The 72,089-nt window shown below is 38.5% G+C and overlaps 4 protein-coding genes and 1 pseudogene across 11 annotated transcripts; 3 read left to right on the top strand and 2 right to left on the bottom strand.

The window, feature by feature from the left end:
* Positions 1-791: 791 nt before the first annotated feature.
* LOC103701422 (protein RGF1 INDUCIBLE TRANSCRIPTION FACTOR 1-like) lies at positions 792-3,627 on the top strand. The gene is made up of 4 exons (XM_088716282.2): positions 792-1,145; positions 1,241-1,453; positions 1,593-1,808; positions 2,855-3,627. Exons 1-4 carry the CDS (start codon positions 1,116-1,118, stop codon positions 3,125-3,127), a joined length of 732 nt encoding a protein of 243 aa, XP_088572408.2. The 5' UTR covers positions 792-1,115; the 3' UTR covers positions 3,128-3,627.
* An 8,680-nt stretch (positions 3,628-12,307) lies between these two features.
* Positions 12,308-12,865, top strand: LOC103701423 (uncharacterized). Its single transcript, XM_008783458.6, has one exon. It carries the CDS (start codon positions 12,308-12,310, stop codon positions 12,863-12,865), a length of 558 nt encoding a protein of 185 aa, XP_008781680.4.
* Positions 12,866-23,425: 10,560 nt separating this feature from the next.
* On the top strand, positions 23,426-24,527 carry LOC149768303 (tubulin alpha-2 chain pseudogene; annotated as a pseudogene).
* A 10,285-nt stretch (positions 24,528-34,812) lies between these two features.
* Positions 34,813-54,403, bottom strand: LOC103701425 (kinesin-like protein KIN-14I). 6 transcript variants are annotated; one of them, XM_088716281.2, is made up of 24 exons: positions 53,753-54,403; positions 53,161-53,431; positions 52,561-52,633; positions 50,273-50,404; positions 49,815-50,053; positions 49,348-49,675; positions 48,519-48,618; positions 48,169-48,350; positions 47,950-48,065; positions 47,733-47,835; positions 47,247-47,399; positions 47,002-47,148; positions 46,648-46,848; positions 44,841-45,005; positions 44,590-44,733; positions 44,231-44,368; positions 43,177-43,371; positions 42,937-43,063; positions 42,559-42,761; positions 42,191-42,373; positions 38,642-38,737; positions 37,496-37,693; positions 35,922-36,193; positions 34,813-35,287 (listed from the first exon to the last, which is right to left on the bottom strand). In XM_088716281.2, exons 2-24 carry the CDS (start codon positions 53,343-53,345, stop codon positions 35,095-35,097), a joined length of 3,873 nt encoding a protein of 1,290 aa, XP_088572407.1. In that variant the 5' UTR covers positions 53,346-53,431; positions 53,753-54,403; the 3' UTR covers positions 34,813-35,094. The 6 variants fall into 6 exon arrangements, with proteins under 6 accessions (XP_088572407.1, XP_008781682.1, XP_038984140.1 ...); XM_008783460.6 differs by having other exon boundaries at positions 47,950-48,068; positions 54,021-54,380; XM_039128212.3 differs by having other exon boundaries at positions 47,950-48,068; positions 53,161-53,427; positions 54,021-54,379.
* A 7,598-nt stretch (positions 54,404-62,001) lies between these two features.
* Positions 62,002-66,541, bottom strand: LOC103701426 (protein LYK5). Of its 3 annotated transcripts, XR_003384557.4 has the most exons (3): positions 64,316-66,541; positions 62,583-62,651; positions 62,002-62,421 (listed from the first exon to the last, which is right to left on the bottom strand). XR_003384557.4 is itself a non-coding variant. In XM_088716276.2 (2 exons), exon 1 carries the CDS (start codon positions 66,240-66,242, stop codon positions 64,323-64,325), a length of 1,920 nt encoding a protein of 639 aa, XP_088572402.2. In that variant the 5' UTR covers positions 66,243-66,541; the 3' UTR covers positions 62,002-62,651; positions 64,316-64,322. The 3 variants fall into 3 exon arrangements, 2 of the variants coding, with proteins under 2 accessions (XP_088572402.2, XP_038984149.2); XM_088716276.2 differs by having other exon boundaries at positions 62,002-62,651; XM_039128221.3 differs by lacking the exons at positions 62,002-62,421; positions 62,583-62,651 and adding an exon at positions 62,659-64,029.
* Between the last annotated feature and the right edge of the window lie 5,548 nt (positions 66,542-72,089).

The raw sequence follows: 72,089 nt of genomic DNA, 5'->3' as shown, positions 1-72,089 counted from the left end.
GGTAAAAGAAAATCTCACATAACCAACTACCATAAAATAATCAGAAAAAAATACCAACACGAATAACAATAGTTTTCATCATTAATTGTTAATTCAAAAGAGTATGTTCAACAACTCATGGATAATTTGTCAGCTAATTGCAACTAATTATATCATAATCTATTTAATAAATTTGAAGAATATATTATTACTTTTCTTATTCTTTTCATGTCTATGGTCTATTTTCCATCCGTGCAAGCATATATATATATGGGTGTGTAAGCATATATAAGTGTTCTTTCCATGTAGAAAAGAATATATATAGTGGATACATTTGAAGAGTAGATGAGAGATTCTTTGGACTCGGCTTGCATCTATTCTTCCACCGCTATACCATCTTTTCTCTTTTGACTCTAATGGCAGTGCTCATACGAAATTAGCATGAGCAGTTGATATCCAAAAAAAAAATAAAAAAATAGAAGAGAGATTGTGAGGCAACGCCATGCTACGTCACAATTACCTCTTTTATGTTATAATATTATGTTGTTTGGACGATAAACGGCCAGCAAAGTAGTATGAGAACCAGAAAAACGGGACAATCCTTTCACAATCCTGGTTAGAGCTTGATCAAACAAAGTTTATCCGAAGGGGTCGCATCCAAGCTGGCTTTCAAAGGGCATTTTCTCTAGATAAAAAAAATGGTATTATATACATATGATGGACATACAAATACAATTTATTTGCCATCATCCGAGCCCGGCCATCATCCACCAGAATAAGATGGCTATCAAACCTATCGAGACGACCAAACCCATATCCCTCCGTCAAAAAAAAAAAAGAAGATCGCCGCCAAAGATCTACGGGGAGGATCTTTTCTCTCCATTAAAGCCAAACCGCCCTACTCTCTATGTTTCTCGCCTTCTAGACGCCCCAATCAGCCCTCTTTTCTTCCTCTCTCTATTTCTCCCCTCTTCCCTTCGCCTCCCTCTTCTCTTCTTACACCCCTATCCACTCGGTGCCGAAGGTATCGAGGGAAATTCAACCTTGTCTCGGCTCTTTCTCTATTTTTTTGCCCCCCTCCCCACCGGTTTGGCTCTGTTTTCTTATACCAGCTTTGGAGACGAGCTGGCTGTCGTATGGAGAGCAAAGCGGAAGGCTGTTATACGGTAAACATCTGATAATCCTTTGATTGCGTTCCCTGGCCTTGTTGTTGGATTTCGATCGTTTGACGGACGGGAGTCGATCTTGTTGTTGCGGATAGGATACTCCGACGATCGAATTCGGCGGCGGCAGCTGCAGCGAGGAATTGGTTCCGCCATGGCTGAAGCCCATGCTGAGGACGAGCTTCTTCGTCCCCTGCGACGTCCATGCCGACTCCCACAAGAGCGAGTGCAACATGTACTGCTTGGACTGCGTCGGTCGCGCACTCTGTTCTTATTGCCTGGGGGACCATAAGAATCACCGCGTTGTTCAGGTATTATTCCTTTAGTACTTATTCCTATACTAGGAATATAACTGGAATATCTCTATCCCTCTTATCTTCTTTATCTAATCTCTCTCTCTCTCTCTATATATTGGTTTGGTTTGTTTTGTTTTGTTTTAAATAAAACTAGATTCGGAGGTCGTCGTACCACAACGTGATCAGGGTGTCGGAGGTGTCCAAGTTCATAGACATCTCGTGCATTCAGACGTATGTCATAAACAGCGCCAAGATCGTGTTTTTGAACGGGAGGCCGCAGCCGAGGCATGGGAAGGGCGTCACGAACACCTGTGAGATCTGCTGCCGGAGCCTCCTTGATAACTTCCGCTTCTGCTCCCTTGGATGCAAGGTGCCTCGGCCTACCTCCCTGCTACTGCGGTGGCTTTTGGATTGCTTTAAATTTCAGTAGCAAAAAAGCAAGAGCCACTTCTTTTTCCTGGATTCATCTCTTTCTTTATTTTTTTAATTAATCCAAAAAAATTATTTAAAAACAATAAAGATGGGCTTTGATTGAGCCTTCGGAAGTGCTTCCCAAGTGTTGGACCACAGCTCTTTTTATAATTCCCCTCTTTTTCTGGTTTTTCTAGGAGGAGAGAGACGCATGTCCGGTATAATTATCTAGTCTGGATATACAAGGAGAATAATCTCCCCAAAATTGAACTAGGGACCTGCTCCAAAATCCAAATGGAGGAGGGGTGTTGGTCTAGGTTCACAAGTGTTGGAATATATTAACCGATTTATTTGTCGGGTTCGGTCGGATTTCGCTTCCTAATTTATAAACTAAAATCTCTCAATGAGTTGAATTTTTCCTACTATTTTTATAAATTTTGTATACAATTGTATATTAGAGTTCATCTTGATTTATGACAAGTTTGTTAGTAGAATGGTTGCAACTCATCTAGCTATACCAAGATAGGTAGTAAAGGAACATTTAAAAAGGAAGAAGAAAGATGAGGAAATTTAAGCATTAAACAAATAGAAATAGTAATTAGTATGGGGTAATATTTTTTTATTAATTTTGCTAGTCTTTTCACATTCGACCAGATGGTACAAGCTAACCATTTAATTGCAGTTCCATACACAATTTGCTTGGCTTTTAGCATATTAGGTAATTATGCAGTGGAGACAGGTAATTCTTATTTAATGGTGCTCACATTGCCATGCAAAACATTGAGAAGAAGAAGCAAAGTGAAATGGGCTAGTTTTCTGAAATAAAAAAGAAATTATTTCAATATTTGCAGCTTTTTTCTTCTAAAAATTACAACTTTTTAAACATAAAAGACAGACTTTCTGATTTAATATAAAAAGAATTATTTTCTGAATTTTTTTTTTTTTCCCAAGAGAACGTCACTGCTACTAACGAGTTCAAGCATGGGGTCTGTTTCTCTGGCGCAGCTCGGAGGCATGCAGAGAGACCCGGGGCTCTCCTTTGCGCTCCGCGGCAAAACCAGCCGGGAATGGCTTCACGGGTCGGAGTCGGACGAGTCATCAACCCCGAGGAAGTTCCGGAAGATGTTGCCCGCCGTCGCAATCGACCGCTGGAGGTGGTCGGACGACGAGGGCGGTAAGTCCACCGTCACCCCCGCCGGCATGTCTCCGGCGACCCCTCCCATTACCAGCTACCGGACGTCAAGGCGTAAAGGTATACCTCGCCGAGCTCCTTTTTGATTTGGAGAGAGAGAGAAGAGAGAAAAAAACAATAGATACAAAAAACAAAGCTTTTAGAAGCGAGTCCTTCTATAAGGTGTGTGCATGCGCTGATACGATGAGGAGAAAGGAAGGAGACGACCACATTATTATACATAATAATACATAGAAGGAAGAAAAATTAAGAGGAGTCCCTATAGATGTCGCTGTAATTTGTTTCTTCTTTTGTAACAAGAGCTCTGTATGGCGCCTATTTGTGTTTGGGTCCGTCAAATACACCCATGCTTGCTTGTTTTCACCTTCATGCATTGTGGTGTGCTAAAAATTCTTCAATATGTACACTATATTCTTTTATTCAAGCAGTTTGTAGCTAGCAGAGAGATTTTGTATACGTGAAGATGTGTGCATAAGTGGAATCCATAAGATCTTAAGTCAGCCATGCATTATGCTCATGGAATACCATTGTATTTGGTGGTAATTTTGAAGGTATGATGCAATCTTTCGTATACATGCATTTAATAGATCGTTGCTGCACATAATTTATCTTTTTTTTCCCCCAAAAAAAAAGATTTGTTCGTCCAGTTGTATGCCTAAATTAAAAAAAAAAATGATGCTTGCGCTTTGTGCAATGGTGGAAAAGCTCTTCTTATTGTTTCATGGCTGTGATGGGTGTTCTTGAGAATTAGACTTAAATAGTTCGAAATTCTAAAGCAGCATGAGCCTAGACGGACAATATATACTAAAATTATACATGGATATTTTTTTTTTCTACGGGAATAAACCAGAAGAGGCCCGATTAATATACGTTCGATCAGGTCTCATATTCTGTAATACTAGAAATACTATTTTTAGTTCAAACAAATTCTAAAGCTGTAATGTAGCTCTTCACATCATAATAAGGTCCAAAATCTAATTTTGATGTTTTCAATCCATTCGTCTTGGTTCATGTTAGTCTTGTAGTTTCCTTGTATTTATGCTGCCAAGCCACAAGAACAAGAGTTCCGAAAATGACACCCTGCCCAGAATATGACCCTACGTATGATGGAAAATGCCACGAGACTCTTAGCTGAATTATTAAAAAAAAATGAAAAAGACCTCCACCAATGTGAGAATGACTTGGACCCGCAAGAAAGAGCCCGAAAATAACAAGCCATTTTGGGTGCATGGAATCGTCCGCCATTAAATTTTCTTGTATATATATATATATATTTCTTGACAAGTTACTGCCGTCCTTTTTTTATTTGGTTTCTTCTAGTTGATGTCTCCAAAGCATCCTCTATCCTTTGGTTCGGTTTTGGCCCTTTAGAGGTCTCCGGTGAAAAGATTCTATGGCTCTAGAAAAGGTGACAAAGTACTAGGTCACTTTGCAACATAACATCAACATACAACATACATTAGGGTCCCCAAAAAAAGTAAATAAATAAATTATGAAAACCAATTCTGTGCCTAATTAGTGGGTTCTTAAGTTGATGGCCGTATGGTAAGCAAGAACCTCCATAGGTTAATTGGGATGTCTGAAGAAAATATGCGTGTGATTTCACGGTAGTACATATTAAAAACTTTTTATCTAAGAAAATATTTTGTTGTAATTATATAAAATTCACAATAAGAGTTCCTATGGCACGCATGATAAATAGACAAACTGAGCGATTTGATGAGCCAAACCTTTGCATGAATAGTCTGATGAAAATGTAATTGAAATTTCGATGCGGTATGTAGGGAAAGTATAACCGCATGCACGACAGGTTGCTAGAAATAGCATTATAAAGTGTTATGATGTTTTTGGAGGCTTCTCGCTATGCCATGCATATACATATAATGATAGTTTGATAATGACAATATTTAGCTGCTATGATATTATAAGGGAATGGTGGCTGTTATAGCTGTTTTTTAAGCTATTTATTGTTAATCCGATAAAAAATAAGGAAGTATTTCATATATTTAGAGGGTATATGAATGCCCAACCAAATTATCTAGGAATATGTCTCCTAAAGACCTAAATATTTAAGGGAGAAAGGCGCAATGGTAGATTAGCATCAATGGAATTGAGAAGATTGCACATCAAACAATCTCGAAAAATTAAGATTCGATCTCTAATCATTGCAAAACATGATTTCTACCATCCTCATTTTTCGAGGGTACTAGAAAAATATATGCCAATTCCTCAGTAACTTATTCCACGATGCACTTTAAATTGTATGTTCCTCGATCGGACTTGCATGCTCCAATTATTATATAAATTTAAGTAACATATCATTGTATGAACAATAACTTCAATATTATGCCACTGCTGCTCATTACTTATCATATTGCAATTATATGGATCAGTTGTTATTCTATGCCAAGAAATCCTTCCAAGGATTAGATGGGACGGATAACGAGCATTACTTCTGTTGGAGGAAAAATGGATTGCTCCGAAGCATGTGGATGCATCGCCGGCATATGATGACGGGCGCTACGGCAGCAACCCTCAAGGCGCCCGACCTCAAAGGCGTCCAACCCCAGCGCGCCCGACCTCAGAGCTCACAGCCTTGCAGCTTTGATCGACCTTAAGTCCGAGGAAAACCGAGTCAAAGAATGAAGCAGACCTCTCCACTCCACCGGGAATCAAGCTCCTCTCCTCCTCTTCCAGGATCTAATCCTGCGATCTCCGCCTGAGCGACTGTCAACAACTAAATGCGCACGATCTCCACGGACCTCCAGCTTACTCAAAATCTCAGACCATCCACGGCAACTAGTTGACTCACTCAACTCCGTCCAGTCATCCACGGCAATTTATTAATTCACATGATCACGCCCAATCATGACGGTAACTCATTAATTCGTCCGGTCACCTCACAGATAACCTTGCACTTCTCCTATAAAAAGGGAACATCTTCCTCTTTAAAGGAGAGACTTTAGACCTTGCATGCAATCTCTCTCTCTACGAAAGCTCTCTCTGACTTAAGCATCAGAGGGCTGGCATCGGAAACTTCGGCCATCGGCTTTTTGCAGATCCCCGGAGGACGCAGCCCGCCGATGTACCACCCGCCGGAGCTCCTCCTTCTCAGCCAGTGGTCACCCCGGGTTCAATTTCCAGCAACAACTTCTTTTAGAATTCAGAAGGGTGACATTAGCAAGCCCTTGGTGGGGTGGGATGTCAGCAATCAAAATCTCGCATTGCATCAAGCAGTGACCCGGGAGACACGACGAGCCCCAACGATAGAGACCGCCGGCTCAAGCTGCTCCGTTCTTTCCTCCCATTAGAAGATGGCGAGGAATAATGAGGAGGAGCTTTATGGCCAACCTTTTCTTTTCACTCCCTCATTTCATTAATCTCCGACAAAGATAGAAAGACACGTGTACTACTACCATTAGTGATTCCTCCTCCGTGAGGTACAGCTTGGCTTCGACTTTTCCAGCGATCATATTAGTTAAGGGAGGGTGGAACTAAATTACTAGGATTATAATATGTTGTGATGGGATTAGCCCAAAAGGAGATAAGGCCATACGTCACGTAGAAGAGGTCTCTGCTGTCCACAAGGTTCCAACTTTTTGTTTTCGATAATGGCCGTATTCAGTTCGATCGATCTCTTGGCTCTTGCTGAAGTGTCGTTTCTGTGAAGGAGAACCTGGACGTTACCGATGTTTCCAGATAACAAAGCCCTTACGTACGCTGCATTACGATAAAAATAATGGAAGTTATTTGTTTAAATTTGTCTAAACTAAAAATATCTGAAATTAAGTAAAATAAAGACTGTTATAAGTGACGTTAGATTTTTGATATAATGGAAAATAGAACAAAAGATTATCTGCTGAATCATTGTTCAGTTAATACAAAAGGTTTTTTTGGTTAACGAGCATTGGGAATGGAATTTGTTTTTTTATAAAAATACAAATAATACAATTACTTGCATCATTGTTTTAAAAAAAGAGAGGCTAGACCCTTCAGACTGTTATATTCATCATATAACTTTATATATATATATATATATATGTCACACGCTTTTGTCCTCTCTGAATCATGCGTCGAGGCCAATTTATTGTAGCCCTACTTCTACATTTTTTTCTCACAATTCACAAAGTCTAGATAGTGACCAAACTAATTTTGTTCTATTTTAACCATGCGTTGAGGCCAATTTATTGTAGCTCTATCTCTACATTTTTCTCTCACAATTCACAAAGTCTAGATAGCGACCAAAATGCTGAAGAAATTCAGAGAGAGTTGGAAGCCCTAAAACTTAAAGATAAGAACCATAACTCGACAAAAAACAACATTATTTTTTATTGGGCATTATTTTTCATTACAATGGCATATAACAGCTATCGTAACAAGCATCACTCTATTCTCTCATAAATTCAGCTTGGGAAAAATCTAAAAGAATAATGATAGTTATTGATGACCGTCTGGTGGTTTGCTGGGGGCCGTTGTAGTGGAATTAAAAGATTGTGTCCTTGGGGTGTACTTTTCTTTATTGAGTGGTATGACTTATTTTTATTCAAAGTTTGACCTTTTTTCAATGACCCGAGAAAGTAATAGAGAACAAAAAAGGGTACCCCGCAAGGACTCTGATCATGTCTTCATGGCCAAGTTGAAGATCATATTGATGGTCTCAAAGAAGATATCTGAACTAAGAATAAAATTACAACGGCCTTCAACCTTTCAACAATGGTGCAAAAAACACAAGCTATGGAGGCTAGCTAGGAGATGAGACCAGAGAGAAGAGACACTAGAAACAAGGAGATGGAACAAAACTGGGATCAATACGTGACATTTGGAAGCCTGGTTTAAAGTTCGAAGCGATTGCGAAGAGAAAACGGAATGGGCTTTACCGGAACACCTCCCATCCCATAGGTTTTAAGACCTTGTAACTAAGAACATCAAATCCTAAGTTCCACAAGTCAAATTTGGGTCTCCAAATGCCTAATCAAATTCAAAGTGGACATCTTAAGGACCACTGAATTTGATAAAACTGAATCAAGTCGAGACAGGCTATTTCAATGATCCATATATATTTTAGATCATTTGAACTATCGAATCATAGTCCACAAAATTCAGGCTATGGAACCGAGGTATAAATAGTTATTAACTTCATCCCTTGAGCCAAGTGAGTGACCCTCTCCTCAATGTGACTAGAATTAGTCCTCTGACTCTAGGTAAATTAAATTTAAACCAGGGCCCTTATCGAATCAAGTTCAATATTGGGTTTATTCCTTTGACCCTCATTAAGCCGAAGCTAGGGTTGTTCTCTGACCCGGTCTGAAGTCAAATTTTGGTTAGCCCTTAGATTTTATTATATAAGATGCGAGTCTAGTTCTCTGGACTTATACACATGCGATGGTTATTGACTCAACCCCCTGAGCCCTAGTTGGCGATCGGCCTTGGTTAAATTCAAGCTAGGATTAGTCCTATGATCCTAATCAATCTCAAACTCCTCTGACCTGGCATGTTAAACTGGAATTAATCCCTCGGTCCTATTAAAGCTCAAAGTAGGGCTAGTCCTCTGAGTAATTAATCCAAACTAGACTTAGTCCTTTCACTCTAGCTAAGTCAAGTCAATTTCCATGTCATTAAACTAGACAAATCTAAATGCAAGCTCGACATCCACATCATTAGATTAGGCAAATACAAATCCTGATAGACCCCCACACCCCTAAATCGGATCCAAATTCTTCTTGTAACTCTACATATTTGCTTCTATTTATGTCAACCGTAAATCATGTATAATTTTTTCTATCGATTTATTCATTGATGTAAACTAGGGTATGGCCCTGCTTAAGCTATGTAATATATTGTGCGAGAAAATTAACGAAATTCAAATTTATATGTTATTATGTTTTGTTTAAGGTTTCTTAATTGAAAGTGCCCCAGTATTTAATGGTGTTGAGTTCATAGCAATTCGGGGTCCGATTAAACGAAAAACCATTTCCCATAGAGTGAATTTAACTGGATCATAATCAAACATTTATGATTAACTATACTTGCCATTTACAAATCCCACCTTGACTTCCTTAACCTAGGCCAGGAAAGTTTGCTAACATCTAGATTGATGCAACCCTAACTTGACATTGGAATAGCTAATTCTAACTATAATGATTCCCATTATGCCTAATTTTTAACCAACATTACGTTTGTCCAATTTAAATTCCTGGCCCACAGATCAAATCAAAACTACCTGACTTCCCTCCTTGGCAGCTCACTCCTTTCTTCAATCTTTCTCATTCCCATGTACCTATGTGCATTTCTTTTTTGAAATCTCTTTAATTTTCTTTTATTGGATTGGTGCTAATCTACATCCATGGCTCAAGAGCCTTCACCTCTCTCTCATCCCTCCATGCCCACCTTTCTCTCTGGCTCATTACTTTCTCTTTTACTGACCCCAATATTCATCTTTGGATGGATTTTGATCATGTCTCATAGTTTCAATGTATCTTCATTCTTTTTTTCACTTTTTTCTCAATGTATGTTCTAGTGGATATATTCTTGTGTGTTCCAAGGGCTGTTTTTTAATCAGTCCCATTCCGAGCGAGAATCCAACTTGAGATTAGAATAAAGACATGGTCAGGGCTGAATCGGTCGAGGCAATTAAATCTAATTACCGATGACAACTAAATCCAAGAGAAGCTCAAGCGTCATCCCGCCTTTGGTATAAAACGTGCCAACGTGTAGATTAATTGGTCCATAGAACCTGTTTACGTCCTGAATGATGTTGCTTCAAGATAAGGTTTGAATCCTTATGGTTCAAATTGACCTAAATCTGACCTCAGCTACACCTCATCTGCTTATAAGCAAATATGTCAATGGATGGGGTTTGGGATCAAATGTTGAATTCAACTTTAATTAAATTTATGTCTGTTCTTGATTAAGACAGGTCCATAATGCACTCATACATATTGTATACCCATCAAGTGCAACCAATCATAAATGGTTCAGATCGTTTGCGGAGAGATGTGCAGTCCTTGATAGCCACCATATAACAGGATCATAGAGATAGATGGCTATCAAACAAGGCAATGCAGTTCATATCGTGCTGCGTCTCATAAATAACGTGTTGCCTTTGGGTATTTTGAATATGCGACGTGTTGTCTTTGGGTATTTTGATAACCATTGTCTCTTCAGATGATATAGCGGCCATCTAGAGCTGCATAGCTCTTTGCAGTATAAAATGCGCAATGGAGGGGATCCCGATTCATAACCATAAGATAGCATGCATGTGCAAAGCACGTGCCACATATAGTCTAGTTCTTGAGCGTATGAAAAGCCCAGCATAGTTGGATCGAGCAATGCCTCGTTCTTCTTCTTAAAAAAAAAATGAAAAAAACAAAGCCTGACTCGCTAAACTAAAACAACCTCGACTATTTTGGTTGTCATCATTTGTTGAAATCCTGCCAGCTTGAGCTCTACTCTGCAGAAACTATAAAGACACATTTGGCTCATGGGAAAAGAAGGAAGAAAGTGCAGTCAACGAAAATAAAGAAATATCTCTTGTTTAGTTGGAGTTTTCAAAGAAGTGAGATAGAAAAATAGTCTCCCAATAAGAATAAAATTCTAAAAACCAATTGATGACATGAGAAAGCTACTTTCTACTAGTTGAAAATTAAGATCTTTTTCTTTTCCTAAAAGTATTCTTAAGTCATCAAAACTCATGAATAAAATCTCTCTATATTAAAAATATAATAGGTATTTCATACAATTCTTTTTAGAAAAAAAAAAGTAAATGTTCGCCAAACATACAAATGATTTTTTCATAAATTGTTCCTTAAAAAAAATATTTTAATAAAATAATTTCTGCTACCCTAAAGAGTCCTAATAAGACAAATCCACCCTATCCATCGGGTTGGAATCGTCCTACGCGGTTGCTTGGACTGGTCGGTCCGGTTGGAACACACGGTTGATGAATTATTTGGGTGTCTTCTTTCTTGTCTCTTTCTTTCCCGTTTTCGGTAAACACTGTGCCGTTTCGCGTCCATTCCGCGGGCGCGTTGCCTCTCCCGAGTGCGCCAATAACCGCAGAATGTTCCGCGGCACCGGATCAGCCGGACAGCCACAAACACGGAACGCGGTTCCATTCCAATGAAATATCGTTTGCAAGTTTGACCGATTTCTGACCTGCCTTGGCTTGGCTGTGGGTTGCGATTGCCCATGAATCATGCTTCAGTAGTCTTTGGCTCTGGGCCCGGGCTAACCTAAAATAGTCTGCTATATCTCTGAGACTCATCCTTTTCCAATTCGACTATGCTAATTTGCCCCAAGCCAATCAAATATTAAATTTCTAGAAGGCTGAAAAGAAAATAGGGAAAAAACTAGCAAAACAAAACAAATTAAACAATATATTAACTAGAGAGTATCTAAAGCTACTAAAAATAACTTTACCTAATCTTTTTATATTAAATGGCCAAAAAGACTTCCTTATTGATCCTAGTTTGTCTAATTCGAACCCAACTCAAAAAAGAACAGATAATTAAGCTGATATTTTTACCACCCTCACTCTTTTAAATGACAAGAAGCTTCTTCTCTTTCCCTCTCCCCTATCTCTTTTATACCAATAGAATGGTAATCAGCCAAAAACATTCTCCAAAACTGATGCAGCAAACTCCAGATTCAATCTCCCTTGCGTTATGAAAAATAGATATTAAAAATATCATAATCCCGTTCTAACATAAACCCTAGCAACTCTTACGAACCATCATTATAATTATAATGATTATTATTTGCCTAGATATACTTGGATTAGGATTATTTTTTTAGTAAAGCAATGGCTATAGTCGTAAATCATTAGTTTCAACATCAATCATTTACTGAAAGACAAAGGAAACGACACCCTTTTTTCTGACGAAAAAAAGGACACCTTTCAAAAGAATTACGATGGCAATTCCTTCGAGATGCAGCCGCCAAGGTACGAACGGTCAACTCGCCAATTGAACTGGGAAACAGGGAACCCCGGTCCATTAATCCGGGGACATACTTGGTTCCCAAGCCATCCGCCCCGAAGGCGAAAACGATGTGCGGTTTGCGGCGTCATCCGTGAGGCGCTCCCCCGGTCCCGGTTTCCACGAACCCGGCGTCCACGCGGCCCGTTTGCGACATCGACGAACCTTCTCTCGCACTGCCCTTCTCCTCCGCCTCCTCCTATATACACCCCTCAGCCGCCGCGCCTCTTTCTCAATTCGCTCTCTTCCTAATACTCCCTTTCATTTCTCGTCTTGGATGCACCGCTGTTCATGGGCTCTTGCTTCTCCTCCAGCTCCGGCGATAGTTCTCAGCCCACGGCCAAAGTCGTCACCTCCGACGGCACTCTGAAAGAGTACTCTGCACCGGTCCCGGCCTCCGACGTCCTCGGCGAAGACTGCCGGTCTTTTTTCATCTGTAGCGCCGATAGGCTCTACTTCGACGCTCACGTTCCGGCGTTGGGCGCCGATGAGCGGCTCCAATTGGACCAGATATACTTCGTGCTTCCGAACGCGAAGCTGCAGCACCCGTTGACGAGGCTCGACATGGCGGCCCTGGCGGTGAAGGCTAGCTCGGCGCTCGCAGTTGCCTCGAGGAAGCGCGGCAAAGGCCGGAGGATTCGAGTCATGCCCGTCGCGGAGGTCTGCGAGGAAGTCGGAGATGGGGATGTTGATGGGTTCAAGAGATGGGATGGTGCTAAGGTTGAAATTTTGGCGGAGAGATCGGTGGTCATGGAGAAGAAGGTGGGAAAAGGGTTTTCCATGCGAGGTGGAATGAGACCTCCGCGTTATAGGGGGAAATTGAGCACAATTGAGGAGGGTCATGAGTGAAATGTTTCTCCTCTTTTTTTTTTTTTTTAAAATCTTGTTGTTTACATGTAAAGAGAGAAAATGATATTGGGTTATTTATTTCCATCTTCTATATGTGGTGTTGCTGCTCGCAACTTCGTTATTTTAGTCAGAGTTTTTTATTTCATTTTTTCAGAAACAAAAAAGCTCATATAAAATGCGAACTGCACAATGAAAAGTGATCTAATATTTGAATTGATCTTCCCAGATAATTTATAGTGTCAAAGCTTCTATCTCATATAAAGAATTACAGATATAATAGCTCGCATTTTCTTGGAAATGAATCATAGATAGCCTAATACCACTGCTATATTTCCATTATTCAAAAACTCCAATGAAAAGCTTGCCTTATGCCTGGAGAATAAATCTTGGAGACCATGCAGCCACTTATCAACATATTATCGAAGCATATTTTTAGAAACCAATTTGTAAGATTCAAATTTAAATTGATAAAAATTCTACAAATTTATTATTTTATATTTTCATTTTTGTATCTGTCACTCTTATAAATAATTGTACAAATTTGCTATAAAAAATTATATAGAATGAGAAAAAAAATTTTCATAACTTTCATTTCTTTTCTGCAAACCAAATGCGGTTAGCATGATGACAACATAGTGGTCACTTGGGAGAATTCTTCGGAGAATTCTTAGGCTCCTTTGTGGATGTGCCGTAGAAATTAGGACAAAGGGTTGAATGCTGGTTATACTTAATGTATTGCTCTTTTTCTTCTTTTTTTTCTGCTGAAAAAAGAAAAGAGGGGAGAGAGAAAGACCTTTTCTGCGTAGCAACCTCCACTGGGCTCCTTCCTGCTTGAAAAATGTTCGATGTAGGCAGACTCTATTTTACTCATACCCTCTCCATCCGTGGATTACCCTACGTGTGAGTACGTCACACCAGCACCACCGTAAGTACCGGCAGACCAGATAGCGACTCCACCGGACAAACCAGACAGAGGGCATTCTGTTCCCACATTTAATCGACGCCTGCGAGTTTCGAATCTGGGCCACTCTGGTGGAATCAAAGCTCTGTTCCCACCGTGCTACCACCTCGGATGGTTGTATTGCTCTCTTCTAGAAAAAAGATACTGGGCTTTTTTCTTCCTTATTTTTGGCCTAGAAACCTCTATACTATATTTCCACACAGGAGGAAAAGTTCAAAATAGTGAATTTGGTGGACCTCGCCATAGGGGTTGCTTGCATAACCTTATTTTGTTTTACCTTTTTTTTTCACAATTTCATTGTCAAATTCGTCACATCCATATTTGAATATAGGTCAACTATGTCATCTCATGTTTGTGTCCATCCAATTAAACCCAGGCTTCTTAGTGGATTATTTACCTTGAGTCTGCAACAAAGCCCATCTTGGTCAACATAACAGGGCAAAAATGGTTTTAAGTTACATGAAGTCAAAAAATGATAAGTATTTGAATTAAGTTTAAGTTGTCTTAGCATTGGTGCATACTAGGTCAACCAACTTGCACCTCAGGTAGTCATTCAGACTACCAAGTGCTCTCCATATTTGATTGAACAATCCATTCAGACTAGTCATTGCAATAGGAAGCAGGTTCACTGCACCGTCCAGTGAATTAAGTTTTTTATTTCACGAGTGCTCCATAAATTGCTTTGAATTGCATGTAGAAAGAATGATTTCACAAGATATCCCAATCCTTTGATGCAATCAATGATGCATATCTCCACACACGCAAACACACACAAAAAAAAAACACGATAAATATCTAGAGGCTGCTTGCAAGCATATCAAGGCAAGTTTTGTAGAATTCCTGGTTAATGAAAACGGTACTCTTGCTAACAAGTAAATTTTTTGTGATATTCTATCTCATTCTACCTCCAACTATAAGTTAAATATATAATTGTCACAATGAGTGGGATATCATGAATTTGGTTTGTCCTTCTAAATTTGTAAAACCTAACGTGAACTTGTTTTTGATCCACAAAGATATCGTTTTCCTTGGGATGGTGGAGGAAGAACATAAGACCGACAGGAAATAGAAGGACTAAAGACACCATGAACGTGCACTTTCTCAATAAAATTTAGAGAATGCCTCTACACGGGCCAATAGTCACTCGCCGTATTATCCTTCTTTGTATTTGAACTCTTCAGGATCAAAACTAAAATGAGAATTCATCCTGTTGTCAACCATACGTCCTAGGATTTGATCCGATCCATCTAATAATTTCTTTTAATTATTTTCTTTTAATTAACCACTGTCATTATTTTCTTTTAATTGCAATCTCATTGCCGCATCATATTCATAATTAATTTGGTAACACGAAAAAGCTAAAAGTTCTCCCACTCTGCATTTCAGTCATATGAAAAATTATTAGTTGGATCAGATCCACCACATCAATCCATGGGCCATACCAGCCAGAGTTCAGCATAATAATAATAATAATAATAATAAAAGCCAAAGCAGAGGGAAAAGCGCTCCACAGCGTGAAAAGAGGCCCTGTTTGCTCCGTTCCGTCCGTTCTCTCCATTCACTCCGGCTCCCCCTTCGAACCATTGCCTGCTAAAGCGAGGCATCTAGACCAGAATGGAGATAAATCTCCAAAGAAAAGCCGTGAACTACAATTATGAAACTAAAGTAACTCGACCCAAGAAAGGATTGCTCAAAGGTGGAATTGGGAGCTCAGTGGGAAAAAGTCGTTTAATAACGGGGAAAGGCTCGCGGCGAGATGATTGATACACTCGCTGCTGCCCACACCTCTAATCTAAACTCATCATCGCTTCAATTCCTTGTTCCACCCAATGAAAACCCTTTTTAAAACAAAAATTAAAAAAACAATCAATTGTTATGTTAGAATAATTTTAGAAATTACATAACAACTTGCATCACTCATAATATTTTTTTTTTTTTATCAGCGTGATTCTGTATCAACTTATATTAGTTTTTTTTGTTAGCATAATTTTGTTAGAGTGATTTTAGAGATCACATGACAGCATGTATCATCTATAATATTTTTTTATATATGAAGTTTGTATGCAAGTATATATAACTTCTGAGATGTACCGAATATGAATAAGAAACACAAAGAAATAAATCACTTTTCCTCTCTCTCTTTTTCTCTTATTTTTCTCTTCTTCTCCGAATATTTCAACATGGTATTAGAGCTACCGATTACATAAACTACTGCTACCATTTCTTCTGTCTTTATTGTGGTATGGTCACACATAGATTCTCCGTTTCTTCTAGCTCATTTGGGGGATGGCAGGGACTCCAGTCTTGATGGCTCTCAAAGCCTCTTCTTCAAATATGAGAGAAATCTATCTTTTTCTTCATCTCTATCGCCATCGGAAAGAGATGTCGGCCCTGACCTGCGTATGCGCTGCACCATCCTCCCCCTCCCGAACACCGTTGCCATGTTGTGCGACAGGGTGGCCTTCCTCATCGGCTCTGCTCTGAACGGTGCCTGATGGAAAAATTAATGCACGGGGCCCACTGGGATTGACGCCCGCGTCCGCCTGAGCACTCCCTCGCTGGCACCCGTTGGTGCCAGCGTCGCAGAATTTAATTCCGCTGTCGCATTTGGATTTGGAAACGGCCGGGCGCTAAAGGAAGAATTAAATGCGTACGCGGCAGAATCTCGGGCCGCGTGCGTGTTTGAAAAATAAAACGTTTGTTGGGCGTTTTTGGTATTGAGCCAGCGCCCGCGTGCGCATGTTGCAAACGTTCCGCGTGAAGGACGCGGATGCGTCCGCGGAATGCGTGGACGCGTCCGCAAAATTACCATATTGCTCCTGTAAAAATCCCTATATAAACCCCTTGATTTCATCTCTTTTCTAACACGAAAAATTTGAGAAAAATAGTGAAAAAATTCTGGAAAAATTTTTCTTCCTCTTAGCCACTTCCGAATTTTGTTTTTACATTTTCATTCAGTTTATTTAGTTCTTTTCATTCCGTTCTTTGCTGGATCTACTTTCTTCTACTTTTATTTTTAATTTAATATTAGTAGATTTGTAGGATTTGAAATTTTATGATATAAATTTATTAAATGCATAGATTTATTTTGTGCTAGATTAGATTTATTTTGCATTGAAATAAAATTATTTGGATGCTGCATAATATGCATGTATATTATTCCCTTTAAGATTTTTCATTAATTGAATTAATAGATTTATTTGTTTATTTATATGATATATTGCTAACAATCCAAAGAAGTATTTATTTTTATTTTTTTAGTAATATATAATTAATTAAATTCTTTATTACAATTGTGGCATATTAGATTTTAATTGCAATAATTATTTTTGTTAGCACATCATTAATAATAAATTATTCTAAAGAGGTAATAATTTGGTTAACCTCCAAGAGGTTTATTATACCTCCATTTGGACTCCTCAAGGAGTAATTTTCAGATCCCATTCAAACGAAAAATTCGAAAATTGGTTGATACATAATAATTAATCTATTGAATTGACTTATTAGATCTCAATCAATTATTCTAATAAAGAAATAAATCTTATAATTTATTGAATTGACTTATTAGATCTCAATCAATTATTCTAATAAAGAAATAAATCTTATAATTCATTGAATTGACTTATTAAATCTCAATCAATTATTCTAATAAAGAAATAAGTCTTTTAATTCATTGAATTGACATCTTAATTACAATAATTGATTTGCTACCACAAAATTACTAATCAATTATTCTAGTAAAAAAATAAATAAATTATAATATATATAATTCATTGAATTGATAAATTAAATTTCAATTACAATATTTTTTTGTTAGCATTAAATTTAGTGATCAATTGTAACTAATTCGAAAAATTCAAACGAAAAATTCAAAAACTAGTTAATCCATTTAGATTTGCATTTAGGTTATTTTAAATATTGAATTTTTATGATTTCTAGTGATTATATCCACTAACTAATAGTGTCTAAGAAAAGCTTGTCAAAAAGGTATACGTGCCTAAGAAAGGCTAGTACTTAAGTGAGTCTAGTGCTCCACCACTGATCTGGAGCTGATCTGGCTATTAGTTTTTTTTGGATATATCAATTAGACATCCAAAGTTCAATATAAATATTAGTGCAATCTTTTGATATAAATTTTTTGTCTTTAATCAGGTTACTGTCTCTATTCTGTAACCCTGATCCTATGGCCTCAAACACTAGTGACCACCTTAGTGCCAAACTTGAAAAATTTGATGGCTATAACTTTAGGAGGTGGCAGAACCAAATGCGATTCTGGCTCACCACATTAGGGTTAATCTCATCCATAGGTGAAAGTACTACCGAAGTTGATAACGAATCCAACCCAACTACCTCTTCCAACACTGAACATTCTGCCTCCACTAGCACACCCTCTAGGACACCTGATGAGATAGATTATCATTGTATCCATAGAATCCTTGGTGCTCTTTCTGAGAGGCTGTATGATATCTATTACACAGCTAAGAGTGCTAAAGAACTCTGGGACACCCTAAATAGCAAATATGGTCTTGATGATGCTGGGTTAAAGAGGTTCAAGGCCTCCAACTTCAATAATTTTAGGATGGTGGACTCAAAGCCTATGAATGACCAGATCCATGATTTTGAAACCCTGATATACCAGCTTAGGGCTAATGGAACAAATTTGGATGAATCATTCCAGGTAGCCTGTCTGATAGATAAACTACCTACTTTCTGGTCTGATTTTGCTAAGACCCTGAGCCATACCCAGGGAGTTCTCACCCTAACCCAAGTCTTGAACTCCATTAGGATTGAAGAGCAGCACAGGCTCAGGAGTAATACCACTACTAGACCCAAGAATAATGCATATAATGTTGAGGCCCCTCCTAAGAAAAATCAGAACCGACCCTTCCGTAAGAATTTCAAAAAGAAATCCTACAACCCTAGAAACCCTAACCACCACTACAATGGGAAGCCTATTCAATCCCAGGAGCAGAAGAAGAAGAAAGAGGAAGATGGTGCTCGTTTCTGTTATGTGTGTGGTCGGACCAACCATTTGTCTCCCCAGTGCTTCTATAAGAAGACTGCACCTCTTCAATTTAAGAAGAAGGGTCCACACACATCCAATGCTCAAGTCAACATGGTGACTTCCGGCGCTGGCTTCTCTGAGACAGCTTTCAGGTCTGTTTCCTTCACTCCTGAAGTTAACATGACTTTACAAGCATTTGATTGGTGGATTGATACCGGAGCTGGTATTCATATTTGTTCGGATCGCTCTTGGTTTTCTTCTTACTAGATCTCAAGTAGAGGAGCTGTGATCATGGCAAACAGCTCGGAAGTGCGTGTGCTAGGAGTAGGACGTGTGGACTTAAAGCTTACATCTGGAAAAGTTCTGTCCCTGCACGACGTCCAACATGTTTCAGTTGTTAGGAGAAATCTCATTAGTAGTTCCTTGCTTGTCCAGCAAGGCTTTCGTCTTGTTTTTGAGTCCAATAAGGTTGTAATTTCTCATGGTGTAATGTTTATTGGAAAAGGATTCCTTAGTGAAGGATTGTTCAAGTTGAATGTAATAGCTCCTTCAATAAATGAAAATCCTTTGATTATGAATATAGAACCCCCTTCTATTTGGCATGGTAGATTAGGTCATGTAAATTATAATTCAATTAAATAACTTATGAACCTAAATCTAATACCAAAAAGTGATCTTAAGAACCATGAGAAATGTCAAATTTGTGTAGAAGCCAAACTCCCTAGGAAGCCTTTTAAATCCGTTAATAGGGATTCAGATCTATTAGAGTTGATCCATAGTGATGTTTGTGACTCTGGTAGAACTTCTAGGGGAGGTAACAGATACTTTGTAACATTCATAGATGATCTATCCAAGTTCTGTTATATCTACCTAATTAAAACCAAGGATGAGGTCCTCAGCAAATTTAAAATTTTTAAGATCGAAGCTGAGAACCAACAAAAAAAGAAAATTAAAATCCTTAGATCAGATCGGGGAGGTGAATATACATCTAATGAGATAACTTAATTTTGTGAAGATCATGGAATCATTGATGAAGTGATTGCTCCATATTCTCCCCAATCAAATGGAGTAGCAGAAAGGAAGAATAGGACTCTAATGGATATGGTGAACTCTATACTTATAAGCTCAGGAGTGCTAGAGAATTTGTGGGGGGAAGCTCTAGTTTCAGCCTGTTATATCCTTAATAGGATTCCCTCTAAAAATAATGATCTGACCCCATATGAAGTTTGGAAACATAGAAAACCTAATCTTAGCTATTTGAAAGTGTGGGGGTGCTTGGCAAAAGTGAAAATACCTGATTTTAAAAGAAAGAAAATAGGACCTAAAACAGTGGATGCTATATTCATAGGTTATGCAGCCAATAGTAATGCCAATAGATTTCTGATGATTAATTCAGAAGAAAGTGATATTAGTAACAACACCATCATAGATGCCAGAGATGCAACATATTTTGAAGACACCTTTCCACTTAAGACTAGAGTAGATAGTGGTATAACTAGTAGCTCTAGTAGAATAAGGACAAGTGAAGTAGAAGTAGAAGCAGAACCTAGAAGGAGTAAGAGATCTAGGGTAGAGAAAACATTTGGAGATGACTTCTATACTTTTCTTATAGAGGACTCTCCAACTACCTTTGAGGACGCAATGAAATTCTTGGATTTTCCTTTTTGGAGAGAAGCTGTGGATAATGAGATGCAATCAATTATCCAAAATCATACTTGGGAATTGACTGATCTTCCTCCTGGTTGTAAAACTATAGGGTGCAAATGGATTTTTAAGAAGAAACTTAGGCCTGATGGCTCTGTAGATAAATTTAAGGCTAAATTAGTTGCCAAGGGTTTTACTCAAAGACCTGGGGTAGATTTCTTTTATGTTTATGCACCTGTAGCTAGGATTACTACTATTAGGGTCCTTATAGCATTAGCCTCCATTCATAGATTAGTGATTCATCAGATGGATGTTAAGACAGCTTTTCTAAATGGAGACTTAAATGAAAAAATTTATATGGACCAGCCAGAGGGATTTAAAACCCTAGGCCAAGAAAATAAAGTTTGCAGACTAGTCAGATCTTTTTATGGTCTTAAACAAGCACCCAAGCAATGACACTTGAAATTTGATGAAACCATACTGACATTTGGATTTGAAATCAATAGTATAGACGAATGTGTATACCACAAGAGAGTTGGATACAAATTTGTGATCTTGTGCCTCTATGTAGATGATATACTGATCTTTGGAACAAATTTTCAGATAATTGATGAAGTAAAACAATTTTTAAGTCATAAGTTTGATATGAAAGACTTGGGACAAGCTGACTTAATTTTAAATACCAAAATAATTAGAAGTGCAAATAGTATTGAGTTATCCCAAAGTCATTATGTTGACAAGATACTCAATAAATTTAATTATTCCGATTGTCAGCCTGTCTCTACTCCATTTGATCTCTCTACTCATCTTAAGAAGAACTTGAGAACTCCTGTCCTTCAAAGCCTATATGCTCAAATCATAGGCTCACTAGGATTTCTAACAAACTACACCAGGCCAGACATAGCATATGCTGTAAATAGACTTAGTAGATATACTATTAATCCAAATAGAGATCACTGGACAGTATTAGAGAGGATCCTCAGGTATCTTAAGGGTACCAAGTCCTATAGTTTGCACTTTAGTGGGTTTCCTGCTGTTCTAGAAGGCTATAGTGATGCCAACTGGTTCAGCGATACCCTAGATGTTAAATCCACCACATGATACGTCTTTCTCCTAGGAGGTGCTGCTGTGTCTTGGAAATCCACCAAACAAACCTTAATATCCAGGAGTACCATGGAGTCTGAACTGATAGCTTTAGACACCACTAGCACTGAGGCTGAGTGGCTCAAAGATCTACTAATAGACCTTCCTGTAGATGAGTCACCTTTACCACCTGTCTCCTTACATTGTGATTGTAAATCTGCAATAGATAAATGCAACTAAGAAAATGCTAATGTAAAAATGAACAGGCACTTAAAAGTACGTCATAAATCATTAAGATATAAATTGAAAAATAATGTTATTGCTTTAAATTTTGTAAAATCAGAAAACAATTTGATTGATCAGCTTACAAAAGGTTTATCTAGAACAGTGATTCTAGAGTCGTCGAGGAGGATGGGGCTTAGCCCATAAAGATAGATCACCACAATGGGAACTCAACTTGCAAGGTTCAATGGGTAAAAACAAACCGGAGTGTGACTAAGAGGAGCACTATTTCATGTTTTCCTCATACCTATGGCGCTAGTGCTCATAAAAGCAAGCGGTAGGATGAGTTCGTTTGTATAACTCTTAATGAGTTCGAAACCCAAGAGGCAGGAGCTTCCTTGCTAGCTTCCTTATTAGGACTCACCTATATGTGTAATCATGAGGCCGCGATTATGGAAAATGCGCGATTTCCTAAAAAGCACATTAAAGATATCTGCGCATGGCCATAATAGCGCAACCCGCTTATAACTCAGATCGGGCTATATTACGTGTGCTGTTGATTTAATCTGAGCCATGGACCGAGGTTCAAGGTTAAGACCACCTTGGCTCCACAGATGTAATCAATTGTCACTAAGTGAAGGTTCAAATTGAAAGGTACCTACACCTATTACATAATATAAGATATCCAGCATTTTGTTTTGATTTTAAAATTATTTTAAAATTAATTTTTTGTGGGGGATTGATGGAAAAATTAATGCACGGGGCCCATTGGGATTTATGCCCGCGTGCGCCTGAGCACTCCCTCGCTGGCACCAACAGGTGCCAGCGTCGCGGAATTTAATTCCGCTGTCGCATTTGGATTTGGAAACGGCCGGGCGCTAAAGGAAGAATTAAATGCGTACGCGGCAGAATCTCGGGCCGCGTGCGTGTTTGAAAAATAAAATGTTCGTTGGGCGTTTTTGGTATTGAGCCAGCGCCCGCGTGCGCACGTTGCAAACATTCCGCATGAAGGACGCGGACGCGTCCGCGGAATGCGTGGATGCGTCCGCAAAATTACCATATTGCTCCTGCAAAAATCCCTATATAAACCCCTTGACTTCATCTCTTTTCTAACACGAAATATTTGAAAAAAATAGTGGAAAAATTCTTCTTCCTCTTAGCCACTTCCGAATTTTGTTTTTACATTTTCATTCAGTTTATTTAGTTCTTTTCATTCCGCTCTTTGCTGGATCTGCAAGTCCGATCGGATTCCCTTTGGCTTCTTCCGAGACGTGCCGAAGAAGAAGTTGTAGGGTCGTCGTATCTCCGAGAAAGATTGCTGGGAGACCCTACGTGGGGGCAAATACTTCTATGGGACAGCGTCTACGCGCTTCGACCTGTCTTCAATCAGGCTACTTTCTTCTACTTTTATTTTTAATTTAATATTAGTAGATTTGTAGGATTTAAAATTTTATGATATAAATTTATTAAATGCATAGATTTATTTTGTGCTAGATTAGATTTATTTTGTATTGAAATAAAATTATTTGGATGCCGAATAATATGCATGTATATTATTCTCTTTAAGATTTTCCATTAATTGAATTAATAGATTTATTTGTTTATTTATACTATATATTGCTAAAGTGCCGCCGTAAACGTGGCGATGCTCATCATCGGCCGCATCCTGCTCGGCGTCGGTATCGGCTTCGCGAACCAGGCCGTCCCCCTCCATCTCTCAGAGATGGCCCCGCCGAAGCTCCGAGGAGCTCTCAACATCGGCTTCCAGCTTGCCACGACCATCGACATCCTGATCGCGAACCTTGTCAACTACGACACCAACAAGATCAAGGGCAGGTACGGGCGGCGCATCTCCCTCGCGCTCGTTGCGGTTCCCGTCGGTATCATGACCATAGGTGCGGCACCCCTGGAAGAAGAACTACCGCCGGCAGTTCGTGATGGTGCTTTTCATCCCGAGATTCCAGCAGCTCACCGGCATCATCATGTTCTACGTGCCGATGCTCTTCAAGATCATCGGCTTCGGGGACAACGCGTCGCTCATGTCGGCCGTCATCACCGGTCTCGTCAACGTGGGGGCGGCCCTCGTGTCCATCGCGACGGTGGACAGGTTCGGCCACAGGTTCCTCTTCATCAAGGGCGGTGTGCGGATGCTGCTCCATGAAGAAGGGGGGGACCTGGAACAGCTCATTAATGGCAAAGAAAATGCTGCTAACAACTTTGCCCGTGGCCACTACACCATTGGCAAGGAGATTGGCGATCTCTATACCTTGATCGAATTCGGAAGCTAGCTGACAACTGCACTGGCCTCCAAGGCTTCCTTGTCTTCAATGTTGTTGGTGGAGGGACTAGCTCGGGCCTTGGCTCTCTTCTCCTCGAACGCTAGCTTGTCTCTTGACTCTGGCAAGAAGTCAAAGCTCGGGTTCACCGTGTACCCCTCACCCCAGGTCTCTACCCCTGCTGTTGAGCTATACAATAGTGTTCTATCAACCCACTCACTCCTCGAGCACACTAATGTTGCTGTTCTCCTTGATAATGAGGCCATCTATGACATCTGCAGGCGTTCTCTTGACATTGAGTGCCCCACCTGCACCAACCTCAATCGCCGGGTCTCTCAGGTGATTTCTCCTCTGCCTGCCTCCTTGAGGTTTGATGGTGCCCCGAATGTTGATTTCACAGAGTTCCAGACTGATCTGATTCCACCCCTCAAATTCGTCCATCGCGTCGAGTTCTCTACATATCCTTGGTAGTGTAGTCTATGATCGCCGGTGACCTCCTCCACAGTCGTGTCAGGCAGAGACATACCGGTGCCACCAGAGATAAGGGAGTTTAGCTCCTTGAGCACCCGCTTCCAGTGCTCTTATTCCTCCATGTCGGTGACTTCCTCCTCCCCAATCCTATTCCTCCGGATATGAGGGAGTTAAGCTCTCTAAGCACCCACTTTCGACGCTCCTATTCCTTTGAAGATGAGGGAGTTAAGCTCTTTGAGCACCCGCTTTCGGTGCTTCTGTTCCTCCATAGAGGCGGCGGCGCACGCCACACCATACCTTCATAAGCTTGGCGAAGATAAACTTGGTAGGTGCAGTCCCGCTCCAAACTCTAGAGTATCAGGTGAGCATAGAACAGCATGCCATACCATACCATCAAAAGCTTGGTGAAGGTAAACTTGGTAGGTACGGTCCCGCTCTAAACCCCAGAAGACTAGGTGAGCATGGAGCAGTGCGCCACATCATGCCATCAGAAGCTTGGCAAAGGTGAAGTCAGTAGATGCGATCTCGCTTTCGATCATGCAGGAGAAGCACGCCACACCGTACTGTTAGAAGCTTGGCGAAGATGAACTCGATAGGCACAGTCCCGCTCTCAAACATGCCACACCGTACTGTCAGAAACTTGGCAAAGGTGAACTCGTTAGGCACGGTCCTGCTCTCCATCATGGAGGCATGCCATTCCAGTCCTCAATCTCCAATTTTATTTGTTGCCCCCGACTCTTTTCGTCATCAAGTTTGAGGTCTCTTGCTCTTCTTCCATGATGCTTTCGTTTACGAGCATCGTTGAGCTTTGGTTGCCTTCTCTCTGAGATCTGTCCTCGCTACAACTGTCATCTTCTTTGTGTCTACTCGCTGCCACATTATCAGGTAAGCCAATCAACCATATTGATAGACAAGTCAATCTATCACATTAGTCAAACAAATCAATCAGTTTTTCGGTACATTCGTGATCAAGTTTCCAAACTCAAGTTGACACATAGTACCATCTTGAGTTTGAGAGAAGATGTTAGAATAATTTTAGGAATTACGTAACAATTTGCATTACTCATAATATTTTTTTTTATCAGCGTGATTCTGTGTAAACTTACATCAGTTTCTTTTGTTAGCATAATTTTATTATAGTGATTTTGGGGATCACATGATAGCCTGTATCACCTATAATATTTCATGTATGGAGTCTGTACACAAGTATATATAACTCCTGAGATGTACCGAATGTAAAGAAAAAACACAGAGAAATAAATCACTTTTTCCCTCTCTTTTTTTCTCTTATTTTTCTCTTCTTTCCCAAATATTTCAAACAGGTTAAATGTTAAACAGAACTTTATCGAAAAACAATTTTGATGAAAGATCTAAAGAAAAAACTCAGATTGGAGATAGAAGAATACAGTGTGTGTAACAATATGAGATCAGATCATCGATGCACGATCTTACCAAAATCTACTAAGATCCTTGAGATCAACCATTATCAGCCGCTGAAGATAATGATTTGAGGAAATATATGATGCCAAATTAGGAAGGTTTTGCTACGGTCATAAAAGAGGGAATGATTTGTGGATATATGGATAAGTTTGGGCGTTATGCTTTTGGGCTCGACTATGGGAGTCAATGAAGCAAACGAGAAAGGAATGCTGGAGAAGGGCTCCGTTCACGGATGGCACGGTCTCGGGTGGCCCCCTCCTATCTCTGTGTGGAGGTTTCTTGTTAGGGAAGAAGGAGAAAGAGAGAGCTAGAGAGAACAGACTGAAACCGTGGAGCCTTTTCATCCCCACTTTGGCGTTTTATACGTATTAGCCTCTAGTTGGACTGGTCCATAGATGATGTGGTGGATCCGGTCTGTTTGCCGCCGAATCCGAACTAAGGTGGTAGTGGAGCTCGGATTTTTTGGGGTCGATCGAAGGCGAGCAAAGCAGGCTGGTTGATGCATGGGGTGCTAGTCTCCTCAACTGGTGGCCTGCAAGAAGTTCGCTTGCCGAAGAATTTTCAACGGAGAACCTTCCAATGTTTAAGTCAGAATAACGAGGCAACAGTATGAAAGGGAGAAACTTTTAGTAGAGGGTGGCTCTGTAAGTCATATTTTATACATAATATGCGTATATTGCTTCTGATTACCTTACCTAAGGTCCCTCGGGTACCTAAAATAACATGGCGTGCAATGATGACTAGATAACAATCGCTAATACATCCATGGCGTGAGAGCCAGTCTGCATGGGGGCGGACAGTGTTGATGAAGCACATGTCATGGTGCTGCCATGACTACGGGCCGCTAAAGTTGTAGGTCGTTGGGCCGAAGACATCTAAAATCGGCTTATTCCGAGATCAAAGAGGTCAGCTAGCCCAAAGTTGCAGAGGTCGGTCTGACCTGAGATCGAAGTCTCCAAAATTTCTCTCTCGGCCAACAAAATTTTTTTATATATACATTGACGGTGCGAATGGGGCTAACCATAAGCGTGTAACAAATTCTAGTTGGCCCACACGCCGTAAAGTAAAACGAGCGGCGCATGGAGACACGGACACCTCGCTCTTTCCCTTCCTCTTTCCACGCGCACCTTTTTTCCACCCACGCGCACCTTTTTTCCCCCAGATTTGTTCCTCTTGGTTTCTCCCTTACTTTCCTATATTTCCTTCTCCAAGTTCTCTCATATAAATCTCTCTCGTTAGTCCTGCTAAGTTCCATCCTCGCTCGACCCTCCATTCCTCGTTACAAAAGAAGCCTCTATCCCTTACTCGCTAAGCAGCACTGCCTAAAAAACCTCTATAGCTTCCTCGCTAGGTGGTAGTAATTCATGGGGCTCTGCTTCTCTTCCAGCACTAGAGACTTCTCCATCCGCCGGAAGCCCACAGCCAAAGTCATCGCTTTGGATGGCGGTCTAAGGGAGTACTCTGCTCCCATGACGGTGTCCGAAGTCCTCGGCACCGACCTCCCTTCCTGCTTCCTCTGCAGCTCCGACGGGCTCTTCTTCGACGCCTACATCCCGGCGCTGGATCTCGGCGACTCCCTCCGGCCGGGTCAGATATACTTCGTGCTCCCCGTCGCAAAGCTCGAGTACCCTCTCTCGGGCTCGGACATGGCGGCTTTGGCGATCAAGGCTGGCACAGCTCTCTCCTCTGCGCCGGACCAGAGGCGGGGACGGAAGCGGAGGATTCGAGTCAGGCCGGTCATGGTTTTGGAAGAGGGAGATGGAGATGGAAATGGTGGATTCCAGGGGATCGAAAGATTTAACGAGGACAACGCAAGGAAGACGACGGGCAGCGCTCCGACGAGGGCGAGAATGGTACGCCCTGGCCGGCCTTTCAAAGCAAGGTTGAGCACCATTGAAGAAGTTGCGGAGTAGAGCCCACAGAGGCCAAAAATAGATGGACCTTTTTTTCTTACACTTTTTGGCTCTTTTCTTGTCTGTGTGTATATTTATATGTACATATATATACATAAAGTTTGGGATGTATATATATATATTTTAATGGATTGCTGTCCATTTCGATATGATTTGTGCTTAATATCATCTGTCATCTCCTCTTTTAAATAGTTAGATTAGATTCGCAAGTCTTGACAGGATTGTTTCTAGCAGATGTCTAAAACTGAATTTTGGGTTATCGATGTAGCTAGAAGAGCTTAGAAAAGGCTAGGCAAGGCAAGCGTGAGGAGAGCGGTCTGCTCTTTCTAGGTTGGTTCAGGGTTGAGATGAGGGTAGAGCAACAGAGAAGAGGAGTTTTGTGGACTATGAGCATTCTCTCAATGTCTCAAGTACGGCAGAATTTTTTTTGCAGTGCATGATTTGTACCCTAAAGTAATGTACAATGGTTAATAACCATCATCAGAAAATGGATGGCTACCAAATAAGATAATCTTACATGTCGCTGTTGATGGTCGTTCATCTTCTGATGATGGCCATTGAGCGCTGCACAATACTCTACAATGCAAATCATATATCGTAAAGGATCTTGAGTCTTTTGGATCGGTGTCGAAGTTATTGCTTGGATGTTCTATTTTTTGGATTCAACTGGTCTGGAAGGCAGATAAGATGAATTAGTATGCGCACCAAATTCAATCGATTAAAGGAAAAGATATAAATTCTATGGTTCAAATTGGACACCATTTTACTGAGGATAGATGACCACCTTTGGACAACAATAGAAGTGGATGTGTGTAGCGCTTCTTGGAATTTTCTGGGATTGTGGTGTAAAACGTTCCGTTAGTCAACAGAGCAATAAAGAACCTTTGACAACGGTGAAGCCGAAAATTTACAAAATATGCACAATCTTTTTTTAGCATTCCAACACTGGATGTGATAGAATTGCACTTGGGTGGCTCAACTTTTTCTCTATTTGGTCAGCAAATTGGAAGGCAAACATACTAAAGTTATATCCTCAAATTAAAACTCTTTTATAAGCATCTACTTATTTTTTATTTTTTAAAAAATTTGTAATGATTTTATTCATGGTTCATTGTACTGTACAGTGACGAATCAAAACTCCGTATGGAGAGAGTATCAAATGTTGATACCCGAAACTAATTTTCTACCAAAATAGTACCAGTACAAATAAAAAAATGATGTTGTGAATATTAATTTTATCTACTTAATAATTTAATGAAATCTGAGAAGGCTTGGGCCATCCCTTTCTTCTTTTTTCAATTTTGTAGAGCATGCCATCAGTTGACAAGGAGCAAAGAGATGATGTTAGACCAATAATCCTTGCAATCACTAATTTACCCATCCACAGTCTACAAGAATTAAAAAAAAAAGAGAAATATCTGGTCCTAGCATTCTTGGCAAAAAGAAGAAGAAAGAAGAAACATATAATTTTAGCATATATATAGTTTAATATTGGTTTTTTTAAATAAAATCAGATTTTATTAAATCTACCTAGTAAAAATACATCCGTGTGAATCAAAATATAAAATACACAAGTAATCTCGGACGCAACAATCCACAAATATTTGCTTCAAGGTGCAAACTAAATTCCCATTTTGAGCTTGCCTGCCATAAATAAACAGAATGGTGTTTAAATCTTGGAAGCAAATTTTAAGATCCTCTATATCTTGTAGGTAGGTCTCGAGTGGAAACTAAATTTCCACCTCACATGAGACCTAAATTGGCATTCTTGTGCAATGGTGCCAATACGTCATGTGCATGTGGGATTTAACCAATTGCGAACCATGCAATACGTGGATTTCATCAATCCTTTCATGCCACATTGGCATGGAAAATCTTTTGATTCTTTTGCCTAAACAGCAGCGCGCAATCTTTGATTCGTGGATAAATCTAAAATAAGTGCTCGATAAGATATTTATTTAGATCTATAAAAAATTAGAATAAAGTAGAATTTAAAGGAATAGAAGAACTTATTTCGGATTATCTGTATTCAGAAGCCAAACAGGGTTACCATTAGTCGTCTTGGTATTAGGCCCATGGCCATTGTGCATGATGTGTTCATAACGGTTCCAGTTTTTCTGTTTCTTTGATGCAATTCTTTTACCCGGCAAGTTATATAACGGTTTGTGACGCAGCAAAATTTGTAATACCAGCCAGTGTGGCATCCGCAACCTACCAACTTGGCATCTCACCGTTTTGAATTTTCCAATTTAGCAACAAAGAAATCAATCGATCAGAATTTGTTAGCATTCTTAACCATGAGTTCATTCGATCAGCTTAACATGCTCCTGCACCAATTCAGTGCATGCACACATCTGATGATATGTCAGGTTATATCTAAGCTTGTCTTCCAGCTTGAAAATGCTGTAAGCTTCAGCCTTTTGTTGACCTAAACTCGACATCGATAGCTTTGAGCTTTATTCAATTCTGTTTCTTCCTACCACAACCAACTCAGGTATCTTGCCAACATCAATTATCAAGAGATAGCTTCACATTGATAGCATTGTGGAAATTACTTGGGGCCCATTTGGCATTGTCTTTGTTTTCTAAGTACGACGAAAAATGAGCTAGACTGAACAACATGTATAATGAAACCTTTCTATTTGATGCGATTGTTTGTAAAATTTTTAGGGTTTTCAATAGCAAAGATTTGTTGCTTTCAAGCAAAATGAAATTGCAAGCAAGAGTAGCAGAAAATTTATGCAAATGATATTTTCAACATCAATCTCCACATGGCATTTCGCTAACTTATCAAGAAACAAACACACGAAACATGCCCTTAGATATTTATCTACTGTGTGCAGCACCATAATAAGAGCTTGTGCAGCATATGGTGGGAGCTTCATCACTTCATGGTTTACACAGTAGCTAGCAACTCAGCTGTGGGGTCTTTTGGTCCAGCAGGAACAATGAAAGCTGGACTTTAGTATTGCTTCCTTACTCCGTTGTGCTCAACATTAGTGCAGCGTACTATTTCTCGGCAACTTTGGCCGAAGCCACCGCATTTTCATCTCCAGCACATTGGAGTTCATAAGCATGAGAGTTTTGCCTGTTCTCTACATTGGTGAACAGAAAAGCTGGTTCTTGCTTGAAAATTTGGCCATAATATATGTTAATATATTATTTATGATATTCTTCTAAGAACGTGATCATGGTTGTACTAAAAATTGCTATATATATATATATATGTATCAAAATTTAATCTTATAGCATAGAATTAGATTTAATTTAATTGTACAGAAATTCAAAAGCCTTAATTTAATTTAGAAGGTTTTTTTATAATAAAAAAAATCTTTAAGTCATATTGCCCTGAAAATTGTTGAAATAGATTCTGCAACTTTAAAAACTGAAAGATCCCACATCGTCTAGACTCGTTTCAGAGCCTGGGCATATGAGGCATGTGTCTCTAAATCCTACAAACGCGTTTTGGATGGAAAACAAAACTGGGGAGGGATTTGAGCGGCGCGTGTGCGCGCTTGCGGGCCCTAGAATCGGACAATATTTGGCAGGGGAGCCCCATGTTTTCCTCTCATGTGGCCCCCACATGGGCACTGGGTGCCTCACGTGCCCCGCACAGGTGAGGGCGTGATATTTGGTATCAGAGCCGAGGACAGCTCTAACCCGAGGGTGGGTGAATGAAAAATTGTTTATCGGCTAGACTCGTTTCAGAGCCTTGGCATATGAGGCGAGTGTCTTCAAATCCTGCAAACGCATTTTGGATAAGAAACAAAATCGGAGAGGGGTCTGGGTGGCACGTGCGTGCACGTGCGGGCTCCGAAATCGGACAATATCTGGCAGGGGAGCCTGTTGTTCCCCCTCATGTGGCCCCCACATGGGCACTAAGTGCCTCACATGCCTGCGCAGGCGAAGGTGTGACAAAAACTGTTCAGAAAATTTTTTACATATTTAAAATTTTTTCAGAATTTTTTGCATCTTTAAAAACAGTGCAGAAATTTTCTGCAGATTAAAAATCTATATAAAAAATTACTGCAGCTTTAAAATCCGTGCAGATTTTCTACGGCTTTAAATTCTATACAAACAATTTTCTGCAATCTTTAAAATTTGTGCAGAAAACTCATGCATTTTTAAAAGCTGTGCAGAAATTATTGTTGCCATAAAAACTATGCATATTATTAGTTGTGCTCAAAATACATACTATTGCTTTGGAAAACGTGCAAAAATTATAAAGTTATATTACTTGTTATATTTCTTAGTGTGATTAATTTAATTTTATTGATATTATTGCTCTTTATTATATTTATTTCAAAATCTAGAATTTAACTCAAAAACTTATGAATCAAAAGAGTACTAACAACAAGATGAACCGTCATATGTAGATTCGTCATAAATTTGTAAGAAAACTCAAACAGAGTAATGACATTTTCTTAGAATTTGTCAAGTATGAGAAAAACTTGGCAAATAAATTAACCAAGAATTTGTCTAAGAGTGAAGTCCTCGAATCATCGAGGGGGATGGGGCATAAGCCTACAATTTGGTCACCGACAGTGGATACCCAACTTCTGCAATTGGAGATCCCATAAAGGAGGTACAATATGGTAGAAATAAAACTGATTGAGTGATCATATCATAGCACATTTTTTCGAAGTATATCTCCTCCCATCCCTATGATGAGTGCTCTTATCAGTGACAAAAATATATACCAGAAATGTTGAGTTATACTCTTAATAAGTCGAAGATAAAAAATCTGTAGGATATTAGGTCATAAATGCCCATGGAGGACTTACCTGTGTGAGAATTGTTGTATAGGCCACGACTAGAAATTTGGGCTAATCCTAATAAAATTCTCATAAAAAACTAAGGTACTAAATGCAAGGCTTTTAAATAGCGCTCACCGCATAAGACCCAATTAATCCGTACTATGTATGTGATAAATAAAAGTCTAAGTCGAAGGATCTAGTTCAAGGTCTAATCTACTATGGTTCCTTCAGATAGATATTATCAACACTAAGTGGGGTTTAAATTCATGGGACACCTCACTTATTGCACAGTTTAGGTTGCCTAGATATTCTACATTATGATTTTCAAAAAATTTAAATCTCTTGTGGGGAATTGTTGGAGTTTTAATTTAAAAAAATTAAATTTTCTTATCCCTTAATCTTTAGTTGTTTTAAATGCTTTGAAATGCCTTTTTGTGAGATGCTTTTTTTAGAAAAGTTATGGCTCTTCGAAAGAGAATGTTGATTTCCGAAAAGATACGATGTTTCTGAAACATTACGTATCTACAGAACCATCGCATCTCTTCGGTCTTTTGGGTAGAGTCTATAAATAAGCTCCTCCGAGATTAATTCAAAAATAATCTGATCTCTCTTTTTCTCACCAGTATTTTGTCTTTCGAGAGTTTCTACTATAGAGATTTTTTTTTCTTCAACTTTCTGCTTTCTATATTTTCTTCTTTCCTGGGTAGCTGAAGAGTCAGTCGGGTCCAGCTTCCTTAGCAATCGTGCTCGTTATAAGAGGATTGGACTAAGCCGGATTGTTGTACCTCGAGGATGAAATCGCCGTAAACCTGCATGTAGGGGGGTTCTTAGGATAATGTATATCACATGCTTCGATCCAGACAAGCTCTTTTCAATTTTCTGATTTTATTCTAGTGAATTATTCATTTATAATATTTCTATAAAATAAAGATATAGTAATTTTTAGACAAAATATTTTCAACAGTTCTACCTATCTCTCGGCCAACCAACCGAAACCAAATTCAATTCCACCTGCTTTTCTCTCAATTTGATCGGATCTGAATTAGGTCTCCATATTTTTTCTCTCTGCCTGAACATCTTTACATACAAACTAAACTAACATAAGTTGGCCTAATTAACCTGACCAAAGTGAGCCCCACCAATCTAGGCATGACTACAACCTAACCCAACAAAGTCCAGATTAAAGTCAGATTCTATTGGACAATTTAAACTATTAACTATCAACTGAAGTTGTGTTTTATACAAGAGCAGAAATATGATTCTTGAACAGAGGGGAAACGATTAGGAGAGGGAATTATTAAGTAGTACTTTCTGCTGATGCTGCGGTTGTAAATGGTACCTAACAACACAGTAATCTGATTATTAGAATAAAATATCTTGAGAGGAAATTGTTTAAGTTCACAAAGCTGGATCTGGCAAGTTTATTGGGTCAAATTTGGATATGGTTAGATCCAAACTCAATTCAACAACCATGCAATTGCAATCAATTTAAACTGAGTGTGAAGATGTAAACTGGCAAGGCAGCATACCATATATGGAGAACATATAAATGTCATTGGATGGTCAAAATCAATTGTGTAATGTTTTCAATATATCCACCCGTGCTTGAATCTTTGACTTCAACCAACAATAAGGGACAAATATGGCTTGTAAAAGAAACTGAAAAAGATCCTTTCTTGATGATTAGTTTCTATCAGGTGGAAACAGCTTGGTACACAGGAAAAGCAGAAGCATTGCAAATTTGAAGTTCTTGTCATAGAATTTGTTGGTCAAAGCGTCACAATTTTATGTCATGTCGGAACACTGTTCCTTCCACACCATGAGCGCCAAGGGAGGTAATAAGGTTTTTTTTTTTTTTTTTTTTTTTTTTTGTCTTTCCTTCCTCAAAAAAGATATTGCAGATTTTTTCAAAATGTGATAAAAGATTCAAATTTAAATATAATGCAGCAAGAAAAAGAACCAGACCTTAACCCAAATTGATTACCGTGTTGTGGTCTGATTTATATAGGTCTAACCCAAGTCTTATGTGCATGTAGGGTCCTCCATTAAAGCGAGTTTTTTTTTTTTTTTTTTTTTTGGTGACAGCAAGTGGAAACTGGAGAGAGAGATAGATGTGACATACATTCTTCATTTGTTTACAAGATTAGTAAGCAATTTTGTATGCACCTATAATAATTCTATGAAGAACTTTTCTTATAAATGGAAAATGTAATTTATGTATACATCATAGTTGTTGCAGATATGATTTTTCTACTGTACAAAAGTATGGGCTTTCTCAATCAACATTGATCCCATGCTTCTCAATATATCCTTGAAGCCTGTTGGTAAATACTTGAACATTTGTTTGCTATCTCCAAGGGTAGTAGAGATTGGCATCCCGACGGCACAAAATGCAGTCTTTCAGAAGAAAGACCTGTCTTTGCTCAAAAGAAAGGACCTGCCACCTTTGGTAAACTTTCAAGTAGAAAGCCGGCCACCTGTTCTCTCTCGTAAATGTCGTACTTCCTGGATCTCTTCAGACTCTTCATCGTCGCCTCGCTTCCCTGCTTGTTCCTTCCAATAGGCCAACAGCTTCTTTAAACGTACAACTTCTTTCGAGGCAACATTCTTGCTCGGATCATTCACAATACACTTAACCCTAGATGCATACCTGTACATAGAACATAGTTAATAAGAACATAGGTATTTAATGACAGATGTAGATCAGATGACTCAAGTTGTTCTATGTGAAATACAATTGGTAAAGCTGGGAAAACAAAGGAAAACATTTTCAAGCTATGGGTCAAACTAGGAGTATTTTGCAAGAAGCGGATACCATGATATTCAATATAAACAGAATCAATGCAATAGCATATTCAGCCATGCCAAGCATATCAAGATGGCGAGCAACAGGATCCAGAAAAAAGAAAATATCTAGAAACTAAGTTCAATTTAAATCAACTAAATATATCTTCATGCACCATGAAATGTAAAATCATAGCACTTCAGAATGAGTGAATATCAACCCAGAAAACTCAACATGTTTGTGTTTGATTAATACTTCAACAAAATCTAATGAACTTCGAAACAGAGAGACCATTTGCACCCACAGTTAAACCATATGTGGTGACCGACTCTTTTGCTTGACCATCAAATGAGGAAACATCCTTATTGTATGGTAAAAGCAGGTCTCCTTGTATTGACTAGTGATCAATCTCATAAAAAACTGGTATGAAGCAACCTTAAGAACTCAAATAATTTAAAGCCACAAAAAACAGATCAGATAAGATCAAAGGGGCACATACATCAGAGAATTATAAGTCTCATCCAAGTTTGACTCTGCTGGAGACACGTTCACAAACATAAGAGTTTTAGCATTGCCCCCGATAGAGTCGCTCATGAGCATTGTCAATTTATGATTCCTGTATGGAATATGTTGTCCATCAGAAGACAAAGCACCAATGACATCTGCAAGGGCTGAAAGGGATTTGTTGATGCTTTGGGCTTCTTTCAATTGATTTCCTGCAGAACCTGACTTCTTTACCCTCTCAGAACCAGCAAGATCTACAAAACTAAGCTGCAAATTGATGATATTAGAGGTCAGAATTGACTTGGCAAAAAAGGTAAAAAATAACAGACTGAATTTCAGCACTTTGAGCTCAGAACAATTTTACTTGAAGATGTTATGGATTCACTAAGATGACCAGTTGTATTTTCTCTAGCTAAGTTCCTAGGTGATGTCATGAGTTATATAGTGGTGAAATTCTGTACTGGTTGCACATAATAGAAATTACCATCCACATAGAACTATATAAGTTCACCAAGGGACATGATCTGATGAACTAAACTATTCTCCAACTATTTCACAGCTCTTTCCTAGCACAACGAAATCCACACAATTACAACCTTTTGGAGAATCTTCAAGATGATTCATGATTTTTTTTTTGCAAATCAATCACCGACTTGTTCTGGTCTTTGTAAAAAAAATCACTGAATCCTGACTACTTACCAAAGCTTCATTAAAATGTAAATCTACTTTATTTTTTTCTTAATTTTGTAGTCTAGATATTTTTCTTGAGTACTCCTGAGAATTTGTGAATGCATGAAATTTTTCCCTTGCTAGGCTAATTTTTGACCCAAAATTTGAGATGATGCTTAATCCATTATGACTTGAATGACTAAGCAAATGATATTATTCATAAGATAATTTCTATGATTTATAATTATATACTATACCCGTTACAGAAATCGTTCAAATTATACAATTGTCTAGGAAAATACACAGAAGAAGATGTTTAGCTGCGTCAACTACCAAGGCTTTAGAACTTGCTTTCAGTTCCAATTATGGACAGATCAAAGCAGTTCCAGTTCGGTAGTTCCAATATCTCACTCTTGATTTGGTTGAAACATTTGCAAGAAACTTATTAAAAAAAAAAAAGAAATAACAAAGAAGATAGGGAGTAAGGAATAATAAATTAAACATAATTTCAATATATACATATTGTTTAGGATGTTCAGATATAATGTTTCAGTAGTTTTAGATTGAATCAATCAAAAAACTATTATTTAAAAATAAAATGTTAAAACACCATGTTTTGAAGGATAGCCAAATCTATGTTGAAAAATTAATCTAACATCACATAATTTCCATGTTCCCAAGACTATCACTTAATTTCGAAAAAATGCTTCCGAACTTCTAAAAGAACAAGGAAATGTAAATAATCAGGAAAAAAGATCTACATGTTCGTTATATCTAGCCTTATAAGCTAGCTTTGGCTGACTCTAAACCTGATTGCAGTTTCGGATCTAGTTCAGGCCAAAATCCAAACTTTTGGTTTTGATTTGACAGCACTTTGCACCATGGTTAGCACATTTTTACCTTTCCTCTGGCAAGAGATTGAGTTTGAAGATTGGTGCTCTCGATAATAATTGAAAGTATCAGATGTGATCTTGAACTTTGATCATTCATATGAGTTCCTGCAGTATGTCTTTGTTCAAATCCTCTGGAAATAATAGTCCTTAATTCTCCGAAGCTTGAAATTTGGACAATTGTCACATTCTCTATAGACACCATGCCCTGAAGAAAAAGAGAGTATTCACCAATAAAAGCTCTTTAAGAATCCAAACTATTGAGCATGTCTTTGTATTTAAAAAGATTACTTCTTAAACAACATGAATTTCTAGTTTCTTGCATCCATAAGAAGCCTTTTAATAGTGAGATTTTTAAAATTAAATATTGTTTTAATGCTGTGAGGTAACAACTTAGTTCACAGGCAATGTCTATATATCAAACTGAAAGTGAGAGCATCATAACTAAAAGCTAGGTTTAAATTATGGAAAGTGTGTGATCAAATATATAACCATAAGAAAAAGGCTCATTCTCCTCTCTTGCAAGTGCTCTGGAAGCCCATCAATGACATAGAGCTCTCCCCTAATTATAGTTTTAATTGCATATCTCAACAGAATAGTTGGCACAGGATTTTTCTCGGTTATTAACATATGACTTCCCCTTCCTCCAAAAATATATAACGCTATCGATCTTAGAGGTCTTGTATCGTCAATATCAGAAAAATTAAGTTAATGAAATTATGCAGCTAACAGGCACACATAAGGCTGGATAAAGAAGTCTGCATATGTTAAAATTTTAGATGTCCCAATTTTTTATTGATATTTAAGTTCCAGAACTCTAAAGCTTGGCTTGCTAAGATCCTACATTATTTTATAAACTACGTTGTTATAAACTGTGATGATTGTTATGGATGACCACTAATTTGGATGTTTCACAATCCATCTTGGCACCAATTTAACCCTTATAAGCATTTTCGGGTCATCTCATTGGTGCATGCCTGTTTTATGTATATGTGAATGCATGTGCATGTTGATGCACACATGCATGCGTGTACATATATATGCATGTATAAATGTTTGCATCCAAGAATTTTTACGCATTAACTATTTTTGAGGATGAATAGAAAATATATTGCATTTTGTTTAAAGCATTTCAAGCATGGAAGAGCAAATTTACCTTTGAGTCCTTTTTAATATCTAACTTTAAACGCTTTGCATGTTTTGGTAATAAGAGGTCTACCAGAGTATCTTGATACAGTTCTACGATATACACCTGCAAATTCATCAAGAATACTCCATGTCACATGAACACAACAGCATTATGAACAGAAAGATCCTAAGAGCATAAAATATTACTGCAAGATACATAACAAATTTATTTTTTTATACAATAAAACTAGTGAAAACTAATGAAGGTGGATGTGCAACAAAGGATCTATGAGAAATGCGGTCAAACAATTTATTTCTGGAACTACAAGGCCAGGTATTCTTAGAAAATTATTGAGAGGCCTTAATCTTACATTTGGTTATAATTCTCAAACAACCAATTACTTAAGAAGATTCTCAACTATTTACAAGGCTTAAGCCATATGAAATTCCAAATTTTGCCAGATATTTGACTCCTAGCAGTCAAAAACAAAATAGGCATTCCTTGAATAATCTTGGGTTTTCTAAAACCGTTATTGATATATAATGCTTAAGAAATGACGAGTATTTTCATAGTGGTAAAATCTAAATAGCTTGCCAAACAGATTTAGTATAAGTCTGTCAATCTAGTTTCTTCTCTTTTATGTTGGCAAAATAAGGTCTAATGAAAGAATACTATAATTATTAATGAACTAACAATTAGAAGTCAATGCTTTGTTGGAGATTTTAGGAATGCCCCACCTCCCAAGTGTTTTTTGAGCTTGAAATGTGCATCAGTATTTTAAAAAGAAATAAAGGGAGTCAAATATTAATTTCTAGGTCATTATACATTCTATTTTCATGCATCATTTAAGGGTTTAGCAATCTTGATAAGTAATAATAGTAACTTAGGATAATTAATCTTTATTACCTTTTCCTTTTTTGTTTTGTAGAGGAGAGAGGAGGGAGAAGGAACCCCATCCCAACATATTTATTAGCGTTTGACAGGAGAAAATTATAACTGTAGTAATATAAAAATCTGACAAATTGCAACTAGTTTTTTTTCCTACTAAATGATTCAAATTTCTTATAAAAATCTTCATTGATATTAACATCGTCCTGTATAGTCTTCATAGATATCAATTATATGACTTTGTGAAAATAATATAAATATCAAGTCTTTTATATATACAAGCATGGTCTGTCGTACTATTCAGTACGGGTCGGTACAGACCGGTATATACCGATATCGAACATAACCAGTACGGTACAGCTACATTTTTCGGTTCCGACCATTCGCAACCCGTACTGGTCGGTACCGGACCGTACCAAACCGGTACCGACCCGAACCGACCGGCCCGCACTGGATCCAAAATTTTTTTGTATTTTGGCCCGAACCAGCCAAACCAGTACGGTATCGGTTCGGTTTGGTACCATACCAGTACCGGCACCCACCGGTACGTCGATATGGTCGGTACGGTGAACATTATCAAAAACTAATCAATAAAATATTAAATACAAGTATATTTAATCAAAAGCCAATGAAAATTGTAGTAAATGTCATTTGGATCATGTCAACATCTGTTCTACAATTTTTTCACAAAAACTAATCAATAAAAAAATAGGTCCTTAGTGACAGCTGTTACATTTTTAAAAATATTAAACAATACAGAAGTGACAATGCCACCTCGGAAAAGCAACAGCAATATGTACTTTATGCAAGATATGTTTTCGTATTGTATAGTAAAAGAGCATAACCAAATACCTGACCAGATTAATGGCTCAGTTGCATCTCACATATCTACCACCCTCAAAAGGGTTTGAAGTATCCACATTAATATCAAAAAGCACTTTAGGCCATGTTGACCTAAAGCCTCATTGACCAATCATCCATTTATTGCCTGCCAACCCTTATTTAGAATCCCCGTGTACTTTCCAAGAAATGGAAAAGATTGAGAAGAAGATAGTACTTTGGAAAGGGGAGAAAGTGGACAATTCGGATGGCTTGGTAAGAATGGAGATCTTTAAGAGCATCTAAAAGCAAAGAAAGCTTTCATATGAAGATCTCTCGGGGTATCATTCTGCCTTTTAGGACAATACCTCCTCTTTGAAAGAGAACCCCAATATGTGGAATGCTTTTAAAATAGGGCTTGGTTATTGGATGGGTAAAAGATGCAGAGGAATTCAAACTTTTTAGTTGGAAAATCCTACCTAACACAATGCCCTTCATGATATCTCCTGCACTTGCTTTACAATGCTTCCAGCCAATTATTCACCTTGCCGCTATGAATTTTAAGCAAAACCAACCTTTGTCCAAAGAACACTGGAAAGTAATTGTTTTCTACCTAAATCCAACAAATTTATTCTTTTCATAAGGGGCCAATTTTATAGATCAAAGAATGATCTATCAAATAATTGTTTAGCCATTTTCTATATTCCTATCTTTGTAACACAACCACAGCATAGTTCCTTCATGCGATTTACCACATCCTTGTTCCTGAAGGTTGCTTTCCTAAGTTTCTTTTGGTTGCAACAGATAGAGATGCCTTTCGTTATAAGCATTGAAGCATGCAGGGGAATGAAGTAATTTAGCACCTTGAAACTAAGGAGGAACATCATTTGTATGCATGATGGTTTCGCTTTCCAATTAGTGCTATAACATGGCCATCTACCATATCAGCGGAAGCTGACATGTGCATTTGGTAGCAGACTTCTTGAAGTGTTCTTCATTCGACTTGCTCAGTTCAACATCCAGAAACTAACTTATAAGCCTTTGATTCCTCAAGAAAACCATAAGTTTGGCTGCTTGTTCCTGCTTGAAGTCCTAGGTGAGATCCTGACATATGATAAGCTTGAAAAAGCATGAAACTGTCAAGGTTCACAAGTTGGTGGACTAACTATAAGAGCATACCTATCTCCTTCAGTTTCTTGTCAGGTTTCTTTGACCAACATTTCTAAAACTTTACCAAATAGATGATGTTGAATAACATAAAAATGTGAGCACTTGTTACACCATCCAGCAAATTGCTTCCCCATGTCATATGGTGGGAGTTATGGGAGGAATACAATTTTATGACCGGACATAGTGAGAATGATGCAGTGGGGAGGATTAAGTGTGAAAAATTATTGGGAGTAATTCCATAACATGGTTCTGAAAAGATTATAATTGGAAGCCATTTCCACTGGCTGATTTCTCGTGTTGCTGTGCTTATGTCATCTTATTTTGGTATTATAACCTTCAGACAAGATCCCTACATATGGGCATTTCAAAGTTGTCTTTCTTTTTTTCTTTTCTTTTTTTTGAAAACTAGAATTGGCCATAAATTCTCTTGTTTCATGTAGATAAAGACAAAAAGAAACCATTATATAACATAATTTAAAAATGCTACTACAATCTGCACAATTCAAGATAAATTAATAAAATGACATCAAGAAATAGCATTTTATATGTAATATATACTGAATTAGAAAAGAGCATTAATCCATGAATAGGAGAAACTCAATGATTAAAAAAAATGAAATTAATTTTAACACAACATATAATTATCTTGTAGAAGAAAATGTAATTGTAGAATTTTAGACAATAAAAACAAATGTCTACCTTTAAAGAAAATGAGTACTTGTTGCTTTCACACTTCATTATTTTAAAAAGTTCGCCTGTTGCTCTTGGGGTAAGTCCAGGATTACTTTCTGAACCATAAATTGTGAAAGTCTTCCCAGAACCAGTTTGACCATATGCAAATATGCAAACATTATATCCGTCAATAGCCGATTGCACCAGATACTGCATACAATGATTAAAAAGTAAAACCAAATTAATGAATAAAGTTCTATAATTTATGATTATTTAGATATAAAAGTCATTTGGTAATGGATATCTATTGTGTGAATTTATTATATAGGTTTTAGTATGTTATTTTAGGGTTTAAATAGATATATAAAAATGACTAAATTCAAAACACAAATTACCTTGGTATCTTCAAAAACTTCTTCTTGAGAAGCAGTTTGATCAAAAACATGGTCATAGACATGTTGCTTTGATTTATCATCTTTCCAAGGATGTGCAACTGTAAATTCATCTATACTGCTGATAACACTCTTCTCCTTAGCTGCAATCTCCTTTTCATCTAAAGGACGCAAACGACAGTAGACTCTTATCTTGCCTTTCATATCTGCAAGTTATTATAGTTATTCCAAAATATGCTATTGATATAAAAATTTTATAAAATTCAAATACTAAGCTTATATAAACAAATATGATAGTATAGACAGCAGTATTATAAAACTTGAAAAGTTGAAATATAATTTCGTACTGGATAAAACTACAATATTGTATAAAATGCAAACCTTCAATCGTATTATAATAACGCTTTCGTAAAATTTGTTCTTCCTTATAAAGTGCTTCTAGTTCAACCAACTGTGCTCCTTGTCTTCTCAAAATTTCAGCTGTTTGTTCATTCTTCCTATCAATATCCTATTAACAAGTTCGCATTCACAAAGACATGGCCTTAGTTACACCAGTTCAAATGCTCCTAATGATAACATTAAAGTTGATATAGTTGATGTGTTTGCATGAAATAACTTTACCTCTTTAAATTCCCGCAATTCTTCCAACTCATTTAGATTGTTTTGTACTGCATCCAGTTCAACAGTTCTCATTGTAAGAGTAGATTCAGCAGCATTTAAGGCTTCTGACATACTTTTCAACCTCTGCTCTAACTCTGTAATACGCAATTTGAGTTTTCTACGTTCATCTTCAAAACTACTTTCAATTATACTCTTCTGCATATTAAAAGCCAGAATTAAAAGAGATTAGCAAATTATTAGAGATTACAGCAAAGCAAAGTTGAAATTGGAAAGGCTTGGCATGTATTGAATCATCACAATAACACCCTAGGATGCTTCTGAGGTTCCAAATGCTTCCTCAACAAAAACAATGAAGGATCTCTCAAAACGAAAATCAGCACCCTTGATCATGATCTACAATATAAAAACTACTTAGAAACTATTTTTTTTAATCTTGAGATCTCTTGCCAATGCATCAAACTTGGAAAAAAAAGAACAACAATAGAATTATAACTTGTGAGCAACAACATAATATAAACTATATATTTTGCAAGCCTAAGTTATTGATCTTGATCTAAATATTTCAAAGAACAACTATCAAATTTCAGCGAATTTGGATGTTTCTAAACTATAGATCGAATATAAACATGATAACATACTGTTCAAATGGTCAGTTTTGTTTTCATTTCATGCATAGGTAACAGACCTTAGAAACGTGTGATTTTTTTTATTTCTGGCCAATCTAAATATGGTAGATCATGATAAATGATGCTGATATTCATTTTGATAGGACATTCACTGTCTTTGACCATGAAGCATTTGGAGCCAAATGCCCTCAGAAGCATCCCAACATACCTCTCTCTCTCTCTCTCTCTCTCTCTCTCTCTCTCTATATATATATATATATATATATATATATATATATATATAATACAAATACATATATGTAAACACATGAATACATACACATTACATCCATCTCCAATGATTCAGTGACAACATAATTGATGAAAAATAAGTACTTGTATATGCTGATACATAGCTCAAAAGATAGTAAACAAAAGGCATTCAGAACCTCGTTATTCTTTTTCTCGAGTCTTTGGATCTTCTGTTCAAGCAAAGATTTTTCCTTCAACAGTGTCTTAGAAGTTTCATTTGACGCATGAAGCTCTTCTTTACATTGTCTCAACTCCTCTTGAAGTTTGCTTAATGTCTGTGTTAGAAAGGGGAAAAATGACCATTTAAAATTTTGTACAGCAGGTCATGAAATTTAACCAAGAGGAAGTTCAGAAGATAGCCCCATAGAGTTTAGTCAATAAAGCATATAAACAGAAACATAATGATTTACTATGATAAAACTGGTAAAGTGCAGTATAATGCACCAAACATGATGCATGATACCATAATAAAAACTAAGAACGTGAGCAAACACACCTCTGTATCACTGACCAAACCATCACCTTTAGCATGATTATATCCAGATAAATACTCCTTGGTATTATTCTCTACTAAAAGTTGCACTTTAGTGCTCAGTTTTGCCAACCTGGCCTCCAGGCTCCTTTTGTCGGCTAATGCAGCCTGGCATAATATTATAGTAGAAATTATTGAGCAATTGAAACCAAATTTAGAAAATACCAAACTAAAAAAATATTAAATGATTTTGCATTTGTTAACCAAGACCTTACCTGCAAATCAGAATCTTTTTCTGCACACAGTGTTTGAAGTTTATCACGGTCACGTACAACTTCTTGTAGATTTTGCCTCTCAGACTGCAAGGTATCTTTCAGACCTTGCAATTCCTCCTGCATCTTCAATTTTTGTTTCTGTTTTGCATGCACTTCTTCCAACAACTATAAAGGATAATAAGATGGTTAACTCCTTGATAGAAAGAAAGAGAACAGTTAATGTTCGTGGTTTCCGATTAAACTACAATAACCAGAATAGCCAAAAATTTTTGAGACATATTTTATCTATATACGCATGGTTTGATATTCTATGTAACAACTCACAACCTCACCCAAAAAAGCTAGACGAAAGTTATTTTTTGAATTTCTTATTCCTGTATAAGTATCTAAGATCTTTTTTTTTTTTGGTTTCTTAGTCCTGTATAAGTACCCAAGATCTTTCCGGCGAATAACCAATGTGGGACTAAACACACGCCCGCATGGGTCCTCACATACTCCCTCATAACCGATGTAGGACTAAACATACGCCTACGCGGTCCTCACATACTTTCCTCATTTAAGCTTTGATATCCTCATTAGGCTAAGGGTCCAAATCCATTCAAATCTAATCAGAAGCAACACGATCAGCCCATGGTCAACCTCAATAAGCCCGTGCTGCAGTATCCCCTAGTCCACATAGGTCATAAGCCAAGTCCTCTTTGATACAATTTGTAACAATCTAGGACCTCACCCAAAAAAGTTAGCCGGAAGTTATTTTTTGGATTCCTTAGTCCTGTATAAGTATCTAAGATCTTATTTTTTGAATTTCTTAGTCCTATATAAGTAGCCAAGATCTTCCTGGTAAATAACTAATGTGGGACTACACATACATCTGCATGGGTCCTCACATACTCCCTCATAACCAATGTGGGACTAAAAACACGCTTGCACAAGTCCTCACAATCTACATATTAAAAGTCTTGAAAAGAAGAAAATATGTATCATGATAACAAAAAGGTGTGATATGATGATAGTGGCCTAAATTTATACTAAAAAAACGATTCCATTGATCTTGCAATAATGATTTTTTTTTTTTTGCAATAAGCCATCATTTTAAAATATTCAACAGGCCAGATGTTAGGATGTGACAATTCTTAAATGGTACACTATCATGCTCTTGCATCTTGTGTGTTATAAGAATTGTCCTAGCAGCCTAGAAAATGTCTTACAATTTATAGTAACATGCAATTTATAGATATTATACTAACATGAAGGACTTCTTTGGGTTGCCCCCTCTAGGGTTTAATTGTGAAATGGATATATGACATCACTTACAAATTTGATTTGGAGAATACTAGTGGGGCAAGGAAAAGTGCTAATGTCATCCAATGTTATCAGGAAGATGATCAGCAAATAATTGAGAATGAATTTAGACAAACTGTCCTTGTTGCAAGTCCCATCTCTCTTCTGAAGTGGCTAAGACATAGAGAGCTATCCGAGGAAATAGCCATAAGAGAGCTTTTGGAGTAATTAGTGGAGCACTAGGGTGTTGATTTTTTTCCAAGAAAGACATAAGCAATTTCTTGGTGTTCCATGACAAGCTTTTACTTTCTACTCCGGTAATCACAGTATTACCACGGATAGAACCTGCCTCTTTGATAAGAAATTGTTCTTAAAAGCATATCTTTTATATGGTTAAGTTTGAACTTGACAGATAAGAACAGGGATTGGAAATGTCAAGTAATTAATAAAGCTAAATTAGAAACAAGATCTAAATGCAGAATGTCTTTTACCTATGTACTACTGAAAGTCAACCCAGACTACTCACTCGATCTGTATTTTTCTGAGATTCCTCAGCAGCTCTTGACAACTCTTGCACGCGTTTTTCATATATATCAAGGCTTGGCGGCTTAACTGTTTGAGAAAAATCACCATGAGTAGCTCTACCAGCAGCAGAACAAGCTTTTGAGTATCTACGGAGCATTACATCATTTATATGTGTTTGAAGAGCAACACATATTTCCTCCCCCTGCATAGTACAAAATCATATAACAATCACTATTTAGTTCTTCAAAAACATCCAATCTGAATATATATATATATATATATATGAATATGTATATGTATATGCATATGTGTATATATAGATTTTAGAAAAGAAAGCAACATATATATGGGGAACCTGCTTAGTTTCAAACTGGAAAATGTGAAGAACACCAGCAACTCTCATCTTGAAAAAAACAGCAGTATTGCTGCTACCAAATTGCATGATATCTCTAAGATCTGCAGAGTGTAAGTATTCTTTGGGAACTGGACGGAAAAAATGAACCTGCAAGAATAGAATGATTGAGTTTACAACTTCTATTACTTGAGCATGGGCAATTTAAATTTTACAAGAACCAAAATATCGCATTAATTATGACAAACCCCGCGCTTGTTGATGCCTAAAATGATCCGGCCAGGTAAAAGACCAATCGGATCATCTATCTTCCGCACACTGAAGAAAACTGAGTTTCCATAAGGTAGGGTCCTCAAGATTCGAACAAATTGCTGTCTTGCGTCATCCTTCGACATGTGTTCCTGCATGGAAAAACATATAAACATGGGGAAAATGTATATGTAACAAAAATTGATCTATGAAGATTTTTATGATTTCAGAATATGACACCAAAGTCACCATTTATGAAAAGTGCTACCCATGCATGCAAATGAAAGACAAAGAACAGTGAGTAATCTTGGAAAGAAAATAGACTGAACCTTAAAAAGCAAATCAATTAATAAAAAACAAAGATTTGAGATGACATTTAGCGTGTGGAAATAAAATGTTCAACAGGACAAATATGATAAAAATAAAGATTAAAAGGCCATCCAGGCTTGACTTTCCATCTTTTACCATCTTGGTTCCAACCTTACCATTAACTGATGACGAGAGAGAATGTCAATTTCCCAGTCCCGCTTTGCTCGTGTAATCGCTATTTGTCTAGGTAAAAACCTTTCAAGAAGTAATATCCATTCACTGCAAAATCATTACGGCTTTATAGAAAATGTGATCTTTCTATAACAAGTCACTAGAACCAAGGAAAAAATTCTACAGAAGCAATTTGATCAACTAGGTTTCTCAGATACTTACCCACACATATCAGGATGGTCAACGAATCCTATCTCGACCAAAATTTGCAAAGCAGAAAGTTGTGCAGCATCATCCCTCCCAACAGGATAATTTCCTAAAATATAATCATGTTGCAACTGCTAGAAAAGGAAAAAACAATTAATTCAGCAGATGACGACAGAATCAAAGGGAATCTGACCACTTCAGGAAGCTGATCAGTATCTTTAAGCTGACGTATACCTGCACATATGACAGCTGGAGAAACATTGGATCTGCTACAGCTTCATCTGATTCCCGGAATAGTCGTTTCTTAAATATAAGTTTGCAATGCAGAATCTCCCCTTTACTACGGTCTTTAGCTGCCTTAAATTCAGCCAGCAAATCACCAATATATTTATTGTCATCCAATCCAATATATTCCTCTGTGCACCATTAAAAAAAAATTTAAAAAACAAAGGCACAGTCAAGAGCTGCCTTTTTGAAAATGTCTTACGTAGACAGGTGGTATTACCACAATCATAGACACTGAGCTAATTTGTTTCTTTTTATACAGCCAAACATTTGAATGATTTGATTATTAGAAAAATTACCATTGCCGACATCAGGAGATTTTGAACCATTGACAACTTTTCGGTACTCAAATAGACTGAAACTGGAGTAGACTGAAAGTTTGATGATCCCGGCAAGCTCCTGGGAAAAATCATTTTAATCAGTAACTAAGATACAGAAAACTTAAAAGTAAAAAATCAGTTATCCAGCTTAAACATAAGTATGAACGTTTGTTACTAGCAACAAAAGCACGATTCCAGACATCACCAGAAAACCACCAAAAAAAATCTTCCTATAACCAAGTTGCCAAAGGAATAATTTAGTTATCTCTACATGAATTTTTTACAGTGCCTCTACCACCTTATGGTTGAAGAGGTTTAAAATCACTAAAACACTTCTTTTCATATCCTCATTTAGCTATTTGTGGGAGGAAAAATTATACAAAAGAAGAAAAAAAAACACTATGCTGAAACATGGGGTCACTGAAAGGCCTTTATGGCATACATGGAAATGTGAGGTTCTTCTAGAAATGCAAAAGGCAGCTGCTCTTATGAGATACCAAGTATTAAATACTAGAGGTACTTCTGCCTGTCTTCACTTTCCAATTTCACTTCCAAATCTCTAAAAGGATTTGGGGTCACATTTGGTTGAGAGTGCTTACAAACATTTATGGAGTATTCTTCTCCATGCTTTCTGGTTGGAAGGCACCAAAAAAAAAATCTTTTTGGTTATAAAGAAAATTTGAGGAGACATGTTGAAGATTATTAATGGCTAAATTTAAGGGCAAGACATGCTGATTGTGATATCACACACTGGAGATATGATAACAAAATTACAAGAAAAACAAGAAGAAACTATGCATGTGAATACCTCTACAGCATCAGCCACAGTTGTTGTCATGTCATATGTAATTTCTTCAAAAGTTTCATCCAGGAAAAATACTATTGTTGTGAGCTTTTTACCAGTAAGTAGAGCTTCAATCTCCTCACGTGCAGGAATTGTAAGCCTAGGTCCTGCCTTGACTGAGTGTTTTAAAGCATTTAATGTGTTCGATGCAAGCACTCGGATTTCAGGTTCAGTGTTTACCCCATGAGCTACATAATGAACATATTCTGATAAGTACGCCACCATATCCTTGCCTGGAGGCATGGAAGAGGCACATAAATACAGAAGTTCCCATGCCTTTAACAAGTAGCTCCTGCAGAAATTAGTCAACAAAAAATAGAAATTAAAAAGGTTATGTACAATAAGGCTAAATGAAAAGCCCACATATAATAGAGGAAGACAGCACTGAGAATGAGCTTCTACTGATCTAAATGTATATCAAACTCACATACCTGTCAGGATTATGACGTGTTTGCTTGGACACCTGTGCAAAAAGCTCATCTCGAAGCACAGAACGCTTCATAGTTTGCTTATAAAGCTTTGCAAAAAGCTCAATCCGCTCTTCCAGACTCAATATAGTTATTTTCTCCGATGAATCAACTCCCATATACTGCAGAATAATCTGAAACATTTTGATGGACCGACTTACCAGATCACTACTCATTTTAAGCAAAGAAGTTGGAATAGGTTCCTGTCAGAAGATGCAATATAGTCAGTACACTGCTGAAAGAAAAATTGCAAAAAAAAAAACAGAGCAACTATATTGATGCTATATTATTTTCCTTTTTCTTTTCTTTTTAGTATTCTGTTAGGATTCAAAATTTGAACATCATAATGCTATATAGAATGCATGAACTCTTCACTTAGTGTTCTCGGAAAGGTCTTGTAAATGCAATACTGAAACCGCTACCTTTTGGAAACGCAGCATGTCCTCGAATGTAAACTTTTCACGAACTTGAGGACCAACAGATTTTTTTGAGAAAAAACCACGTTTTCCAGCAGATTGAATTTGTTTTTGCATGGATTTCAAAAATCCCTCAACCTACAGAAAAGAGAGACAAATTGAGACTTGATGCAAAAACAAATACACAGCAGATACAAACAACTTCAACATGATAAATGTGAGCAAAATTTGAAAAATCATTTTCCTGCATATGACAGGTCCTCTAATGAATTACAAAGTTAAAGCATCAGCTCATCAAAGACACAGATGAAAATGAAAAATTTCAAGCATTAGAGGTACTTGATAGCACTCTAGTTCACTGTAAGGTGCTTACTCCTATAAAAAACACTTTGACTGAGGCGTATAGGAGTTTCCAACTCCTTAAAACTATTAATTAACATTTTTCCCTTAACACAAGCTGTCAAAAGTAAAACCCCAACACATAGGTGACACTGCTTCACACTGTCAAAAATAATTATTGAGCTAGAAGCAAAAAGATCAAAGCAGACCTCATCACCATGCACATGGAGACCTACTACACAGAATTGTGTTAAATCTTATAGGAAATGCAGAAAAATTATAGTTTGGCTTCTCAACCAGACTAGTTAGCATTCCTTTAGAGTATTTTGAGGGTGGATGAGGAAAAATATAGGATAACCTCTGATTTCAGGCATAAGACATTCAGGGAACTAATAATCACAAATCAAAAACTTTACTTATTAAACAGAGGGTAAGGATGATAAGACAAGTATAAAGTAAAGCAATGCAAATTGAAATGGTGTCATTTTAAGTGAACTTCAGGCATTACTTAGGAAAGATGACTTACGAAACACTTGCTAGGCTAAATTCCACAGGCACTAAACCACCTTTATTGGTTTATTTTTATGACTCCATATGCGAGTTAAGTAAGCGAGGATGATTGGGAAGCAAGTAACTGATACCTTGCAGCCAACTAGGACTCCAGAAGTGGATTTTTGCCACCCTTTAGGTGGGACACATTTGCTTATGTACTTCAATAGAAGTTACATATTGTCTCAAATTTACATGTCACCATCTTTTTTACTTAACCAGAAAATTTTGTCAGGCCCGAGAATAGCATCCATGATTTCTTTGATTAATTTTCTTCAATATTCTCTCTGGAATCCAAAATGTTAACGGAAGCGAACCATGAAGTATATCACTTATGGATTTTCAACTATACAATTCATAACTAAGTCCATAAACCAGTTAACATTCATATAAATCCCATGTTGTAGTATTAAAATGAAGATTTTAAATCCTGTGGGACAGGGGTGTACCAGTTTCCCCATAGAACAAGATGCCTCACATCCCGGTCGAGCGTCTAATCAAACCATGTTTCCACCATTGAGGGGGGGAGGGAGGAGGAGGGAACATCTTTCCACCGTTGAACCATCGACAGCTCGCTTTGAGATCTATGCGGATGAATGAATAGTGGAGTTTTGAGCACTTTGAGATCTGTGTGGTTCGTGATCGAATGATGACGAAGAGTCCTTTCACGCGAAAGATGCCACAGTTTTGCATCATTAGGAAGGGAAAAAAAAGGCACGTGATTTTCTGGCTTCCCCGTGACTAGCTCGAGTTCCATCTTATCGGGGAAAAAAAGGAAGAAGAAGAAGAAAAGAAATGAGCCCTATGAACCAAGCCCCTCCCTCCTCCTTCCTATCTCCTAGGATGACACCGACTAGCCAATGCATCATCAGAAAAAAGGTAAGGCTGAACCGATTTTCCCTTCCTTCTCCCTCCCAATGAGCCGAAACATCATTAGAAAAAAGGGCTGAGGGCATGTCCCGACATGGACGGCCGTATTGGTGCATGACCCGGCTAGGATGAAGGCAAGATGGCCGGGATAGGGGACGCAAGTGGGTTTCAGGGTCCCGCATCTGTCCCATGTGCCATAATCTCACTAGAATGGGATGGAACGGCCCCTATCCCGCCAGAACTTCAATCCTTAATGTTTTAATCTACAATTCTTGAAGACATAACTATGATGATTAAAAACAGGGGAAAAAACAGTACTAATCATCCCATCTCTATCAAAGCTGACAAATGTTTTCCATAGTTTCCAAATTGATTAAGACAAACTATACAATAACAAATAAATAAACATCAGGTGGATGTAACAGCAAATAAATAAGCATCAAGTGGATGTCCAACACATTCAAGCAATCTCCCTATGCTGCACTAAAAATTAAGAGACATTGAATTAATGAAGCGGACAAAGCTTCTATACGCACCTGGAATCTGTTGATCAAAGGGATAGCACCAGCAAGCTCAGGTGGAAAAAACATTGACAGGGTTGTTGGGGTACTGCAAAAGGATATCAAAGAAAGTGAGAGTTTATATATTGCAAGCATTATAATGCACCCTGAAAACAAAACTCTCTTCTTCTCTGATTGCAGCACAACAACAACAACAACAACAACAACAACAAAGAGCAAGAGTAGTCATTGATGTGCCAGTGAAGATAAATCTGGTGACAAACATCTTGTATCAGCACATGACAAGACCTACATCCTGCCTACTATTTTAGGCTTGTCCCAGATTGGTAAATTCCTGTGCAACTGAAAAGCTGCTTTGGTTGAACCTTGAATGTCAGGAGCTCATTCCTCATAGACCCAATAATGAAACTGAGGAAATTGTTTTTGTTTTAATAGGGTATTTTCCTTGGTTGCCTTTGACCAGATATAGTTAAGAAATTTTGGAGTCACAAAAATCAAAATTCCGAGCATCTGTTTCTAATCAGTCTTAATCTATTCATGAGCTAACAACAATACATGAAAAAGGGAGGTCTAAAAGCATACAAGGAAAAAAAATGAAGGGAAGCATGAACTTACGGGGGAGTAGAGTAGGAGCCATCACTGTCATATCCATCATCATTCACACTGGCAGCATAGCTGTGCAAAGGGGTGGCACTGCCATCAGTGGAGTGGAAAGGGGTGGCATTGCCATTGCTGGAGCTGAAGGAAGATTGGCTCACCCTAGCACCTTGGGCTGTCACAGGTGGATTATCTACTGTCATGTTGCTGGATCAATAGCAATACCCCTTCCAGGACCACTCCTTTTATCCAATATTAGCAATCCTTTCTAAACCACTCTTCTTCCTGCCTTTAAGAATCAAAAGAAGGAAAAAAATGAAACAGTAAATGAATTTATTGCTCCTGCCTTGACTAGCGTTTGGTTCTAAACAATACATGTCCTAAATCATATCTAGCTTCCTGAGACAAAAGATAAGCACCAATATACTGCAAAAAGGAAAACATAACCTACATAAAAACAGAAGCCCTCTCAATCAAAAAGCCCAAACGTCATGAAAAGAAACCTACATAACCATTTTCATGTCCAAAAAAAGATCTTTATACCCTTTTAGACATAAATCCTATCATACGCAACAAGAAATAGCCACATTATGCCTTAGATGATGTGTACCTCCATTATTACGGGGAGAAAAAAAAGCGAGATAAGAATCAAAATTCTTCGTCAATCCAGCAGCATTCGACATTTTTGCACCAATTAAAACCACATAGACCACCAGATTTCTCCAACGCGACAGAGAATAAGAAAGGAAGGAGACGAAATATCTCGAAGACGGAAAACAAAAGATCGGAGATCAAAAGAAGAGAATCTGCGACCGAGATCAACACCAACAAAAACGTAAGGATCGCAGAAGCGAAGGCCACCAAAAGAGATTGATTACCTTCCCGAACGACGAAACCCACAGAATGTGGCAGGGCGGAACCCATCGATTACCTACAGAAGTACCCCAAGATTAATAGAAAGACAACAAAAACCCCATCTTTTTTCTTGGCGTCCTCCTCCCGCTTCTCTTCTCTTCTCTCCTCTTCGGTCCAAGACGAGATCCAGTCCAAGAGTTAAGACGTGGAGGGAAGAAAGAGGAGGGAAGAGATCACGAGGATTAAATAAATCACAGGGACAGAGAGAGAGAGAGAGAGAGAGCGAGCGAGCTCGGTCTTTGGCGTTGCCGTGAGAAAACAAAAGGGATGCAAACAATTTCTTTGCTTTATTAGAAAAAAAGCAACTGGGATTTGGGAGGGAGACATGCCCGCGACGGTGAAAGATATCACATAATGGAGAGCTTTCGAAATTAACTTTTTCCCAACCGTGGGAGCTACCGGTGATCCGCGGCAAATGGCCGGATGGGGACCGTTTTTTGTCTCGTTATAGCAGGTAATTTTTTAGTTACGTATCATTCAATCTGATGATGGTTACGTGATGGTGAACTTGCCTTTCACCTCACCGCCATATCCTCACGGATGCCCCTCTTTTGTTTTCACTTCTCTTTTTCTTTTTGCTATTTCTACTCTGTGTACAAAAACTAAGAAAGCTAAGCTATTAGGATGAGCAAAGATATTGATGAAACACAGTTTGGCTGCAGCACAAGATACCTCAACCTGATCATGAAACCAAACCATTCCCCAAATAACTTTAGTAAGGAATAGAAGGTCATTTCTCTGAAGCCAGAGATCTTCTCTGGTCATAAATTCCCTTCATGAACTGTGGAGATTAATGGCTATTAGAATTCGCATTGTTCTATTTTATCATAGCATTTCTCTTCTGCTAGGAACATGGTGCATGATGGCTAAAGCATTTTCTGGAATGAAATGTGATTTTTTTTTTGAAGAAAATTTTCGATCCGTCCGAGTTAGGTTGAGCTAGGAATATGGTTTCTTTGGTGACTGAGAAGGATATATGGCTTGTTAGTTAAGCATGTTCTATAAAAATGAATAAGGAAAAAGAGTAGTTAGTTAAAAGTTGAAGTCCTTGCTCTTAATTACATCATAAATAAGTTAAATACAATGGCACTGTTATCACTTGATGATTCATAATTATTATACTCTTTATATATGTATAGTATGCAGCATGCATGCGAATTTAATAATATATTGAAGGTGTCTATTTGTCTAAGGGTTAAGCTCTTGCTCCTCTACTTTAAATTAGTTAGATCTGTCCTTGACCTGTTAGAAGTCCTTGCTCTTGAATGGTACTTAAGTTCGATGAAATAGAAATGGTATGATAAGTCAATTGTTCTTCTGTTTATGTATGTGTAGTGTACAACAAGCATGCAAATTAAATAATCTTTTAGAGGTATTCAATTGTCTAAAGGTCAGTTTCTTAGTCCTCTACAGTTAATGAGACCGGTGTGGTCATAGTATCACTTGATAAGTCGTAATCTTCCTTCTTTCTTTTCTTCTCGTATGCATTAAGCACGGCAAATTTATCACTAGAGTCCACAAATGCTATGATGTGTATTAAATTGGCTATGGCTTGTCCGCGTGCTGAATGTTCTCATATAGTATTAATTTGGCTTTACACTTTGACTAAATTCTCTGAAAGATCGTTATTGGACCATCTAAACTGTTAATGGATAACAAGTAGAATGAGAATATTACTCAGTTTTCTCACAAGAATGCATTGACATTGTATACATGGCGATTCACTCCCACGATTACTCTCAATCTTAAAAAAAAAATGCAGAGATTTCTTTTTGTTCTTTCTTCTCTCGCACTAAGCAGGGTGGCCTACCTTTCGAAGAAGGAAGTGGCAGTGCAGTGATTAGAGTAGAATCTGAGCTGCTTTCTTTCATGATATTTTTTAAGCTTGAATTGATGCGGGACGGCTACGGGGAAGGGAGGAAAAAAAGGAAGAAGAAGAGAAGAGAAAGAGGAAAGAGGATAAAGAAAAAGAAAGAAAAGAGAAAGAAGGCTTTTCATTCAAGCATGTATTAACTCTAATCAAGTGCATGGATATATATAGGCTCACAAAATAACAAAAAGACATATATAAATAAAACAATATCATAAAAACCCTAAAATGACAATATGCAAATAAATCCAATTAATATAAAATAAAATAACATAAAATCAAATCAATCTACCCACAATGAAAGTGGCTGCATCATCCTTCTGCGACGACCGTTGCTTCATGTAACAGATGGTCCGATACTGATGTCCGCAAGAAAAATGCATGGAAAGACTAAGGGGGACCCAACTCAACGGTGAAGGGAGGTGAATACGGTAGTTGGGCGCCGAAGCTCGGAAGGTTTCGGCCGCGTTCAGATGCATTACCCCAACAACTAACGCGCGTCGCGGCGACGCAAAGGTGGCGCTTTGCGCATCATCGTTCTCCTCGTCGTTAATGAGAGGATGTCATACTTTAAATATTTCAAAGATATCGTGTGAATTTAAAGAGTCCCACAAACGAGTAATTTTTTATTAAAAGAAAAGAAATGGACGACATAAATAAATCTTTCAACTCGAGCTAAATTATTCATTTTACCGAAATTGTTAACTCTATTTTGGCCATAATATATTTTAGAGTTTGGATGCAGTACGGCGCATCTTTCGTGCCACATAATTATAAAGGTACATATCTCATAATTATTTAGATAGTATTTTATACAGGTACATGAAGATGTCGAAATATTTGTTTATACCATATCTTAACAATAAAAAAAAGCAGCAATGAAGAGACATCATATGAACCAAATTGGACGAAGTCAAACAACCGAAAATCATATAATCTTAGTTGGACTCGATGGAGTTCCGACATGATAAATTTTACTAAGTATGAAAAGATAGTTTGAGGGAGGAAAATTTCGTTATGATATTGATAAGCAGGCCAAAAGATCATGAACGATCACAATGCAAGACAAATGAATCAGTCTCAAAAATATTCTAAGATGCAATTATCATGCTATATGATAATTAGAAATAGCCAATATAAGCCATGTTGTGATAAGTCAAAGTAAGATTAATAACAAACTAAAGCCGATAAAGTATTAGTATCAGTCTAACAATTAGCAACCATCTCGTGTAGTATTGGAAGACAATTGAGGTCAGTTACCATAACCGCTAGAAATAGAAAATGTAGATAATTACCATCAGAGTGGACAATTATTTTGTTTAAAGTATATCCGATCATAGGCCAAATTTGGGCACATAAAATATCAAATTTTAAACAGGTCCGAACTAAAGCCCAACTAAAAATGAACATAATTTAGATTCGAGATTCAGTACATGATTAGCTCTAATATTTATGCTGCTTTTTTAAATTAGAGCCCGTCGCGAGAAGCTTTTTTTTTTTTTTTTTTTTTGAAGTGCATAAAGAAAAACATGGCCACCCTGAGATAATTAACCTGACCCAAGACCCATATAAGGCCAAAATCACCCCGCCCCCTTTTTATGCCATTCTGTCTGGCTTCAGCTCTTTGGGAACCATGAGGCAGACCCCGCGGGTCCTGGCCTGTCGACAAGGTCGGTTTGGAAGATAGCATGACATGTGAAATGCGACGGCCTGTGAATGTGATGAATATATTGTGTGATGTTCTCGTGGCCATGCTCATGGCCTCACCCGCGACCGCTTTACCACAAGCGCCAGCTACCATGTACTTGGCTGCAAGTTAAAAGGGGCCGAATTATAGGCTGCTTTCGGTTCCTAATTTACTTGGCTCGACGTTACCATGTCGGCAGAGGGCCAGGAGTCCGAGGATTTTTGCGAGGGAAAGCGACGGAAGTCGTCTTGTCTCAATTTTTATTTTTATTTTTCAGTGTACTTGTCGGAGACGGATCAAACTGAGCCGGATGATTATATTTTTGAAACGAGATTAGATTACGTAAAAGAAGGTGAATCGTATTCTTAAGATAGTGTTCTCCATATGTCTAAATTCAGTCTATCGATATAATTTCCAAATTTTTTTATTAAAAAAATTAATTAACATTATTATCTCGTTGCAATATGGCAATTTTTAGATATTATAGTGTCAACAAACTGAAAACCCACGAGAATTAAGTCCAGAGCTCATTATGGAGCATTATATGCAAATCAAGAAGGTGCACAGCGTAGAAAAATTAATGGTACATTATGTGGAAAAGGTTAGATATTGGGTTATGAATGTATTAATTTATGAGATAGACAAACGGTCGACAAAGAGCAACTCCTTCGATAGGAGGCAAGATGAGCCTTCCTGGGTTCGGACGAAACGGTTGGACTCGTCCCACACGCCTTAAATAGTATATAATACTCTTCTGTTTTTTGGGTAAATATATATCTCTCTCCTCCTCTCTCTCTCTATATATATATATTATTTTTTTTTACATCAAGGATTTACGTATAACGAGAATAGGTGCAGCATATAAAATTAGAAAAAAACAAAAAATAGGTAGAAGACGGAACCGAGATGTGAGTATTCTAAATAAAATCTTCAAAATAATGAGCTAGGATGTTTTTCAGTCTGCCTTACTATTTATTTTTCAGAAAACGTGAGTAAGCTTATGAGAGGCGCGCTCTTCCCAAAAAAAAAAAAAAAAACTGCGGATGACGAATATCAGCCGCCCAACGGCAGGATGCAAATTCTAGATCCACGTATATCTCTCTCCTCCATCCCATCACTCAGAAGGAGGGAGAGAGAACAAGTACGTATGATAGCGGGCTGGGCTCCAAATGAAGCATTGCCTTTGGACGCATGGCAACCAGCTTGCCATGGAGTAAACCCCTCTTGAAGGCAGCTACATGCATCTCCTTTAAAGACTAATTAAGAGGGCTCATCTCAGCCTATTGGATGTGTTCCATGGTACATACAGGGACGGTTGGACGGCAAACTTTTTTTTTCTTTTTTTTTTCCACCAAGATAGTAGTACAATTGGAACGTCACTGAAATGGCCCAAGTTCAAAATACGTGGACGTCGATTAAATATGGAGGCCAAATATCTTTCGCTTGATTTATCCAATAAAGTCGTCATTTGATCTGCCAATACTTAGATGATATTGGTATAACGTACTCACACGTGGAAGGAGATGCTACGTTGGTGGGGCTCCCCCATGGATGGAGAGGATATGAGTAAAACTTATCTGTCCGTATCGAATATTTTTCAGTAGAGAGAGAGCACAGTAAGAATTGCTACGATGAGGTTCTCTTCCAATTTTTTTTTTTTGGAAAAAAAAAACAGCAGGCTTTTTGGACAGATTAACTACTATATATCTACGTAGTCCCGTGAGGCCATTAAATGATTTGATTTGATGCAGTGGGATCACCTGTCCCATAGATTGTACCCCACGGCTCAGACTAGACTAGATCACTAGATGATATCCCTAGTTGTAACCAGAACTGTCTCGAGGGTCGAAAGACTAATGGAGAGGGAGAGATGTCGGTGATGCTCGAAAGCACTGTTATCCCGTGAACCCATCTACTACGAGAAGAAAAACACCTAATGCTTTAAATTTCAAGACGCGCTTCGAACATTACTACATTAACGACACACCCTGCAAATATCTTAAAGCATTCTGAATGCTTTTATTCATCTATACAGATCATGAAACAAATATTGTGCGATCCGATGGTGAATTTGTATAGTGAACCCTTCTTTTGCATGAAAGATACAACTCCCGACCTTCTAAGACTGTTCTCCGACTCCAATTATGAGAGGGAGCGATCATCTGGGTCATGCACACCAAGCCTAACGGTCAGGCCTTCTGCAAGAGCATGGAGGAACTGGCTAGTAATATCCTATTGGTTGGGAAGACCGAACTTTTTAAAGTCCATAATTTTGTTTGGATTTTCGGAAGATAGAAAAAATTAATATTAAAGGCATGTTTGGTGAATATCCTACAAGAATCGATCTGTAGATCCTCCTAGCTAGTATCTTCTAAGAGCCCATCTAAGTCTCAGCTTAAATTGCCATTTCTTGTCCTGTTAAGACCAAGAAGAAAAAAGATCCATGATGGACATATATATCCATTCACACCAATGACCTCTAGCTCGTCATCCAGCCAATTCAAGTGGGCTCCAATCAGATCAGTTTGGGCATCATCGATTCCTCTATATCTATCGGCCCTCGTATGCAAGCATGGGCTACAGAGTAAGCGAGCCCAGTTACAGTCCACCAACAAGGATTATTTCAAGACAGGTCGATCACAGGACTTTCTTTTCTACGTAAAGACTACGAAGTTTGTTCGACTTCTATTTTTCCAGCATCTGCGACATCGATCAGAATGTTGTTGGTGGATGAACATGGTTGGGACGGCATCTGCTTCTACTCCAAAAATAACAGAAGGTTTCAGGAATGCCAAACTAATCTACTCCAGTCTCAAGTAACGAGATAAAAACTGATGCACCAGTGCTGAAAGAGCAACCAGATGCCTCTGCCTCCAAAACTCTGGTGATCTTTCCACTGTTTCCTTGTTGTTATAGGCGTCTTTTCTTAATGACTCCATGGCATGGAATTCAAATTTTGGTGAAAATGGTGATAAATGTCTTGGAGATGGAGCGGAATCCAAACCAATCCTGTAATTCTGTATTACTTTCTATAGGTCTCTGTTCTGTAACTCCGTCTTAGCTTCCATAGGCTTATTGGTTGTGCTCAAGTGAATCGCTTACGGCGAATCGCGACCATGTTTGTGAGTACAATGTAACACGTTATTACTGCAAGAAGAATCATATATAGAGTTAATTTTTGAGAAAAACACAGTTTGCAGGCAGGAGATCATTCTCTGCAAGAAAGCAGCTAAAAAAAGTACCAAAAGGTATTCCAATTTGACAATTACTTCAACACCTTATCCATGTTTTTTTTGTTTTTTCCTCCTCTTGTGCTGTGCGTCTTAGTTGTTTCAACGACAGTCTAAGGTTCTACATCCCATATCTGTTGGATTATACAAATTTTAGTAGTCCTACGGGGACAAAGAGAGCAGCAAATTTAGAAGCCATATCAAACTTTGGCAACATCATGTGCTCCCTAAATCCAGTACCTTTTATTACAAGGCCCACAACCTTCAAGTATATCTCCGACATCTTAAGAACAGTATCAGCCGTCTGAAATGCTGCACAGCTGAATAATTTTTCGCTTGAGTTCTGTTTCGCTGAATGATTTTGGCATACTGATGGTCGACCAAAAGTGAACTAACAAATCACTCAGATGTTTCCTAACAGAGTGCTGAGTGCTATGAACTGGGGCTTCTTTTCTTTCCCTCACATCTTGTTCACAGCACTTGTATCATTAGGTAATACTTCAACCTATAATAAATATATGGCTTCTCATTAGTTGCTTTCATCAAATATAAGAAGAAAAGAATTTCAGGACTTCACAATACTTGCTATACTGGTGTATTAATGCCAATGCTTCATCAATAACGTTACTTTCTGAGAGATAGTATCTAGAAGCAATGGGTCAGATTAATCCAGATATCTAGTCAGTTCTCTGAATATTGACAATTTCCGTTTCATCAATTTATGTTAGTTTTGTCACCCTGCGAAATAACATCAGTTTAGGTTCCAGATCCACCAATGCAACCATAGAGTGTCTAATGTCTTTTTCTTTTTCCCATTTTTCATCAACCTCTTCTTTCCTGCTCTTTCTTATCACAGTGTTTGGAAAATAAATAAAGATAAAAATAACACCATCTACCAAGCTTTTGCAACAGACTTGATGCATCTACTAGTTTGCACTTGTTTTTTTCTTTGAGAATAATGGAGAAGCAATAAACCTAAACCTACAAAATAGCATGCTGGGAACTTTTCTCCTCTAAGCTATCTAATTATGGAGCCAGGTCTCATGAGTCTACAAGATGATCTAACCAGCAGACACTTCGATAAACCTAACTATCATGCAAAAAAAATATGAAAGAATTCTAGTATCTCTTCTACCAATATAGTTCTCAAGAGCTAATGAGTAAAAATGTAATATTTATTATACTCTATTTCCCAGCTCCTGTTACTGATATTTCTAATGTTGAAATGATAATTAAACCAGGTCCTTTTGCAGAAGAAAACTTTCATATCAAAAGTGTTTGGTGTACCCTATGAAGAAATCTCTTGATACTGTCTCAACCATCAACTTCTGGTAAAAGTTGCTCCCTTGCATCCGATACACATGAAGAATAAACTGGTATTATGACATTTAGCATGTAAATCAATCGGCACTGGCTTTGCCCTGACCAATTTAAAACACGAGGAGAGTACTGAGAGATGAGTGAGGTTCTCAGAGGTTTGATTTGAATTGCCTGAAGTCCAGAGTCTGTGACTTCAGCTGCATCCAGGTCAATCTTTCCTTGCTGAACTTGATCAGGATTCCTCTTACACAATCTCTCTGAGGGCTCCATTGGAAAATTACAGTGAGAAAAGTAGGAAGCTCATCCGAGTAAGCCGACAATTCAAAGGAATTTCGAAAAGAAGGAAACAAAAAGAAAAGCTAACAGCTGATTTGATGTGGTCCAAAGCTGTTAGTCTGTGAGCATGGCACTATGTTACCTGTTTTGCTTTTCTTGACTGTGTACGTCTCCCTCTCTGAGAAGCTGCTCCTCCATTCATCTTCACCTCCTGAAAAGAACGCACCGTTCGAAAAAAAGAGGAAGATGAAGAAGAATTGAGCAGAAAAATGTTTTTTTTTAGCCTTTCATTTTTTTTAAGAAGAGGAAAAGAAAAACCAGTTGTCACTGAACAACCAAGTGTGCTAATTAACAGAAAACTAAAATTCAAACAAGGAGTATGGAGAAATAATAAAAGAAAAGATTGGACTATTAGTAATCAAACCCAGAAGTCAGTCAAGAGGAAACAGAAGATTCAATGAACCAATCTGTACTGTTTCAGTAATGGAGCTGATATCCTTGACTAAAACACTAGGAAGAATGAGCTAATATCCTTATTTAGCATCTGATATGTATCTAGATCTAATATGAATGTTACATTCCATTGCAAGCACCAGTGCTCTGTGGCAGATGCAATCTGTGTGCTGAGAAACACCTTGGAAAATCCGATAATTGTGACAGTTCGAGTATTGCCATAGACATAGGCTAAAAGGGTCTGCCATTGAATGTTCTCTCAATCTATCATCCCGGGAACTGCTGGTGAAGACGCGCAGAATGGACCTCTAACTATGATCAAAATTATTTTATCCAAGCAGAGCTTGAACCTTGCTCCATTCTGATTCAGCAGCCAGACAATTAAGCAGAAACTTTCAGGATCAGTGTCTCCATGCTGTCAGGAAAACTTCTCATGACAGGACCATAATAAGATTCCTGAATACCGCACACGGATGCTTGAAATAATTAATTGCGAGTGTTTTCCAAACTCTCATGCAAAAGGAGCGCCATTCAACAGCCAATCAGAAACAGGCAGAAGGTGGAAATTTTCAAAGAGGAGAATTAATTTCCCATGCAATCGTAATAAAAAGGTTCAGTTGCAGGTCGTAACCATTGCAGACAAACCCATACATATTCGTAAGAGAATCCTATGGCAGAAACTTGAACACAGGACATTCAGAAAGATACCCAACTACTTTGATGGGCATGACTTGAGAAAACTAGCACCGACAAGGGCACCCCTAGTTCTGTACCAAAAGCATCCAGAACCCACAATAGTCACTTGTCATGGAAGTTTTTATTCAACCAGAGCTTGAATTTACCTTATGGGATCATCTTGCAACCTCATTATCATCAACCTGCTAACCCAATCTCATCCTTTACTGCATACATATCAGATGGTACTTGCATAATAGTGAAAGGATAGCTCTTATATCTACTTCCTGAGCTACGAGCAACTCCAGGACTTGATCCATAATAAAAGTTTCACCTTAGGATAATTTCAGATGGCGAAAGAGACAAATAGAGATCAATTTGACGTTAAAGCAACGAAACTTTCTTTCAAGAAATTCTCCAGATGTTACACATAGATGATACACATTTGAAGAGTAGGGCAGCTGCAAAGCAGAATTTAAACCTACTTGTTACAAACTACAATATATATATATATATATATACATATATATATAAAGTGATTCGCCATCACAAAAGAGTATATATAACAAATTTCTTTCCGCTTTTGTAGGGATTGTCACAAAGGAAGGGCAGATATGCTTTGAGAAGAAAATATAAATATGAGATGGGCTGTATGCTTGCATCGAAAAGAGAACCTGCCCTACTGATCTTATTTTAGGATATTGTACTTCCATAATCTCTAATGCGCAGCAAGAGTGAATCTGATACCTGTTTACTATCCATTGACTATTGAGCCCGAGTTTGTAGTAAAGTCTGATGGATCCCAATCCAAAGTAGAATTATAAACTGCTGCCAGGGACAGAAAGACCTCAGGCATGCTTGGGCGAGATGCAGGGTCGCATGTGACGCAGCGCATTGCCAACTCAGCCATAGCAAATGCTAGATCAAAGGGATAATCATTCTGTAGATAAGGATCGACAAAACTCCTCAACTTGCTCCTCACATCTTCTCCGCTGAGAACTTCCCCTATCAACGACCACAGCAGCACCTCCTTTTTCTCATCACCTTCCTTGGCGAAGGTAGCTTCCTTACCTGACAGCAACTCCAACATGACCACTCCGAATGCGAAAACATCGATCTTAGGGGTAATGAGCCCATGCTCTAGATACTCCGGCGCCAAGTAACCCTGAGTACCAACAACATGCCTCGTGAGGAGCGGGCCTCCCGAATCCTCCACCGGCCTTGCCAGCCCGAAGTTGGAGAGCTTCGCTCTGAACTCCCTGTCGAGGAGGATGCTGCTGCTCTTCAAGTTCTTGTGGACATACGGCGGGCTCGTGTAATTGTGCAGATAATTGAGCCCATCAGCGACATCGTGAGCAATCTGAACCCTCTGCCGCCAGCCGAGATGACTCGAAACACTCCAATCCCTCTTCCGATGAAGCCAGTCACTGAGAGATCCCCTCTCGGCGAACTCATAGACAAGGTAAGTGTTCCCTCCGTGGAGGCAGAAACCGGACAGCCTGACCACGTTGGAATGATTGACGTGCTTCAATATATCGATCTCATTCGACACATCACCTTTCAGCCTCTTCACCGCTGCATTGTCTCCGTTGATGACAGCCCGGTAAACGGATCCTTTGATCCTGTGATCTTCCCCGAAAGACCCGGTGGCCCTCTCCAGTTCTTGGAACTTATACAACGTCAGCGACCCGATGACGCTGCGGATCTCGCTAGAAACCAAAGCATCCGACGGGGACCCGGCGATCTTGGGACCTTGAGGGATTGGCTGGCGTTCACGGCGGCGGCGCCAGCACAAGAACCAAACCAGAACTCCACAAATGGCTAAAACACCGACTCCGATTCCGATTCCGATGCCTATCCATTTCTTGTTAGAGCTGCCCTTGTCGCTGGTCGCGCCAGGGGAAGTCGGCGGAGGCGGGGAAGGCGGCGGAGGCGGGTTCACGAGCCCCTCCTTGGTGGGCTCGGTCTTGAGGGGCACCAACAGCGTGGTGAAGGGATAGATAACGGAGCTGGATGACAAGTCATTCGCGTCCAGAATCGACTGGGAGTCGGTGTTGAACCTCTGGGCTATCGCGTCAACGTCGTCGCCCGTGGCGACCAAGTAGGCGAGCAAGAACTTGAAGCCGCTGGCGGTCTGGTTGGCGGTGGGGCAGGCGCAGCGCAAGGGGACGACCACCTTCTCGCCGACGGGGAGGTTCCGGCTGTTGTAGGGGTTCTGGGCTATCAGGGCCTGGCAGGTGGAGAGGCCCTGGTAGGTGTTGTTGGCGACGATGAAGTACGTATCGGTGGATTTGAGAGTGTAGGAGGCGTTGTGCTGGTAGTACTTGCCAGAGCAGGAGCAGGCGCTGGGGACGAAGACGAGGTTGGAGACAGGGACCTGGGAGCCGTCGGCGACGCCGTTGATGGTGGAGACGTTGGAGGCGTTGACGTTGAGGAGCTGGCCGATTTGGACGGGGGACTGGTACGAGGTCTGGGATCGGAAGGTGAGGAAGGTGGAACAGGAGTTGCGTTGCCCGTTGCAGGAGTAGCCCAGGGTGGAGGAGCCATTGGTGCCGTCGCAGTTCAATTGTGCGTTGTTCAAGTATTCTTGCTGGGCTTGGGAGGAGGGGAAGCAAAAAAGAAGAACGGAGAAGAGGAGCAGAGCAGTAGAGCAAGAGGGCTTCAGCTTCCCCATGGTACACCGGGTTGCTGCTCCGTTGACCGTGAATAGTTGATGATACAGAGAAGTCGCCTTCCAGTCGTCGGAAAGGAAGCAAACGATGTTGGTTTCTTCGTCTTTTCCTTATTCTTTTTATATGTTTTCCCACTAACCATGAAACAGTGTGTAAACTATAAAAACGAGTCAAAGTGGATTGGCCCACACTAGCACTTCCACGTAATAACTCTACCAAAGGCGATCCTATTACAGGAATAGCTTCAGGTACACCTGTCACGATTTTGACTGCCCAATAACCAATTTGAATCAAACCGGCTCAACGGGTTCAAAGGGCTTGTCCTTCCGGCCCGCAACAAACACTCGCTCGGAAAAGGGCTGGCTAGTTCTGTCATCCGAGCTCGAAAGCGTTTGTGTGGATTTGAAAGCGCAAATGAATCCGTTCATAAACTCTGTTTTTTCGACTTCTTCTACCACTCCGAAATCCGATTCGGATCGGGAGTAAGCACTAGTGATAGGGCAAAGGGGGGAAGGACATAGGAAAGAGGGATGCCTACATTCAATCAATTGATTCGTCATGGTAGTTGTAGTGCCTTCCATTCCTCGAGAAAGAATCTCTTCCGGGTTTCATTAGATTAAAAAACGATGCTTCCTTGGCCGCCAGCTGGATACATCCTACGCAAGGAAGTCAATATTGCACACTTGACCGAGTGAAGCAAGTGGTTATCGTTTGCCTCTCCTCTAAAATTATCCCCACAAGGTGTTTTAAGATAGCGTTTGATTGTGGTGTAAAAGCATACCTTGTACAGGGATAAATCAATGCCATGAAATAGAGATATTTTGATATTTAGTTGGAGAACTAAATATAGAAAATAAGTGGAGAAAACAATTTATATCAAATATATGTTTGAATTTTGAAGATTTTTAGATTTTATAATAAATATAATATAGCTCTTTCATTTTTTTTCATGTTTACAGAATAGATAAAGATCAAATGATAATTGAAAAAAAATAATAATAAGGACAGACTTATTCTGTATATGAATAAGGACAGATTTTTTTCCTTCTTTTGTCTTCTTAAATCTTTTTTGTGGAGCAGGGGTATCTATATGAATCATAATTTGATGGAGGATGGACACGTAAATATAAAGTACGGCTAATGACCAAAGGGACTACAAATTAGAAAGATCTCGAGTCCGCATTATTTGAGGGATTACCTGGAACCTATCCAAGATTGTCATTATATGGTTCTATATATCTTGCTCGGATCTCTCTGTAGAGATCACCCGACTAACACCATCAACCATCCGCGCATAGGATGAATCCCTGCTATCACATCTCAAAGAAACTGAGCAATCATTGTTAACGTGTAATCAGTAGAAGCACACATATCTAATTATATCATTTGAGTGAGCATCATATCTTTTGAGCGAACACCATCAAAAATTGCAGCTCCCAATTGTGCATATGATTTAGCAAGTTCCCCAAAGAATTGTTAAAGCATAAAGAAAAATAAATTTGTTTGTCTAAATAGATAGGAAAGGCACCCTAATCCTGTTCTAAACTCTCTTTAGACATCATATGAAACAATTCAGAAAATTTAGAACCATCCATCTAATCACAAGAAGAAAATCCAGTCCATTTCAGGCTCTCCAGAACTCAGGTCACCAATTGTTGGTGAGGAAAGAGTTCTCCGTATGTTCTCTTTATCTTTTAAAGCTTTAAACATTTTTGGATTTGCCAAAAAGTACGGATTTCCTTTATATTTTTTTCCTGATTCTTTTGTTTGCATTGATTTCCGTCATACAAACTTTGTATCTCTCCTCCATCATACCATATCTATCTTTTTAAAGGAACTGTATAGTATAATAGAAATATGCACCTCTAATAAATACTAATATGACTTCTATTAAAAGCTTCAAGAAGCAGTATATAAGATGTATGTCTATCTCAAGAATTAAAATGATAGATGCTGAGTTGCTTTGGGTAAATTTTGACCTAGAATTGTCTCACTATAGTAGTTGGGTTGTTCTATATTTGCTAATTAAAAATCTCCATGGGAGATAAGCTACAGTCTTGCATTATGAAATACACTATAAATTATTATATCAAATCCCCAATTATAGAACTCCTAGAATGCCTTTTGTTGTCCTTTTACCTATTTATTTATTTATTTTCAGTTATAATTAGCCAAAGCTAATATACAATCATATGCTTAACTATATTTATAGCAAAAAATGAAAAAATATAGCAAATTGTACCAAGAAACAGGGGCCAAATTAAGCTAAGTTGGGCCACTTGTATTGGCATTATGTCAAGTAATTCTTCACCAGCTACTTAATGTTACTGGGACATAAGATTATGCCAAAGTAAACGAAAAAAATATTTTTAAGTTTATGTTAGACGCAAATATTGTTAAAAAAAATAAACACTCAATTTTGGCATTCCAAGATAAGCTAGCAGGTCAAAGAGGGCTGAATTCAGGTCATAATAATCATATGGGACTGCATCTTGGGCTGTAATTGGGATTAGCTTTAGTTGTGTCAGATTTGGATTGAATGGAACAATGTTTTATAAACCAGACCGAACTGGCCAGTTGTACGGATTGGACTATCAACAAATCTAACATTCAATCCAGACTACACCTGTTTAATGGACGGGCCAGGCAGGGCTCAGCCCAAGATATAACTAAAATTAATCAGGCTCGAGCCCAGTATTTACCTCAGCTTCGGGCAAGGCCTTAAACTTGTTGACGGCCTAAGTCCCCACGCCTGGGACTTCCTCTTTCACAGCCTCCTTTAGGGCTTCCACCCCGATGCTCTCGATCATGAGAATTGCCTCTACCACTGCCATGGAGGAGAAAGGTCGCCATTTTCGGCATCCAAAGGTGGTTGTTTGGGCACCAGAGAGGGCGTGTCAAATTGGCACGATGTTGGCACATCAGAGAAAGATCTCGACGGCTGTTGACAAAATTCGAGGGCTTCAACGGGTTTGAAATTGAGACCCATCTGCTCCCATCTTTAGACATCTACATTCATCTGACCTCCACATACTCATCAATTTGGGGTTTTCTTCAACTACACCCAAAAAAATCTTATAAATCCAAGAAATTAATCAAACAAGCTCCGAATTAGGGAATTAGGGTTAGGGTTCTAAAATCACCTATGGAATCATAATCTAAATCAGGCCTGGAGTAAGCCTACATTGTTACCACTATTATAAAGACTCAGGTCAAGGTTCTAAGGATTTGTCCAACCTGTGGTGACCTATTGAGTTGAAGAGCCAAACACAAACCTTTTTCTGTAATCAGGTTAGTCTCGAATAACCTAACACTAAGTTATGAGAAATCCCCACTTAAATCAATTTATTTCAAGCGGGTTCAGATCAAATATTGCCAACCTTAACCAAGCTATGAATATATCCATCATCCTTTAACTTGATGAAGTCAGCTAAGTTGATTCAAGCAGATGTAGTCCGAATCAAAGGTTGGCTTGCCTCTAAAAGCAGCTAAGTCAAACTGACTTGCAGAGTTGTGAAAACATAAGTGACCAATGAGAAGCTTAACATTTAAGAAGTTGTCAAAGATAAGGCAAATTTGGTTGCTAAGTGGTCTTTAGTCACTTTAGGCAGAGATGACTATGTTCCCTCTCATCTAGGAATTGACACCAAACTTCTGGGCATACATAATCCGTTGTTTCTTTGTATTCCCTCAAACAAGGATCAGATTGATTAGGCATGGTAGGATTTGATTCTCTATCCGGTTATAAGATGGGTGAACTAAAATTTTCTTCATTTGTCTAGCTCTAGGCTATTATCTCTTATGGGGCACATGAGGCTAGCTGCATCTGTAAGAAAAGAAAGAAAAACAGAAAATAACAGGATGGGAGGTTCAATAAAAACAAGATAATAGCCATCACTTGTTTCTAATGATCAGAATGCAGATTCCCAAAAACAAACACTATAAATATAATTTTCGTTGTAATCGCCTTGGCCATTCACAATAAGTCGTCTTCATCATCAATGACCATCTTCCACGACTCCTATCAAACTCTTTACTTTGGCGATCTAAACCTCTAGCTCCACTCAATACTTAAACACTATTGTTATTTACCTTTCACCCAAAAACACAATATCATTATTTACCAAGAAAAATTTCACATTATTATTATATTGCGGGAAAATAAGTATTTCAGAACTCAGGTTCAATCCCAAGTCCAAACCTCCAAGTAAAACAAAGGATCCTAAAGTAATACCTGGTTCTACAACCAATTGGGTTTGGCAACACAACCTTGAATGCCTTAATATAGATTGGTCGAGTGCCATGGAGGCCACCAGAGTGTGTTCAGTGCATCACCAAATAGTTATATCTCACCAGAATTTTAAGGCCATGGCTGTTCAGTTACCTGTCTTATTAGTCTATTATTGGTAAAACTAACTACAGACTTTTAACCAGTCTCAAACTATATTTAACTTTCAGAGAAAGATTTGCAAGCCGAGTGACAAACTGTATCATCTCCAAGTTCATCTATATATTAGAAAACCAGTCTTCACCAAGAAAAAACAACCAAGACAACCACAAAGTTCATATTTATTGCAAAACAGAATGACAGGTGAGGATGATAGTGTTATTTCGATGATTAACACAATAATTGAGGAAATATCAAATTAATAATACAGTTTAATTTGATACATCACTGATGAATACTACACCCTTGATACATTGAAAGAATGAGATCAAGACGACTCCCAATGATTAACAATAAAATAAAATTTGTAGTAGAAAAATGATAGAGAGCTTTTAAATCTAATTCAGCAAAGTTTCAAGTGAAATATACTCTTAAGGGCAAAACTGTAGTTTTATTGTTAAGGGTATGAAGTTATATCGTGGTATACACTCAAAATTACTTGAAATATGTTCTATTGATTCTATGAATTAGTCTAACCTTAAGATGCAGGAAATTGTGAGTTGAGTCGATCCCAAAGAAGTTTGGAGTCGATCCTGATACATATGGCACGCACTGACACAGAGTAACTTACTTGGGACAGTGTATGAGTCGACCCCAGAAGAAGGGGAGTCGACCCTAACACATTTTGGAACCATCTGGCACACCCTTGGAAAAATGGCTCAGATGAACAGTTATTGGAGCTGACCCCAAGTATCCTTGAGCCGATCTCAAGAGAGGAGCCGACCCCAAAAGGACCATGAGCCGACCCCGACTTGAAGCCTCAAAGAAAACAACTCTTTGGAATTTACTGAGAGGGCCGACCCCAAGTTTTCTTGAGCCGATCCCAGATGGAGCCGACCTCAGGAAGACTTGAGCTGACCCCAATGGAGCTTGGGTCGACCCCACTGCAGCACGGGTCGACCCCAAAACAAGCATTAGTCGACCCCAGTGAAAACTGCCGAAAAACAAGGTTCTGTGGTTCCTGAGAAGGCCGATCCCACTGTAGCAGGGGTCGACCCCATAGAAGTTTGAGTCAACCTCAGAGAAGTTTGAGTCGACCCCAAGGCTGATGAACAGTAACTTGAGTCGACCCCAGAAAAGCTTGGGTCGACCCCAGCACGGGCAAAAGCATAACAGCTAGTTCTGCAGAAGTACTTTTTGAGCTCCCAACAGCTAGAAATGGCTAATATTTCAAATCTAACGAATGGAAAGTGACCAATAGAGGTTGGAAAGTATTTAAGAGACACTATTCATCAGAGGAAGATATTTTTTTGCAAAAAATCAATAGAGCATTCAAGAGAAAGCAAGCCCTAGTGTTCTTCATCAAGTTGCTTCTTTCAAGTCCCAAAAGAAGGTGGTTGAGCAATCTGAAAGTGCATTCAACAGCTCCGCCAACCCATTGTGAAGTGAAGTAACCTGAGCA

Source organism: Phoenix dactylifera, chromosome 2 (genome assembly GCF_051530095.1).
Source record: "Phoenix dactylifera cultivar Ajwa chromosome 2, Ajwa_hap1_PhDact_Kaust_v1.1, whole genome shotgun sequence".
Classification (NCBI taxonomy): domain Eukaryota; kingdom Viridiplantae; phylum Streptophyta; class Magnoliopsida; order Arecales; family Arecaceae; genus Phoenix; species Phoenix dactylifera.
This window is presented reverse-complemented; position numbering and strand designations above follow the sequence as displayed.

Bases quoted from the DNA above. Each gene is read 5' to 3' on its own strand.
- LOC103701425 (XM_008783460.6), bottom strand. From the start codon at position 53,345: ATGACAGTAGATAATCCACCTGTGACAGCCCAAGGTGCTAGGGTGAGC. The intron at 52,634-53,160 runs GTAAGTTCATGC...ATCCTTTTGCAG, and splicing joins GGCTCCTACTCTACTCCCCC to TACCCCAACAACCCTGTCAA. The intron at 42,762-42,936 runs GTTTGCATTTTA...AATAACTTGCAG, and splicing joins TTATTATAATACGATTGAAG to ATATGAAAGGCAAGATAAGA.
- LOC103701422 (XM_088716282.2), top strand. From the start codon at position 1,116: ATGGAGAGCAAAGCGGAAGGCTGTTATACG. The intron at 1,146-1,240 runs GTAAACATCTGA...TGTTGCGGATAG, and splicing joins AAGCGGAAGGCTGTTATACG to GATACTCCGACGATCGAATT. The intron at 1,454-1,592 runs GTATTATTCCTT...AAATAAAACTAG, and splicing joins AGAATCACCGCGTTGTTCAG to ATTCGGAGGTCGTCGTACCA.
- LOC103701426 (XM_088716276.2), bottom strand. From the start codon at position 66,242: ATGGGGAAGCTGAAGCCCTCTTGCTCTACTGCTCTGCTCCTCTTCTCC.
- LOC103701423 (XM_008783458.6), top strand. From the start codon at position 12,308: ATGGGCTCTTGCTTCTCCTCCAGCTCCGGCGATAGTTCTCAGCCCACG.